Below are 72089 nucleotides of genomic sequence, written 5' to 3'. Positions count from 1 at the left end.
AGAGAATGATGGATGAGCAGAGTCGTGAGCGTGACCGAGAAAAATACTGTCCGAGCGTCAATAAATCACGACCGGGTGATCGAGAGCGAGAAAAGCCATGAGCATGATCGAGAAAGAGTGTCGACCAAGCACTAGTAATCGCGATAAGGCGATCGAAAAAATACCGACCTGACAATCAAAAAATGTCGACCTGGCAATCAAAAAATGCCTACCTGGCAATCAAAAAATGCTGACCTGGCAATCGAAAAATGCTGAGTTGGTCGAAAGCCGATGGGTGAGCGGTATCAAACGCGTGACCAAGCAAATGCCGATCGAGCGATAGTGAATCACAATTAGGCAATAGAGAGAAAAATGAGCGAGCAAAACCGTGAGTACGATCGAGAAAGTGTCGACCGAGCGACAGTAATTCGCGACCTAGTAATCAAACAATGCCGAGTGGTGCAAAGCGAACGCCCGAACAGATGGCCAAGTGATATTGGTCAGTCGACTAAGAGAGGGTCGGTCGAGTGATCGGCAGAATGTCGAGTGTCACGCCCCATAGGAGTCCCTGTCCGAGAAAATTTCGACAACATCTCCCCTGTACGGCGGACAATCTGAAACTTTTCTACATCTCATATACCTCAGCCACAAGCGGCTGGAATAATAACAATAAATAAAAAAAAAACATTCACCACGCAGTTTATAATAGTACATTACAATACTACACTGACTCGAAATCCACCCTACTCCACTACACTCGTAAAACTCAAATCCGATGAATCTCACCTCTTCTGCCGTCCAGGCAGGCATGTAGTAAAAACATATCGAATAGAACATCCATCAATATCAACAGAAAAAAAAAACATACGATGTCCAAGTATCCAAATAACCAAGTACACACATAAGCAAATAAAAACCAAACCAAATGGTAAATAAATCCTCGAGGTCTGCAGGGATCTAGCACTACGTGCAGTGAGGACTAGCGACTAGAACTCCCTCCGGACAGCATCAACCTGAAAATAACAACAATGGAGGCGGGGTGAGTCCAACACTCAGCAGGTACAATTGATATGCAAAGTAAAGAAATAACACCTAGCACTAATCATGTGTACAGTCTCCTAATAAAAATAAAGATAAATGCAAACCGAAATAGACAGGAGAGAATATGTACTAACCAGGACCCGGTATAAGGACAAACAGTCCGAAAGGTATAGAAGACCTGTATGCATGACAAACATAGGTATCCAAACAATATGCAACATATAAATGCAGCAAACACAATCACAAACAATAAATGCATCATGCATATGATGCCAATGTCATGGTCACCCCTGACGCCAGTCAGTCAACTCACAACAAAAGTGGGACCAAGTGAGTAGGGCTGTGACAACCGTGCACTCTGCATCACTACCCCTGATGAGTGACCGAGTGGACGGGATACTGTCGGAGTACACACGTACTCCTACCCCAAATTATAAATGGGGGAGCGCAATACTCTCATCTCCCGGTACGCTATGACGGGGAGGAATCTCTAACGTGCTACACGCTGCGTCACACTACCCCTGAGCGGATCAACGGAGCACCGGAAGAGTCAAACTGACGTGCTACCACGCTGTGTCACGCTACCCATGAGCGTCACAACGGAGCACCGAACAGTGATGAAAACTAGCAAAGTGCTCGACAATAATGGAGCAATCTATCGCACAACATGCGATCATGCAAATGGTGCATGTCACTAAGCATGGTAATATACTAAACCAACCTCTGGGCATATAACAATGGGCACCATAGTGAATAGATCAAATCAAGACATACTGATCAAAAAGGTATCAAACTAGGTCCTGAACATGTGAAACATGGTTATATCACTACCCATGAGCATGATAGATCGGGTACAAGATTAATACGAGATGCAAACAAACAATCAATCAAACAGGTAACATGTATCGGACAGTGATTTACCGAAACAAATAAGAAAACACAATTAATGCAAATTGTTAATTTCATTACTAAGCATATCAAAGACAATAAGTCAAAAGTACCCGCCTCCAATCGAAATGGTCCAGTCCGATATCGAGATACTCGTCTCGCGTCAAGGTCCTGTGTCACCAATACACATATATTTTATTTAGCTACATTCATAAAAATAGCTAAATAAAATCTCCAAAACTAATTTAGGAAAAAACCCTAATCAACACATAAACCTAAATCCATCTACTCATGAACAACTATCTAACATAATTGAATCAAACCATGATCCATAGCATGTATAAAATGCTTAACTCCTTACCTTATTCCTCAGCCTTGTTGATTTCTGGAACAAGGGGTGCTGCTGGTTGGAATTTTCTGCTAGAACCAAGTAAGCCCACAGAACACAAACTCCCTGTTGAAATACTTCCCACTGATCATATCATATTGAGACCAATAGTTGGGAATCACAAATCAAACAACAACTCATCTTACAATCTAACATTACCTCAGGTGTGTCAATCTGTTGACAGGGGAGTGATGGCCGGAATCAAGCAGAGACAGCAACAAACTCTTGATGCTGTGATAGCCGGAACCAACTAGGTCACTGTCTTCCAACAATCAAATCCAAAGAAATCACACTATGAATGCATCAACTACCCAATCAACTACTAGTGCACAACTAAAATTTCATCCTGATCCTTACCTTCATCCAGTAACTCACTGGAATAGAGAACGAAGGAGTTAGGGCATCGGTGTTGTTTCCAGCAAGGGCTACGGAGGCAGTAAACCTGAGTGGAGGGGCGACGACTGCATACGGATCCCAAGTGGTGTCCACGGCAGAGCCCTTACCGGCGTCGGAAGCAGAGGCTAGGGCAGAGGGACGGCGACTGTGAGGAGAGCTCGGCTCTGATGTGAGTAGATCGGAGAGAGCATCAGCACCTAAGACTCGGCGTCGGGTCGGAGTGGTGGCGACGTGGCTAGGGCTGAGGGTTAACGGCTGGCCGGCTGTGGTGGCGGCGCGAGATGCTAGGGCAGAGGCGTCGGGAATGGAAAGAAAAAGAGAAAAAAAAAATGGAAGCTCGCGGCTCGCTAGGGCACAAGGTCACTCGGCTGTGGAGAGGAAGAAAAGAAAGACAAAGGAGAGGAGAAGTGGCCGAGAGATTTCAGGTTTGGCGAGGAAGAAACCGCCGGCTTCGGTTAGGCTTCGGCGTCGCAGGGGAAATCGGGAGGAAAGGCAATGGTTCGGCGTGAAAGAAAAGAAAACAAAATAAAGAAAATAAAAGAAAAAGGAAATGTAATTATAAACATTTCCTCGCTTAAATGGGGTAGCCTAAACAAGCTTTTCCGGGTCCCATTTTTGTCCCCGTTAACTCGTTCATACGAGCTCCGAAAAATTCCCGAAAAATTTCCAAAAATTTTGAAAAATTCCCTTATTAATATTCGCCTATTTTTCGATATTTTACATCGAGTGGGTGCGAGGCCTGTGCGCTGGGTAAACACGGAGCCTGAGACCAAATGAGAATGGGAGAAGAGCCCGTGGATCGAGCGCGAATGGGAGCGAAGGCCCTGTGAGCCAAGTCGGGCACGGATCCCGCGAGAAGGAAAGCGACTAAGAGCAAAGCATGCGGATTAGGCGCAAGCGCGAGTAGAGCCTGTGGATGGAGCGCGAAAGGGAGTAGAGCAATGGTGTCTGCCTTTTTGCATGTCACGTGGCACCCCAAATTAATTAAAATTGAAACTCATTAAAATTAAGACAAGTGTTGTAGTAAGGAGTCCCAAGTCGTATTTTTCCAAGGATAACTAGTAAATGTGTGCTAATTCTAAAATTGGTTCCAATCAAGTTATTACATCAACAAGGTCTACTATGCTTTTCCACTTGATTCACAACACAAATTAAATTCTTCTATAATCAAAAATAAAATCAAAGAAGATTCATTCTCATCAAACAAATATCAGTGAAGTATCATTAAACACAATCACACTAAATCCAATCAATCGAACCAAAGAATTTGTAAATCTTTGAATTGAACCTAAGCACTAACTTATAAAAATCAAAGTATCATTCAATTCACATTTACAATCAGATGCAACATTTAAACTCAAAAACTCAATCACAGTAACATTGAACAGAGGTACACAACCAATAATCTCCAATTAACCATTCACCAATTAAACTCAATCATAGCTACAATTAATCTCAAGAGCTCAAATTAAACATCCAACATTCAAGCAAGATTACAATCACAAGATCAATTCAATTGTGCAAGAAATTGCTGATTAAATAACCATCTACTAGTTAGCAGTTAACTCAACTACAAACAATTAAAACAAAATCCAGATTGTATAAAATGAAACTGCAAATGGAATTTAGATATGAAATTGCAAATGGAATTCAAACAAGAACAAAATGGTAAGAAAATAAATCAGATCTAAAGATATGAGCAAGTTTGAGACAATTCAAAGACAAGGAATAATGAAAACAAAACCCTAACATTCCACAAACTAACACCCGGATCAAAACTTCTTCATTCTACCAGAAACAGAGCCACCTCTGAGAAACACCCTTTGGGTGACCACCAGCGAAGAACAGAGCTTCCAGCTAATGTCACCTTTCGATCACAGCCTCTGGGAAACACCCTTTGAGCTCACGGATCGGTTAGCACTCATGGCACACGAAGAACAGTAGCTCGATTCTGGAATTGCGGACTTGAATCGATTGATCAGATCGATTTAAATGTCGCGGATGGAATGGTAGTCGGAGGAAGATCGGAGCTTCTGGAAAACACCCTTCGAGCTCTGGTGATGATGGAAATCACGGACTGGGAACCGCCCTCGTCCGAATTGTGGAAGGAAATCAGAAACTCGGCTCACGGACTAGGGAAACACCCTCTGCCGCTTCCTGACCTCGGACGACGAACACCGTAAGCTAGGAGATTGCCGGCGATGAAGAAGGATTGCTCACGGATCTAGAATGTGGAAGGGAACTCAACGTCGCGGAAGAAGGAAGAAGAAACACTGTAGTAGAAATCGCGAGATCGCCGAGCCCAAAGACACTGTAGCTTCTCACGAGGCTTTTAAATCCTTCTCAAAACTAATCCAACAGTTGAGAATGATCAAGGCTCAATCAACGGTGAAAAATAGCCCAAAATCTGATCCAACAGTACTGATCTTCATCTATGGTCCAGATCTACTGCTCATTAGGTTAGATGGACCAGATTCTCAACGGATGGCTCAGATCTCTCCGATCTTCAATGGACGGTCCAAATCGCTCCCAAGCTTGATCGCTTCGTTTAGCCCTAGATTTGAGCCCAAATGCGGTCTGATCTGATCGGGTTCATGACCCTTTTGATGCCTACAAAATAACAATTAAATATTAGCATCAAATACCATGATAATAGGCTAATTTACAATTAAGTCCAAATTCAAATGCAATTTATGAAATGTAAAGTAAACATGAGTTTAAGCTATGAATAACCATTAAAACATGCATTATGAATTAAAATAATGTAGCAAAATCATGGTTATCAAATCCCCCACACTTAGTTTTGGACGTCCCATTCAAGTAAAGAAAACTAAAAATCATCTCCCACAAAAATTTCCCTAGTAATACCTAGAAGATAGTAAAAGGTAATTAATTAAGGTCATCTTAAAGATCACAAACAATCATGAATACAATCCAAACAATAATCAGTAGGTATAGTGGTTTCAATCCAAATGAAAAAAACTAAGCAAGTTGCAAGCTCACAAGGTATTTACCTATTCTAGCCCTCACACTTAAACATGTATAAGAGTGGAGTTCAACTCAATGCCACTCACAACATTTCACTACCATAAGCTTGCTTATTTTCTAATTCTCCACCACTATAAACATAGCACACATGAATCAAAAGGATTTTATCAATAAGAATTGAAATGGAATAAAAAAAACAATGAAAGTAGATGAAATGGCAAAAGAAAAGAATTCAATGAAAAATATGAGAAGATAAGAGTATTGGAGGAATATACTTGATGAGTTAACCAATTTGATGTAAAAAGAGATGAATACCATTTGTCATTACCAATTCAAAATATCAAGCTAACCTCCTCTTCAATTTGATGGCTAACAAAAAATCTTGATGCTCTATCTCCCACTTGATACTCTTTTGAATATTTGCCAATTTTTACTTTTTTTTTCTCTGTTTTCACTGTTTTTCCACTTCAATTTTAGCTTTCACACTTCAATTCCAGCATTTTGAAACTCAAATAATCTCACTTCAACTTATGAAGAAGAACTCCCTCCCCCACACTTAAAGCATTGGTCGTCTCGGACAATGAAACACAACATATATCCAATGTCTTGATATTCCTTTAGCTACTATTTTTCCTTTCTGCAAAATTTTTCTTTCTTTCTCTGTTTTTGTTGGTGTTTCTAGAGTTACAGGTTTTTTTTTTTCAAAAATGTAGCTGACAAAATTCAAGATTTCAGAAGTTAAGTATTCAAGCAAATCTTCACTTCAACTAACATTCCAAGGCTTTATCAATAATAACCTTCCAATTCCAGTAGATCTGCTTAAGAGGTTTAGAACACAACTGACCAATTCCAGAAATCAGCAACAAGAAAAGATATAACCTTTTTGATATAAAACATGATAGTCACAGAACGAACTTGTTACTACTGATACCTCATTTACAACAACACCTCAGTTTCTAATTATTTCCATTTCTGGTAAATCAGAACACCCTTCAAATCTGATAGTTCCTCTGCTTATCACGTAATCTTAATTAGAAGCAAAGTTCCTATCTTAGCCCAGGTGCTAAAGATTCAACTTCTAAAAATTTCCAGCATTAAGGCTGATTCTGCATTCTGGTTTTCTCAGATTTAATGTTTCAGAATTTCAAACTGGAAAGTGTTCTGATTTGCAATTAACACTCAATCGAATGAAAGGAGTCAATGATACCAGAATACTATTTGTTACTTTACTTTACAAAACTCCATCTGAGCTCCTCCCTAACTTGATACCATTTTTGAATTCTTGATACTCCATTTGTACATCAACAACAACATTTTAGATAGAAGTTCTGCCAATCCAACAGATTCAAAAATAACACTGATTACTGAACAATTTAGGTTACTTGAAAATACAACATCAAAGTCCAAATTCAGCCATGCTTCATTTCTGAAAATACAGAATTTCATTCTTGTAGATTTTCTTCCTACATTTCCTGGCTTCTGTTCTCTTCCAATTCTGCAGCTTCGACCATTCCTGACATCAGATTCTGTATCTGATTTCCATCAATTAAATTCAATGTAATTCCATTGAAGGCATGAAGAAATCAGCTCATATTAATGTATCACTTCAGATTTTCTTCAAAATGTAAGTGTTCTCTATAAATTTCCCCTGTTATAACAATCCAACAGCTAACTAAAATTCAGCAACTGCATTATTCCAAGCTTTTGAGTAAAAAACATCAAATAACACTACAAATCAGACATTTAACTTGGACAACAACAACCTTAGAAAATTTGAGAATTAAACTTGGCACAATCAAATGAGGTTGATACAACTCCTTGTTTAATTTGGTTAGAACTTTATATAATAGTGATGATCTTTCAGAAGACGAAGAATTTGCTAAGCTGAAGTTCAATGGATTGAGCTGAAGTTACATTGATAAGCAAGAAATCTGGAAATGTTTATATTTTCCATTGATCAGTGAAGGACCAATTTCAGAAATGCTAGTTGCTGTAATTGAGTTGTAGTTTTTGCTGCAGTTGCAGAAGCCAACAATTGCATTCTTCCAAGCTTCTGATCAGATTCTGAAAATAGGATTAGTCACTGTCCAGGAAGTTCATTCATCATTCTTTCTTTATATCTGATTCTGCAAATTCAGAATTAATTTTTGTCCAACAGCTACCATTTTCCAGTCTTCTTCCAATTCTTCCTCTATCCTTTACAGCTATCAACTGAAACGCAGCTTATTGTCTCAGGATTCATTTGTTCTGCATCATATAGGACTCAACTCGAGTTTCTTCCTTGTTTAGATGTTGCTTCCAATCTTTTGATACACTTTTGATACAAAGTTCAGCAAACTTTGAATCTATTCTGCAGTATCTATATATACAGTATCCTCCAGCATTCAGACACATTCAGCAATTCACAAATTCAAGACTTCAAGTTACTGCACAACCCATGTCTAAAATCAGAATTCTTTCCATAAGCATTCCATTATTAGCATTATATTAGTAGTATTCTAAATTCAGCATAATATGAACTTCCAATTCTTTATTCTTGTGGATTTTCTTTTTCTTCTGTTCTAACCATTTCTTTCTGGTAAAGAGCAGCACTAAGACTTGGCACAATCATCATGAAAACCACTAATTCTGCAGCTTAGCATTAAGTTTCACACATGGTAAAGGGAATCATTTGACACTCAATTAATAGGCACTTAGTTTCATAACCATGCTGATCAAAAATAGCATAAAGAATTGGCACAAAACTAATTAAGGCAATTTTAAGTTTCAGAAATCAGGATCTATGAGAAGAAATTAAACTTGAGAAGGAATTTCATTCAGCAATGCAACTTTAAACCACCAAAGACCCAACTTAATAACTTCTGATTTCTAGATCTGAGAATATAAATCAGCAACACTTGATTAATCACCTACAGCAGCCCATCAAAATTCTGCATTCACAGCATTAAAGCTAACTTGAAAAGAAGGAAATACCATTTGATACAATTCAGATATTCCAAAACAGTTTTCAAACTCCATGCCATAGAATTCTAGCAATGAACTAACTTTTGAAATGCCCATTTCCAAACAAATAAACTCCCCAGCAGCTTCAATTAGGAAATCCACTTTTCAACTCTTCTCTGAACGGATATGAACTTACTATACTAAGTTTCAGACTTGATATACAGAGTGTCAATTCAGAATTAGAATTTATAGACTAAAACCAGCTGAATTTCACAGAATTGAAGCTCCACAGGTCCCAGAATTCAGAAATCAGATTTATAGTTTCCAGGTTTTACAGCTTCTGGAATGCATGCTCTACATCATGGTACTGGTTCTTAAATTCCTTAGTAGAAGTGTAGGAACATACTACAATGTTGTAATGGAAGATTGCAATAACATTTGAATGCAGCTTTTAAATTCCAACTAAAGCTCTGCAGCCATTTCAGAAATCTGCAGCTTACTGCAGATACCAACTGACATTTTTAGAAATCTAGAATCCTAATCTTAAGTTTTGGAATTGTAATTTCAAGGTATCTTCAGTTAATACTATACTGAATTCAGCTTTGACAAGGAGAGTATTTAATACTAAGCTAATAGGATTCAACTTGAAGTTGTTGCTAGCATAATTGACATATGGACTTAGACAGTTATCACTAAGTTCTGAAAATTGAAACTCCAGTATCAAGTAGCAGCAGAAATCATGGTATCAAGTAGCTAAAATCATCTTCATATCTTCAGATCTAATACCTCAATCTGACTACTTCATAAGTGGTATTGTATTTCACTTACACAACTACTCATCATTGATTCCAGTTAGTCCTCTTGATTTAGATTTCAACAATTTGATACTCTATCACAAGCTGTAGTTCGGCATTTCTATCTGCCTCCTCTGATTCCAATTCTAGAACTAAATTCTGGTACACAAGCTCATAGTTTAACTTACTGAAATATTCAGCTATCGTTAATTTGATTTCCAACTCTTAAAACCTCCTTACATCAGCTATATCCTTGACTGCAAGCTCACTGACAAGTCCATTAACCAAAGAATAATCAATTACACTCCTTGCTCATTCTTCTAGTACATTTCAAATTCAGTAATGTTGTCTACTTTTACATCACTCTGCTGTGAATCAGATCTTTCAGCACCCAATAGATACCATTTTTTTTAAATCCTACAACAATTCTAACTTGCTCTCTTCAATTTCCAGAAATGACTGAACATACTCTTGCAATTGATACTTGGCACAAATAGTTCACTATAATGCATTTTCAACAGCACTTTTTAGATTTCACTTAAACTACAATAAACAATGAAAATTCTACCCCAAAATTGTTCAAAATCCTTAAACCTCAAGCAATGCAACCATTAACTTGAATTCTAAACTTCAGAATTTTCCAAACAATTTGAAATAGGAACCTCAATAATCTCAAGCATATACAATTCTCCCCACACTTAATTCTTTGTTCATCTAGTCAAGCTAACTCATCAAGCAATTAATCCAAAACTCTCAACGAAATTAAAGAAACATGACAAGCAAAGAGAATTAGGAATTAGAATGCTAGATGAGAATTTTTCAAGAAAATTGTGGAGAAAGAAATGGGAAATAATTGTTGGATATTGGGGCCTTAAATGGACCAAAACGATTTAGAGGAAGGAAGCCATCAATTGTTGAAAGTCGTAATTGACTTCAAAATTGAAATCTACGATTCGCGTAGATAGATTTAGACTATTAATTTACTCAAAACCGGTTAAGGGTGAATGAGAAATTAATGTTTAAAGTCAGCCCAAAATAACATTTATTATTCATTAATAAAGTGCATGGGAGAATAGTCCCACATCGGAAATTCTCGATGTGTATTCTCTACTTATTAATGAAGATGTGTTAATAGAGTTAACACAAAAATAAAAGGACAGGTTACCCCTTAGCCCAGGGCGAGCAGGTGCTCGCACCTGTGAGCTCGCCACCCGCCACGTGCGCAATGGGCGCTTTGTAGGCGCACTTTGCACTTTGCACTTTGCACTTACGCATCGTTGCGAGGAGCATTGAGGAGCTTAAATTTATGCTCCAGGTGACATTGCAGTGCCTGCGTGGCACTCGGGTGACGTGTCAGGCTCGTACCTGACGTGGCAGCACCTATGCGGCATCCTCGTGGGCAAAGGGAGATGACTGGACAGTTGACTTAGGGAATGGATGGCTACCGTTGATCAACGTTGATCAAATAGGTATGATGGATCGCTTGTGATGCGATCTAGAGCGTTGGATCGCAAAGAGTAACGATCTGACGGCCTGGGATGAGACTTGATCTGAAGCATCGAATCAATGGATCCAGATCCGATGGCCGATGACAATAGGCGGGATCTGAGGGTCACAACTCCTCAGATCTGATGGATGAGATTGAAGTGGGCTTGGTGAAGGGTTACAACCCTTCAGAATGGATGATCTAGATCGATCCAGCCCAAGGAACACATCCACTCACCCAAAGGACAATCAACCTCTTCATTCAGTATAAATAGAACCCTCCAGATGATGGAAAATTCACTCAATCCTCTCTTCTCTTCCTCAAGCATTCATCTCATCTTGTGCATTCAAGAGTCCAAGAAGTCTACTAGAAGGTTCGCTGGTCTCGGAAGTTGGAGTGCTACTATTCCGAGACGTTCGTCGTCGTTGTATCTTGGGAACGAATTGCAACAATCCGTTAAGCACCGTAGCAGAGCAATATCGTTTACGGAGATAGTGTCGAACACTAGCCTCGACGATCAGTTTGCATACTCCAGAAGCTACCAGAGGCATCAACAGTCGTAAACGATATTCCGTGCAAACTGATATGGATACCAACGACATTCCAACGGCCGTTCCGACCGTCGTTCTGACCGCCATTCCGACAATCATTCCGCACGGAGAAAAGCCGAAGAAATTCACCGGAACCGACTTCAAAAAATGGCAGCAGAAGATGTTGTTTTATCTAACAACGCTAAACCTTGTACGGTTTTTGCACGAAGACACGCCAGCCGCTACGGAAGGTAGTAAGGCTGCTAGCGATGCGTGGTCTCACGGAGATTTTCTGTGCCGCAATTATATACTCAACGCCTTGGACAACACGTTATATAACGTATATTGTTCTCTGGAGACGGCAAAATCTTTGTGGGAATCCCTTGAGAAGAAATACAAGACCGAAAATGCTGGATTGAAGAAATTCATCGTCGGTCGATTTTTGGATTTCAAGATGGTGGACTCAAAAAGCGTCTCATCTCAAGTCCAAGATATGCAATTAATACTGCATGATCTGGACGCCGAAGGCATGAAGCTGAATGAGACATTCGCAGTTGCTGCGGTAATTGAGAAGCTCCCTCCGTCATGGAAGGATTTCAAGAATTACCTAAAGCACAAGCAAAAGGAGATAGGGCTGCAAGACCTGATCCTGAGGCTACGAATAGAGGAGGATAATCGAAAGTTATCCGACTCCAGAGGAACCAAACGGACTATAGACGAAATATCCAACCTGGTCGAGCCGAACGCCAAAAAGCCGAAGCAGTTCAAAAAGAAGGCTCAAGCAAAGAAGTTCAAAGGCTCCTGCTACAACTGTGGAAAGGCAAGACACCTATCCAAGGATTGCAGACGCCCAAAGAAGCCAACCAAGGGGCCAAAGGATGTTGCGAATCATGTCGCAACCTCTCTTGAGGACTTGGATCTCACTGCGGTTGTATTTGAAGCCAACTTGGTGGATACCAACCCGAAGCAGTGGTTCATTGATACTGGAGCAACTCGTCATATCTGTTCCGATAAAGCGATGTTCTCCAAGTATACTCCAATAAATGGCAGGAAGCTCTATATGGGTAATTCCATGACGTCGCCAATTGTTGGACTCGGAAAGGTTGTTCTGAAGATGACGTCCGGAAAGGAGCTAACACTCATTGATGTACTCCATGTTCTCGACATCAGTAAGAACCTAGTTTCTGGAGCGGCATTGGTCAAGGCCGGATTTAGGCTAGTGTTCCAGTCAGACAACTTTGTACTTACGAAGAATGGTGTCTTCGTAGGAAAGGGGTACCTAGAAAAGGGTCTATTCAAAATGGTTGTAATGCCTGTACTCCGAAATTTTGATGGTAATAAAATAAATGCTTCCAGTTATGTTGTTGAGTGTTTTAATTTATGGCATGATCGACTCGGACATGTGAATAATAATACTCTCAAACGTCTCGTCAAATTAAATTTATTACCAAACGTCAATGTTGACGGAACACACAAATGTGAAGTGTGCGTGGGAGCGAAAATGACGAAACTACCTTTTCATTCGGTGGAAAGGACAACAACTCCTCTAGAGTTAATACATAGTGATCTATGTGACTTGAAATTTGTGCAAACTAGAGGAGGTAAAAAATATTTTATTACTTTTATCGATGACTGCACAAAGTTCTGTTATGTCTTTCTTTTAAGAAGTAAAGACGAAGCCCTAGAGGCGTTTAGAACCTATAAAACAGAAGTTGAAAACCAACTTGACAAACGAATTAAAATAATTCGAAGCGATAGAGGTGGAGAATATGGTGCACCGTTTGATGAATTTTGTACAGAATCTGGCATTATCCATCAAACAACGGCGCCTTACTCACCTCAATCAAACGGTGTTGCCGAACGTAAAAATCGGACACTAAAAGAAATGATGAATGTCTTGTTGATAAATTCAGGCTTACCTCAAAACTTGTGGGGGGAAGCAATATTATCGGCAAATCACATTCTCAACAGAATCCTTCATAAGAAAAATGATAAAACTCCATATGAACTATGGAAAGGCCGCGAGCCATCGTACAAATACCTGAAAGTGTGGGGGTGCTTGGCAAAGGTCGAAGTACCTAAACCAAAGCAAGTAAAGATCGGACCTAAAACGTTCGATGCGATATTTGTCGGATATGCCCATAATAGTAGTGCATATCGTTTCCTAGTTCACAAATCAGACATTCCTGATATACATGTGGGAACAACCATAGAATCTCGGAATGCGATATTCTTTGAAAACGTATTCCCAAATAAAAAGGGAAACGTTGAAAGTGATAACAACGGAAGTTCAAACAAAAATGACGTTACTGAACTTAGCTGTTATAAAAGGACTATTGATGATCAAAGTGAAGAGCCACGTCGTAGCAAACGGGCCAGAGTTGAGAAATCGTTCGGGCCAGATTTCATGACTTTCATGTCAGAAATGGAACCAAGAACATTAAGTGAAGCTCTCTCTAGACCCGATGCTCCAATGTGGAAAGAAGCTGTCAATAGTGAAATTGAGTCTATCATGAATAATCATACTTGGGAATTAGTAGACCTTCCTTCTGGTAATAAACCATTAGGTTGTAAGTGGATACTAAAACGTAAGTATAAAGCTGATGGATCAATTGACAAGTATAAGGCCAGACTTGTAGCCAAGGGGTACAAGCAAGAGGAAGGCCTTAATTACTTCGATACATACTCACCGGTGACAAGGATTACGCCTATACGAGTGCTAATAGCCATTGCAGCACTGTATGACCTTGAAATACATCAAATGGATGTTAAGACTGCGTTCTTAAATGGTGAGTTGGAAGAAGAAATTTATATGGAGCAACCCGAAGGGTTCATGGCTCTTGGAAATGAGAAAAAGGTGTGTCGACTTGTTAAGTCGTTGTACGGACTTAAGCAAGCGCCTAAACAATGGCACGAAAAATTTGACAAAGTAATGCTGTCAAACGAATTCAGAATAAATGAATGTGACAAATGCATTTATGTCAAAAACACACCTGAAGGCTATGTAATTGTCTGTCTATACGTAGACGACATGCTAATAATGGGCAGTAATCATGATGTAATCATGACTACAAAGAAAATGTTGACCAGAAATTTTGATATGAAAGATATGGGTCAAGCAGATGTTATATTGGGAATTAAAATTCTCAAGACATCAGAAGGGATAGTTTTAACATAATCCCGTTATGTAGAATCTGTATTGAAAAAATTCAATGCGTACGATCTCTCTACAGTGAAAACACCTATGGATCTAAGTCAACACTTAGCGAAAAACCATGGTGAGACCATATCGCAGTTGGAATATTCTCGGATAATAGGCAGTTTGATGTATCTCACAAGCTGCACACATCCGGATATTGCCTGTACGGTCAACAAACTGAGTCGTTTTACGAGTAATCCAAACGACACCCATTGGAAAGCATTGATGCGAGTTCTCAGATATTTGAAATATACTATGAACTATGGATTACATTATGGAAAATATTCCGTGCATTGCTCGGTCAACTATGGAATCCGAGTTTATAGCACTAGACAAAGCAGCTGAGGAAGCTGAATGGCTGCGGAATTTCTTGGAAGATATTCCTAGCTGGGTGAAACCTGTGCCTGCCGTACTAATCCACTGTGATAGTCAATCGGCGATTGGAAGGGCACAGAGTAATATGTATAATGGGAAGTCACGACATATATGTCGTAGACATAATACCATTAGGCAGTTGATCTCGAATGGAGTGATTGCAATCGACTATGTTAAGTCCAAAGATAATTTGGCAGATCCTCTAACGAAGGGGTTGAGTCGAGATCAAGTATACTGCTCATCAAGAGGAATGGGATTAAAAAATCTACAACTAAAAACGACTGTAGCGGTAACCCAACCTTGTTGACTGGAGATCCCAAGATCTTGGTTCAATGGGACAACGAAGTTACAGAAGTTGTGGTCCAGCACATTAGATAGTGTATCTCTATCCCAATCCTAGGATGAATTTGTGCTGTCCTGCCTCATGTAGTGAGGTTAAGCTTATGCTTTTAGTGACTTCTATACCTGATAAGGTGGAGTATGGTAGGATACTCTTGATAGAAGTGTCACCTATGTGAGTGTGAAGACAGGCCGCTTCAATGAAACACTCATGAATCCAAGATGGTATCCATGGCCGAAACGGAACCAACCATGAGAACCTAAAGTAGGTGAGATAGATCTCTGTGTGGTTGTTATTATCTCAGTATACACCAACAGCTGAGCAGTTCAAGACATCACGTTCACTGCGCAGCCTAGTATACTCGATAGCATTTCACTACGGAAGGTTCAAAGCCACAAGCTACCTCTCCCGATGCAGTGACTTATCGATTGGACTCTTGTAAAATGTCAGCATGCATACACGCATTGCATTAATTTCCATTCAAGTGGGGGATTGTTGGATATTGGGGCCTTAAATGGACCAAAACGATTTAGAGGAAGGAAGCCATCAATTGTTGAAAGTCATAATTGACTTCAAAATTAAAATCTACGATTCACGTAGATAGATTTAGACTATTAATTTGCTCAAAAACGATTAAGGATGAATGAGAAATTAATGTTTAAAGTCAGCCCAAAATAACATTTATTATTCATTAATAAAGTGCATGGGAGAATAGTCCCACATCGGAAATTCTCGATGTGTATTCTCTACTTATTAATGAAGATGTGTTAATGGAGTTAACACAAAAATAAAAGGACAGGTTACCCCTTAGCCCAGGGCGAGCAGGTGCTCGCACCTGTGAGCCCGCCACCCGCCACGTGCGCAATGGGCGCTTTGTAGGCGCACTTTGCACTTTGCACTTACGCATCGTTGCGAGGAGCATTGAGGAGCTTAAATTTATGCTCTAGGTGACATTGCAGTGCCTGTGTGGCACTCGGGTGACGTGTCAGGCTCGTACCTGACGTGGCAGCACCTATGCGGCATCCTCGCAGGAGAGATGGCAGTGACTAGGAATGGATGGCTACCGTTGATCAACGTTGATCAAATAGGTATGATGGATCGCTTGTGATGTGATCTAGAGCGTTGGATCGCAAAGAGTAACGATCTGACGGCCTGGGATGAGACTTGATCTGAAGCATCGAATCAATGGATCCAGATCCGATGGCCGATGACAATAGGCGGGATCTGAGGGTCACAACTCGTCAGATCTGATGGATGAGATTGAAGTGGGCTTGGTGAAGGGTTACAACCCTTCAGAATGGATGATCTAGATCGATCCAGCCCAAGGAACACATCCACTCACCCAAAGGACAATCAACCTCTTCATTCAGTATAAATAGAACCCTCCAGATGATGGAAAATTCACTCAATTCACTCAATCCTCTCTTCTCTTCCTCAAGCATTCATCTCATCTTGTGCATTCAAGAGTCCAAGAAGTCTACTAGAAGGTGTTGGTGCGGGTAGCACTAACGGTCTAACCCAGGTTTTGATGAATGACAAATAGGTTAAGTTAGTTGTGTTGTTATCTGACACTTTGATCAAGTGTGCAGGAAAAGTCCAGCTAGGTCGACGGGCTGACCGGATAGCTGGCGAGAAGTCCAAGCGGGTCGACGGGCTGACCGGATAGCTGGCGAGAAGTCCAAGCGGGTCGACGGGCTGACCGGACGCTTGGCGAGAAGTCCAGCTAGGTCGACGGGCTGACCGGATAGCTGGCGAGAAGTCCAAGCGGGTCGACGGGCTGACCGGACGCTTGGCGAGAAGTCCAGACGGGTCGACGGGCTGACCGGACGTCTGGCAGGTAAGTGAGGTAAGTCACTGGAGGGGAGTGACTGTGAGGACGCGTTCCCGGGAAGGGGACATTAGGCGTCGATCCAGCTTAGATCCATTTCGGATATCTAAGTCGAGATCGTGACTAGATTCCGGTCTCGGAAAGACGGAATCTAAGTCATACTTTGCTTATCGATAAAACTGTGCTAACATTCTTTGCTGCAGGGTACATTTGCCTCGGACTAACCTTTTCTTGCAGGAGAAGGACTTTCTGGAGAAGAGGGGTCCGGGCGCCCGGAGGGGATCCGGGCGCCCGGAGGCAAGTTTTATCCCCAGGACGACGTTGACACTTGGAGAATGCTGGTTGGGAGTGTTACGTCACATTCCAGGCGAAGGGATCCAGGCGCCCGGAGCAGCATATAAAAGAAGCCCCAGGCAGGAGCTTCAAAACATCTGTTTTCTGAGAACTCTGAGTTCAATCACTCTGCTACTCTGCGCTCCAACGACGTTCACAAAGCTCCGACGACTCACTCCGGTCTTCTGTTAATTCATTATTTGTCGGTATAGCTTTGTTTTTCTTTCATTAGCAATATTTGTACGTAAATTGTAATTATCCGAATTGCTAGTGAATTGCCCAACGAAAGTACTCAAGGAGTACGGGCCTTCGAGTAGGAGTCGTCACAGGCTCCGAACGAAGTAAAAATCAACCGTGTTCATCTCTTTACTTCCTTACTTTTCCGCTGCATTTTAACTCGAGATTTTCGAATCGATATTCACCCCCCCCTCTATCGAATCTAACGGTCCTACAAGTGGTATCAGAGCAGGTACCGCTCTGATTTGGTGCAACCACCAATCAGACAGGGGGTGAAATAATTTTTTTTTAATTCCAAACTGATATTATTATCTTTTTGGAAGATTTTTTTTCGTTGCATTTAAAATCTAAATTGGTACAACACCAACTTAGAGCTTCTATTTTTTCCCGCACTGCTAATCCAAGACGAAGTCTTGGGATTTTCTTTTTCCAGTTAATTTAGTGTGTGCAGGATAAGATGTCTCAACAAGAAGGCTTCAGCACAGTACGTCCTCCTCTATTCAACGGGGATGATTTTTCGTACTGGAAGAGGAGAATGGAGGTCTACATGAAGACAGACTACGACCAATGGATGAGTGTCACAAGGGCTTACAAAATTCCAGTAGACAACTCCGGGAACATACTAGACCCTGAAGACTGGACAAATGATATAAAGAAAAAGGCATCAATTGAAAACAAAGCCATCAATACTCTACACTGCGGACTAACACGAGAAGAACTGAACCGAGTCGGACCGCATCAAAACGCTAAGGAGCTTTGGGATAAACTGATCAAGCTGCACGAAGGAACAAGCGATGCGAAGGTAACAAAAAGAGATTTGCTGTTAAATAAAATTTTTAATATAAAAATGCAGGAAGGAGAAACGGCAAGTCAGCTCCACGCGAGGATCAAAGATATCCTCAACGGTCTCCACGCGATAGGCCACCAAATGGAGAAACGAGACTTAATAAGGTACGCGTTAAATACTTTTCTGCGAAATAATTTGTGGGCATCAATTGTAGATGCCTACAAAATTTCAAAAAATTTATCTAAATTAAAATTGGATGAACTCTTCTGTGAATTAGAACTTCATGAGCAAACTAACGCCGGGGTCGAGAAAGGTGTAGCTTTATTTGCAGGTTCCTCTAAAGAAAAGAAGAACAAACCCGAATATGAAGAAGATTCCGATCAAGACTCTGAAGACGAAGAACACCTGGTGAACCTGGTAAGGAAAATGTTCACCAAAGAAACAGGATCTTCAGAAGATCAGTTCGCCAGCCGACTCAAGAAATGTCACATGTTTCGGATGTAACAAAAAGGGGCACTACAAGAACGAATGCCCAAGATTGAAACTTGACAAACCAAAGTCAACAAAGAAGAAAGCCCTCAAAGCAACATGGGACGATTCCTCCTCAGACGAATCGGAGGGAGAAAGGCAAAAGCACCAAAGTCACCTCGCGCTGATGGCTCGCGAAGCTGAAACGGAAGACGAATCAGAGGAATCGGAAGACGGGTCCGAACCCGAATCAAGCCACGAGTCCGCACTCGTTTCCGAAGGTTCCGAAGAGGTATACCTAAACTTAAATCGTAAATTCTTTAGAATTATCTCGTGTTTAAATAAAAAATTAGTTAAATTGGAAAATGAAAGTAAATCTCTTCTTGAGGAAAATCAAAACCTCAAGGAACAATTAAAAAATTCGAATCCAACTCAAGATCGAACACTTGAGGAGGAGAATTTATCATTAAAAAATGAAATTAATAAGTTAAAAGAATTGTTGGAAAAATTCACAACAAGATCTAAAAATTTAGATTTAATTCTAAATAACCAAAAGGCATGCTATAATAAAACCGGACTTGGATATAAGTCAAACTCAAACAAAACCTTTAAATCATTATTAACCCAACACAAAGCAACCAAACAAGCTTGGGTCCCGAAAGCGCACGTAAGTAGGACTTAATCAATTCTATATACCTAAAGATAAAATACATTATATAAACTTGAATAAATCAGATCAAAAACTAAAATATAAATTAAAATCAAAATTCAAAACTCAACAAAATTTAGATTATCACCAAGTTGATTATAACTATAAAAAGAATCGACACAAACCCAAAATCTAAATTAATGGCCAATAATTCAGGGGGAGGCTCCAGAATAGCTGGCACCTCCAAAACTAACCTACCCGGCAGGGTAACTAAAACAAACTAAAACAGGGTAATTAGGATTAGTTAAAGAGAGACCAAGTTTAACTTGACTCATGGTACTGGTGAAGTTTTTGGATGATAGTACGTTAGGGAAGCTTGGGCATCGCATGTCTAGAAAGATATGGTTTCGATCTGGTGCATTTGGCCAAGTGGAACTGACCGAAGCTACCCTTAAACGAATCCTAACCAGTTAGACCAAGATTTAGTACTAAGTTTCGTGGATAGGACTATTCGGAAAACCTCGAAAGGTTGGTTACTTCTAATGATGTCCTTGTGACTCACCAAGCTTAGAAGTTTATCCGAAGAATGTCTATTTGTGGAAACCAAAGCTAAGTCTGAATCTAACACAAGTTAAAACAAAACTCTGTAATCTAACTAATTTCATCTCACAAAATCATAGGATTCCTTGATTGATAATATAAATCGGGTGAGATGAATAAAACTTAAATTAATTTCAAAATTTTAACTTAAAAATTTGTTTTTAAACTTAAAAATTAATTTCAAAATTTTAACTTAAAAATTTGTTTTTAAAAATTACTTTCAAAATTTTAACTTAAAAATTTGTTTTTAAACTTAAAAATTATTTTCAAAATTTTCACTTAAAAATTTGTTTTTAAACTTAAAAATTATTTTCAAAATTTTAACTTAAAAATTTGTTTTTAAACTTAAAAATTATTTTCAAAATTTTAACTTAAAAATTTGTTTTTAAACTTAAAAATTATTTTCAAAATTTTAACTTAAAAATTTGTTTTTAAACTTAAAAATTACTTTCAAAATTTTAACTTAAAAATTTGTTTTTAAACTTAAAAATTATTTTCAAAATTTTAACTTAAAAATTTGTTTTTAAACTTAAAAATTACTTTCAAAATTTTCACTTAAAAATTTGTTTTTAAACTTAAAAATTATTTTCAAAATTTTAACTTAAAAATTTGTTTTTAAACTTAAAAATTATTTTCAAAATTTCTTTTTAAACTTAAAAATTATTTTCAAAATTTTCACTTAAAAATTTGCTTTTAAACTTAAAAATTACTTTCAAAATTTTAACTTAAAAATTATTTTTAAAAATTTGTTTTAAATTATTTGCAAAATTATAAAAATTTCAATTTTAAACTTAAAAATTATTTTCAAAACTTTAACTTAAAATTTTTAAAACTTAAATCAATTTCAAATCTCAAAAAAAAAAAAAAAAAAAAAAAAAAAGGGAAGTCAAAAACCAGGGGCGGGCGCCCCTGGTATTCTCGTCGGGGGCGCCCGGAAAGGGTTCCAGGCGCCCCGCCCCAGCAACCCCGGGCGCCCGGAGTCCCCTATAAATAAGGGGCAGCAGGCGCCCCCAACCTTTGCCCCACTCATTCTCACTTTTGCCAAGGTTCACTTTGAACCTCAGTGCGAAAGTACTCTAAATTAAAATTTTCGTGCGGTGAAGACGCTGTTGCGATTCAACCGAGGTCGTCAAATCTATATTTTTCGATGGCTCCTCGGTAAAATATTCTTCCCCTCTCTAAAATATTTTTTTGTTGTCTTCTAAATTTTTTTTATATATAGTAGGAAACGAACAAATACTGGTGCTGGACCCTCCAATGCTAGTACAGACCCTAGGTTTCCCACAGACGAACTTAGGATTAAGTTTGAGTCCACCATCTATAAGGCCATTAGGACTACCTGTATAGATAGAGCGTTCTTCCTAAGGTCATGTCCCTCTGCCTTAGAGGTTATAGGTCACTACAATTTAAGGAACCTTGTAGAATGTACCAGTCCAATAAACATAAGTCTATGTGCAGAATTTTGCAATAACCTAGTAAAAGTAGACGACTTCACCTATACCACTAGGGCTGCAAGTACTGATATCGTATTTTCCCCTACGACTATCCGAGAGTTTTTAGAGTTGCATCCTTCTACTTGCTCCTTTTTGTGCTATCCTCCGAGGGATCTACCGTTCGACGATCCCTACTCACATATTACTCTCGATACGATGTATTCGTATTTTTTTGGGGGAGAGAGAGATCCCACTGTGACACAGTTTAGGTCAGTAGAACTTAGCGTCCAGGACTACGCTCTTTATAGGGTTGTAGTTCTTTGCATTTTACCACTGACCACTCGGGACATCGCTGTGATGCGCCCATTCCATTCATTCCTACTTTATGCCCTGATTCATAGGTTAGAAATTGATATTAGCCTACATATCTTCTCGACCATCATTTACGCAGCCGGATACGTGACTGACAGTCGAGTCCATATGCCATTTGGTCACATTCTGACAGCCTACATGTCCTCGCTGCACATTGATGTCACTAGAGGAGACGTTGCCCGTATGACCGAGTTCGATGTTATATCCTCTCGGAACTTTTCCCTAGCCGGCATCCAGGTAGATAGAGATGACGGGACTATGACTTGGCGGAGGGGGGCACAGCACCAGCCCGATCCAGACGCACAGATGGACGAGTTCATGCTCGCACTATTTCCGGAGGAAGCCGCACCGGCTCCACCACCACCCCCAGCTCGAGCACCACGACACGCTCCCCGCACTCTAGCCGACCGTATGACCGGACTAGAGAGAGCCATGGCGAGTCTCCAACAGGAGAACTCCGATTTTCATCGGGACATACGGCGAGAGGTTGCCGAGTTACGAGCTGCCGGGGACACCCGCCACACTGAGATGATGGCACTTCTTAGATCCTTGGGATCTGGACCACCCCCTTCATCATCGCAGTAGCTTTAGTGATGACCTACTTCTGTAGCTACACTATTTGTAAAATATTTTGGATTTATCTAGTGACATTTCAAACTTACATTGAATATGTTCTATCTCAATAGACTAGGAAATTTCAAAAATAATTCAAAAATAATTTTATCAACTTATAGGCTAAACTTGTTTGTTTTCAAAATTTCCATTTTTAGACTTTCAAAAACAGTTTTTTGCCTTAGACTAGGTTTACATCCTTAGAAAGCATGTACCCATAGGACTAGTTTTTGAGCATCTCACCAACACCCTAGGGTTACCTTGCTTGTGTTTGACAAACATAGAAAGGGGTGAGATGCATAGGCCAACTGTCCGGACTTAAGATGCTAATTTCAGTGCATCAACATAAGTCTGGACGTTAAATACAATTCAGATATTAATCAGATTAAAGTTCATCAGTCAAGTCAAACACTGACTGGTTGTAATTAACTTAATCTGACTAACCAAGTGAAAGCTACTATCTTCTGATAGTTAGTTAGTACCTAATTGGTTAGACAGCTGGTTAAAGTGATGTCAGGTTCAGGGAGAGGAATTAATTAAAAAATTTTTCCTTTATATAAAATATTTTAAATCTTGTTTGAAAAATGTTCTCCCAAAAATTTCTTAAACCTACTTTTGAAAACTAACTCTTATAAAACTAAGTTGTTTTTAAGAATTGGGTTTTACTTTTTATTGAAAATTGATTCTGAAAATTAGATTTAACTTAGTTTTGAAAATTGTGGAAATTAGATTTTTCAAAACTTAAGTTTACAAACTAAGCTTCTCAAAATCACTTTCCTTACTTTTGAAAATCAATTTTCAATATCAACTTGCTTAAAATTGTGAAAATTCTTTGTTTTAAATCACAAACTTTTTATCCTTTTTACTTAGTCTTTGAAAACTCAACTTTTCAAGTATTTTAAACCATGGTTTTGAAAATAGTACTTTTGAACTTTAAAATTTTGATTTTTGAAAATTAGACTTAATTATTTTTACTTTATCAAAATTAGTTCTACCAAACTCCTTTGAAAACTAAAAGTAAAGTTCAAAATCAATGTTTACAAACTGAAATTTGATTTGCAAAAACTCAAGTGTTAAAAATTATGAAAGAAACTTAAATCACTGTCAAAACTTAAGTTTTAAATTAAATCGTTTACAAACTTAGTGTTGAAAAATAAATTTTTCAAACTTAGTTTTGGAATTCTGATTTTTTGAAAACTTGTGTTTGAAAATCAAAACTTAACTAGCTTTCTAAAAGCTAAATGCTTTAAACGAATTTTCAAAAGCTTAAACTCCCCCAAGTCAACTTGACTATTTTTTTGCTGTTAATTTTATCAATATCTTTGAATTTTTTTTAACCAAACTTTTTATTACTCTACACTATGCTTGTTTACCCCTGCATACTTTTTTGATGAATGCCAAAGGGGGAGGGTTAGGTGGTTAAGTTAGCTAAACCAATTTGAAAACACAAACTAACTTTAAAACCACACAAATGCATGTTGTTTCGTACATATGCTTTCACTAACTTAACCAGGTTGTCATTCCATCAAAAAGGGGGAGATTGTTGGTGCGGGTAGCACTAACGGTCTAACCCAGGTTTTGATGAATGACAAATAGGTTAAGTTAGTTGTGTTGTTGTCTGACACTTTGATCAAGTGTGCAGGAAAAGTCCAGCTAGGTCGACGGCCGACCGGATAGTGGCGAGAAGTCCAAGCGGTCGACGGGCTGACCGGATGCGAAGTCCAGCTAGGTCGACGGGCGACCGGATAGTCGGCGAGAAGTCCAAGCGGGTCGACCGGACGCTTGGCGAGAAGTCCGAGCGGGTCGACGGGCTGGCCTCAGGCGGTAAGTGAGGTAAGTCACCGAGGGGAGTTCCGTGAGGACAGTTCCCGATAGGCGTCGATCCAGCTTAGATCCATTTCGGATATCTAAGTCGAGATCGTGACTAGATTCCGGTCTCGGAAAGACGGAATCTAAGTCATACTTTGCTTATCGATAAAACTGTGCTAACATTCTTTGCTGCAGGGTACATTTGCCTCGGACTAACCTTTTCTTGCAGGAGAAGGACTTTCTGGAGAAGAGGGGTCCGGGCGCCCCGAGGGGATCCGGGCGCCCGGAAGGGATCCGGGCGCCCGGAGGCAAGTTTTATCCCCAGGACGACGTTGACACTTGGAGAATGCTGGTTGGGAGTGTTACGTCACATTCCAGGCGCCCGGAAGGGATCCAGGCGCCCGGAGCAGCATATAAAAGAAGCCCCAGGCAGGAGCTTCAAAACATCTGTTTTCTGAGAACTCTGAGTTCAATCACTCTGCTACTCTGCGCTCCAACGACGTTCACAAAGCTCCGACGACTCACTCCGGTCTTCTGTTAATTCATTATTTGTCGGTATAGCTTTGTTTTTCTTTCATTAGCAATATTTGTACGTAAATTGTAATTATCCGAATTGCTAGTGAATTGCCCAACGAAAGTACTCAAGGAGTACGGGCCTTCGAGTAGGAGTCGTCACAGGCTCCGAACGAAGTAAAAATCAACCGTGTTCATCTCTTTACTTCCTTACTTTTCCGCTGCATTTTAACTCAAGATTTTCGAATCGATATTCACCCCCCCTCTATCGAATCTAACGGTCCTACAGAAGGTTCGCTGGTCTCGGAAGTCGGAGTGCTACGATTCTGAGACGTTCGTCATCGTTGTATCTTGGGAACGAATTGCAACAATCCGTTAAGCACCGTAGCGGAGCAATATCGTTTACAGAGATAGTGTCGAACACTAGCCTCGACGATCAGTTTGCATACTCCAGAAGCTACCAGAGGATTCAACAATAATGAGGAAACAAGAATGATAAATATCCTTGATCTTCATGCACACATATGCTATTGTGACTTTGAAAAGAAGCCAAGCAAGTTCTAGAGTTCAATTGCTGTGAGTACATGCCACACAAAGAATATAATGGAGCATAGACTTTAAGTGGTCCTCACTAAGTAATTTCATGCAATCAAGCTTAATCAGTCAAATTAGAATCCACTACCAAACTAACCAATATCATGTAAGAAAAGCATCCAATCATGTCCAATGACCTAAAATTGATGATCAAATTTAAAAAACTTTTACCATCTTAAAAATATTACTAGAAAATTCCCATGAAGAATTTTATTCCAATGAAATGCTATGTATACTAGACAAAATGCAAAGTATGGAAGTAAAATGCAAATATAAAATATAAAACTAAAGAAAATTGCCCACAAAGAATTTATTAACAAAGCACGAATTAAAATGCATAAGAAAATGAAATTAGAACCAACTCCCCTTTCATTCCGGTGGTCGAAGAAGATTTATTAACAAAATCCACACCGGTAGAGGTGTAATTGTGGTTCCACTAAAATTCTTTTTATTCTTCATTTTTCCTTTCAAAGCTTTTTCTGGAGGACGGAGGTGATTCAGTTCAAGCATCCACTCCGAGAGCTTGTATTCTCCTACAACATCGTTAAAAGGAAACACCTCCCATACACATGTGGGATAAGAAAATAGGAGAACTTTAGTGTGGGTATAAAATGTATCAAGAAATGAATCACATCTAATGAAATTAATGAACGGTACCTCTATTGAATTTTCTGATAAATCACAAAAAATACTCACCTTGGCCTTTTAAACAGTACCTGGAGTGGTAATTGTTACCTCCTTTTCATCAAGATATGGCTCAAGCTCTGGTTCTGGTGAATGTACATCTTCATGTAGTGATTCTTGGGTGCTTGGCTCCATAGCACAAATCCCTACACTTACATCTTCAATTCTTGGTGATTCTTGATGTAATGCTTCCAGTAAGAATTCCCCTACACTTAAATCATCTTCAACATCAATTCCTGTATCATTCATAACATCTAAAGCAACATTATTAATAGAATCACAAATAGGTTCAACTACATCATCACAACAATAAAAAGTACTTAAAGAATCTAGTAAAGAAGTAGATGCAGTGTCAGGCCTGACAAGAGCTCCACAATCCACCTCCTCACTGGCATTTTGTGTTTGTAACTGATGAACAGATGATGCAATTTGATCTAATTGATTCTGTATATTCTGTATCCTTGAGAATTGCTGCTCTTGATGCTCACTCATTTGTTGCATAATCTCCTTGAGTTTCCATATTGACTCATCCATCTGAGGATCATTTTGTTGATAAGGTTGTGGCATAAAATTTGTTGAAACTTCTTGAAACCCATATGAACTCTGGTAAGTTGGATATGGCTCAATAAATTGTCCTTGTGCACTTTCATACCTGAAACATGAATTATCCACCCAATTAGCATTAAAACCATATGAAAATGACTCATACCTATTTTGTTGATCCATGTTTGGGTAAAATTGATACTCAGGTTGAAAATACTGATTTTCCATTCCACCTCCAAAATTCTGAAAATATGGATTTATACTAAAGAAATCTCCTGTTCTTGACTACAACACTAAAAATCAATGTTAGAAGATTCAAGAGCATAAAGTTTCAAACACATGAAAATGTGAACAGTAAAGCACTTAACAATTCAGGAATAAACTAACATGAAAATACAAAATGAATAGGCAATCAAATCAAGAAAAATGCTAACAAATAAAATCACTCAATGATCAATCTAAAATAAACACACACTACTAATTATCCCACGGCAACGGCGCCAAAATTTGGTGTCTGCCTTTTTGCATGTCATGTGGCACCCCAAATTAATTAAAATTAAAATTCATTAAAATTAAGACAAGTGTTGTAGTAAGGAGTCCCAAGTCGTATTTTTTCAAGGATAACTAGTAAATGTGTGCTAATTCTAAAATTGGTTCCAATCAAGTTATTACATCAACAAGGTCTACTATGCTTTTCCACTGGATTCACAACACAAATTAAATTCTTCTATAATCAAAAATAAAATCAAAGAAGATTCATTCTCATCAAACTAATATCAGTGAAGTATCATTAAACACAATCACACTAAATTCAATCAATCGAACCAAAGAATTTGTAAATCTTTGAATTGAACCTAAGCACTAACTTATAAAAATCAAAGTATCATTCATTCACATTTACAATCAAATGCAACATTTAAACTCAAAAACTCAATCACAGTAACATTGAACAGAGGTACACAACCAATAATCTCCAATTAATCATTCACCAATTAAACTCAATCACAGCTACAATTAATCTCAAGAGCTCAAATTAAACATCCAACATTCAAGCAAGATTACAATCACAAGATCAATTCAATTGAGCAAGAAATTGCTGATTAAATAACCATCTACTAGTTAGCAGTTAACTCAACTACAAACAATTAAAACAAAATCCAGATTGTATAAAATGAAACTGCAAATGGAATTCAGATATGAAATTGCAAATGGAATTCAAACAAGAACAAAATGGTAAGAAAATAAATCAGATCTAAAGATCTGAGCAAGTTTGAGACAATTCAAAGACAAGGAATAAGGAAAACAAAACCCTAACATTCCACAAACCAACACCCAGATCAAAACTTCTTCATTCTGCCAGAAACAGAGCCACCTCTGAGAAACACCCTTCGGGTGACCACCAGCGAAGAACAGAGCTTCCAGCTAATGCCACCTTTCTATCACAGCCTCTGGGAAACACCCTTCGAGCTCACGGATCGGTTAGCACTCACAGTGCATGAAGAACAGTAGCTCGATTCTGGAATTGCGGACTTGAATCGATTGATCAGATTGATTCGGATGTCGTGGATGGAATGGTAGTCGGAGGAAGATCGGAGCTTCTGGAAAACACCCTTCGAACTCCGGTGATGATGGAAATAGCGAATTGGGAACCACCCTCATCTGAATTGCGGAAGGAAATCAAAAACTCGGCTCACGGACTGGGGAAACACCCTCCGCCACTTCCTGACCTCGGACGACGAACACCGGAAGCTAGGAGATTGTCGGCAATGAAGAAGGATTGCTCATGGATCTGGAATGTGGAAGGGAACTCAACGTCGCGGAAGAAGGAAGAAGAAACACTATAGCAGAAATTGCGAGATCGCCGAGCCCGAAGACATTGTAGCTTCTCACGAGGCTTTTAAATCCTTCTCAAAATTGATCCAACGGCTGAGAATGATCAAGGCTCAATCAACGGTGAAAAATAGCCCAAAATTCGATCCAACAGTACTGATCTTCATCTATGGTCTAGATCTACTGCTCATTAGGTTAGATGGACCAGATTCTCAACGGATGGCTCAGATCTCTCTGATCTTCAACAGACGGTCCAAATCACTCCCAAGCTTGATCGCTTCGTTTAGCCCTAGATTTGAGCCCAAATGCGGTCTAATCTAATCGGATCCATGACCCTTTTGATGCCTACAAAATAACAATGAAATATTAGCATCAAATACCATGATAATAGGCTAATTTACAATTAAATCCAAATTCAAATGCAATTTATGAAATGTAAAGTAAACATGAGTTTAAACTATGAATAACCATTAAAAACATGCATTATTAATTAAAATAATGTAGCAAAATCATGGTTATCAAGCAATCGAGTGGTTATGCGAATGCCCAGCAAGGAGGAGAGTGGGTATCGATCGAGCAGCAACGGGCAACAACAGTGAGCGAAATGCAAATGATGAGTGCCGGGCAGAGTGACAATTGTGCAGTAAGTGCCGATCGAGCAACAACGATGAACGAAAACGCGAATTGAGAGTGCCGGGCAAGGCAGCAAGTGAACAATAAATGCCGATCAAGCAACAACGGTGAGCAAAAAAAAGAATGATGAGTGCCAGGCAGAGTGACAAGTGAAGCAAGTGTGATGAGTGCCGGGCAGAGTGACAAGTGAAGTAAGTGTGATGAGTGCCGAGCAGAGCAGAGTGAGGAGTGAGTACCGACCGAGAGGTCGTTAGGCGTGAGAGCATGCTCACTTATAACTCGCACTGGGGCGAGAGTCTGGGACCCGACCTGCCGATCGTTGGGTGTGAGAGCATGCTCACTTACAACTCGCACTGGGGCGAGAGTCTAGAATCCAACCTGTCGGTCGTTGGGCGTGAGAGCATGCTCACTTATAACTCGCACTGAGGTGAGAGTCTGGAACCGTGAGAGCATGCTCACTTATAACTCGCACTGAGGCGAGAGTTTGGAGGTGTGAGAGCATGCTCACTGATAACTCGCACTGGGGTAAGAGGCTGGGACCCGACCTATCAGTTGTTGGGCGTGAGAGCATGCTCACTTATAACTCGCACTGGGGTAAGAGTCTGGGACCCGACCTGCCGGTCGTTGGGCGTGAGAGCATGCTCACTTATAACTCTCATTGAGGCGAGAGTCTGGAATCCACCTGCCAGTCGCTGGGCGTGAGAGCATGCTCACTTATAACTCTCACTGGGGCGAGAGTCTGGAGGCGTGAGAGCATGCTCACTTATAACTCACACTGAGACGAGAGTCTGGAACCCGACCTGCCGGTCATTGGGCGTGAGAGCATGTTTACTTATAACTCGCACTGGGGCGAGAGTTTGGAATCCGACCTACCGGTCGTTGGGCGTGAGAGCATACTCACTTATAACTTGCACTGAGGCGAGAGTCTGGAGGCATGAGAACATGCTCACTTATAACTCGTACTGAAACGAGAGTTTGGAGGCGTGAGAGCATGCTCACTTATAACTCACACTGGGGCGAGAGTCTGGAATCCGACCTGCCGGTCGTTGGGCGTGAGAGCATACTCACTTATAACTTGCACTGAGGCGAGAGTCTGGAGGCATGAGAACATGCTCACTTATAACTCGTACTGAAACGAGAGTTTGGAGGCGTGAGAGCATGCTCACTTATAACTCACACTGGGGCGAGAGTCTGGAACCCGACCTATCGGTCGTTGGGCGTGAGAGCATGCTCACTTATAACTCGCACTGGGGTGAGAGTTTGGAATCCGACCTGTCGGTCATTGGGTGTGAGAGCATACTCACTTATAACTCACACTGAGGCGAGAGTCTGGAAGCGTTAGAGCATGCTCACTTATAACTCTCACTGAGGTGAGAGTCTGGAGGCTTGAGAGCATGCTCACTTATAACTTGCACTGGGGCGAAAGTCTAGGACCCGACCTGTCGGTCGTTGGGCGTGAGAGCATGCTCACTTATAACTCGTACTGGGAGAGAGTATGGGACCCGACCTGCCGATCATTGGGCGTGAGAGCATTCTCACTTATAACTCGCGCTGGGGCGAGAGTCTGGAATCCTGACCGGGAGGTGTTCAAGAGGTCTGACCAAGAAATGCTCTGGAGGCCTGACTAGGAAATGTTCTGGAGATCTGACAAGGAATTAATCTGGAGGTCTGACTAAGAATTGATCAGAAAGTCTGACCCAGACTTGATCTGGAGGTCTGCCCAAGAATTGATCTGGAGGTCTGACCCAGCCTTGATCTGGAGGTCTGACCAAGACTTGATCTGGAGACCTGACCAGGAATTAGTCTGGAAGCTCGACCGAGAGATCGTTAGCGATACTCCTATCCGAGACCGGTGGTGATACTCTGGTCTGAGACTAGTGGCGATAACTCGACCCCGACCGGGGGAGGATAAGCCTTGAAATTCATAGAAGCAGAGCCCATAGCAATATGAGAGGACAGAGCCTTTATCATACCTGATGGCGAAGTGATGTCAATCGGATGGCTCGAATCCCAAATGCCCTTACAGCTAGTAAGAGAAATAGTGTCGATCCCTTGACTCCCAAATGTTCGCGGAGTCAGGGAGAAGAATAATCTGAGCCCCGACCGTCAAAGGGAGTGAAGCCCATAGCCATATAAGGGAGCAGAGTCCGTAGCAATAGAAGGAAGTAGAGCATCGCGGGTGAAGGGAGCAGAACCTGTAGACGTAAAAAACACGCAAAACAGGTGGAGAATACAGAGCATATAGTAATAATGGAGTGAAGTGCCTATAGCAGTAAAAGAATGCAGAACCCTATGGTGAAAGGTGTAGAGCTTGTAGCAGTAAGAGGATGCAGACCCTCATGGTAAAGGGTGCAGAGCCTGTAGTAAACCTGATCGGGGAGCTGGGCCCTTGGTCCCTGTCTGGAAAGTAAGGCCCCCAGCCTGTAATCAAAGAGTGAGGCCCCCAGATCCTGATCGGGAAGTTGTACTACGAGTTAATGATCGGGGAGCTGTGTCCCTAGTGTAAGAGCGGGGAGATGTGTCCCTAGTGTATGAGTGGGGAGTTGGGCCCCTAGTGTCCGATCAAAAATCAAAAGCCATAGTTTTTGATCAAGTACTAGGATCTTACTCTCTTGTCAGGGAGCTATAGTAGCTCCTATAACCATAAAAAGGGAGCAGAGCTGGTAACGTACCTGATCAGGGAGCTGTGCCAACCAGCTAAGGGTTTGTCTCGGTCCCTTGACTCCCAAATACCCGTGGAGTCAGGGAAAAAACATAATGGAAAAACTAACATGTCGGTCAACTGAAGCTCCACTCGAACCCTCGACTCCCAAATACCTGTGGAGTGAGGGTAGAAGGTAATATGCTCGTCGGGATCCTTCGGAACTATGATAATTGCAGAGAACCTCCCGACGTTGTCCATCTTCACGTCCCAGAATAGGTGGAGAAGATTTCCCACATACGGCACCAAATTTGATCCCGTCCAGAAGCTGAGTCAAATGGACCGTCGGGCGAGGTAGCAAGAATGTTGACCGAATCACGACGTCCCGGAGGGGGGTGTGCTGAGATGGCTTCTATGTTTACCAAGTCTTCAGAAGTCCTCTGGTCAACACTACCTGCAGCCAGCGACCGGGTCCCCCCGGTTCCCGGTACCCCGAGACTCGAGGCGGATCCAACGAACATATGAGTAACAAACTAATACTGGCATAATAAAATAAATGAAGGATGAGTACGGAAAACGTACCCTGGCCCAGGGGGGCGCCCTCGGGTGGGACACTGCTCAAGTTGTCGTGACCTGAAAGAGCAGGCAAACGGGAGTCGGATGTGGAGCTGGGTCTGGCAGCACGGAGTTGAATGCGGCCTGGATCCAGAAGACGATACCGGACTGGGAAGCAAGATCGGCACGTAGGACGGGACACGAGATCGGCACACAGGCTGGGATACACATATCGGCAAACAGGCCGAGATAAGACATCGGTACGTAGACCGGGATATAAAAAATATCATACAAGTAATGGCAGAATATAACGACAACACGGGCACAAATGCCCGACCCACATCAATGACACATGACAATGCGGATGATCCGGAGGTGGCCTGAGATGAGGCAATACGAGAAGCAGTGCTGCGGCGTCTTGGAGGAGACCGCTAGTGAGACAACGCTTGGTCGTTCGACGGTCCGAAGGGAGGTGACCGGTAGCTATGGGCGTCGGTGTGCCAAGGGAGAGGGAAGCGGCAGACAGCGCAGCTGCATGTAGGAGGGAGGAGGTGGCGACCGGCGTCATTGGCGTGGGAAGGGAAGAGGCTGTCGTCGTTGGCGTCGAGAGCAGAAGGAGGAAAGGCTGTCGTCGCTGGCGTCTGCTGGCGTCGAGAGGAGAAGGAAAGAAAGGTTGTCGTCGCTGGCGTCGAGAGGAGAAGGAAGGAGGAGGTCATCGCTGGCGGCCGTAGCTAGAGGGTAGCGGCGAAAAAGGGAGCAGCGGTGGCGGCACAATGAGGAGAGGGAGAGGAGAAGAGGTGGTGACCCACGTCAACGTTGGAGTCGACGCCGACAAGGAGTGTCAGAGGGAGGAAGAAAGCTCCCTTCTCTGTTCCCTCTTTGCGACGGCGAGACCACGAACGAAGCAGCCGCCCCCGTTACAGTGTCCCTTTCCCCTCTTAAAGCCCTAACCCATGAAAAGACCAAAATGCCCTCTTCCCTCCTCCTAATTTCTCCTCTACCCTATATCCCTATCCGTATCAAATACCATGTCAAACCTTTAGGTAGAAGATTTTATCTCTTATTTTTTATTCACCGAGAATACATACATTATATAATGATACAAGGTAATATGAATTACAGTAAAAAATTAAATGTTAATTAATACCGTCTATCCTACCATAATTTAGAGATTATATTCCTAACAAATCATCTGCTAATTACAGTAAGAATTGAATACTGCCAACTCAATGATTATCTTTCCTAACTCACTCCAACAAATTGCTCATAGGCTATAAGTCGACTGCACCATTTAAAACAATAATATAATAGGTTTCCTAGTTGATTGCTCCAGTTAACTTACCCTCAGTTGCTTGGTAATTCAGCTGTAACCTCTTTAATGGTCGAGTCTACCTAAGTTGAATTCTACCCACCCCGAGTATAGTTTCACTCCACTCTTAGTTCGCCTAGCTACCTTCCACCACAAGACCTTTCATCAAGCTTCTCATTTATTCCTTATATGCACCAAGCTCTTCGCTTCCTTCCTATTCCATCTTTTTTGTTCCACTTATGCAATGCTTTTCTAGTATTTTAGCCAAATTTTTCATCCCTCTAATGTACCAAAATTTTCATTTCCCTTCTCATGTCATCCTTTTTGCTCCACTTGTATACTTTGCTTCCTAAGCATAACAACCTCCTATACTCCTCGTCCTTCGATCCTTTAAATTGTCTCATACCATCATTCTCCGATGCTACATAACCTTGAGATCAAGTACTTCATGTGTGTATCATCTAAGTTCTTACTCATTTAGACATATAAATCAAATATAAAGCAAGATCTAATTTAAATCCCTTGCCAAAATATAAAAACACATGTTGCACCACACCAAATCACTTGAAAAGCTCCAATAATCGCTTCTTTTCTATCCTTTGCAAATCATTTAAGTTAGAAAAAAATAAATAAATATAAATATATGCTAAAAATGAGGTAAATGCAATAACAATTGGAGTCATAAAAACCTTTGACCAATATTACAGTCAAACATCAAAATGCTTTGGTCTAATATATCCAGCATGATTGCATCGACAGATGAAAGATTGAGATGACCACTAGCACAGGAAATGCAATAACAGTTGGAGTCATAAACATCTTTAAGCAATCCTACAGTCAACACCAAAATACTTTGGTCTAATAAAACTAATTAAGCTGGAGTATGATTGCATCAACGGATGAAAGATTGAGATGACTACTAACAAAATTTGAAGCCTAGGGTTTTTGACACCTTGATGCATGGTATAATGGGCTAGGTGTGTGGCTTTCTAAGGTTTTGTTTGTGTGGTTCGAGAGAGAGGTTTGGATATTTGGGGTATTTCACTTAGGTGAATTGCACCCTTTGATAAATACAAAGCTATGATGCAGAATTAAGGTATTATGAAATTTCAAATGTGTGATTTGGTAAAATGTGGTAATTATCAATGGTGTTTCTTTCTTCATGTATGCTCGCAGTATTCAGAAAGAACGAGTTGTATCTTGATCCATGAAATGCTAATGATTTATTTATTCTGGACAATCATAAAAGGAGGTAATGGTTTCATGTTATTGGCGTGCACCTGCAATGAACACTCTACCATATTAGTGTTCTTGACATTTGAATTTGAATGCATGCATCATTTCATCTTCAGTCATGGTGATCATTTTGTATGTATGGATTCAATTTTTTATTTATTTTAACTTGGTCGGAGCAAACAAGTTATAATCCTTTCAATCGAGGGGAAAGTTATATATATATATATATATATAACACTCTATACATTATGACAAAAAGATGAATACGTTCATCCTCAGCGTCCCCGTCAATCCGTCTCAAGGTCAACACGAAAGAGGTAAATCACGGACGACTACTAGCCTTTGGAATAGTGACTAATACACAAGGGAGGTATTTACCTCAGCTTTATCGAGATTCGAACCCCAGATCTCATTGTGGTAATACCTCATGCGCTAACCACTAGACCCATCCGAGAGGACATATAACACCCTACACATGGACAATGGCTTGTTGTTGGCATTCCAACAACTCTATTATAGTCCTCTTTAGTCGATTGATCAGAAGGCTAATTAAATATAACCATAATAACTCTGACATCATTCAACTAAACTTCACCTTTGGTCTAATGATCAAGCTTCCAATCGATAGGAGTCATATCTAGTCGAATATTACTCCTATAAAGTCCTTCTATTTGCTCGTCCTTTATCCAATTAACTTGTCAGTAAACTAGCATGTTCAATTGACTGGCAATCACCTCTAGTCGATTGACAACTTGAGCAATTCCCTTTTACTAATGCCCCATCATGATTTGGAGCATATAGTCTCTTGGTCGAAGGCTTCATAACTAAACCATTAGGTAGCTTACGCACAACATAGCAATCACACATCATTACAACATGATGCTTCACAAAAGCAAAAGCTTCAAGTCAATCTTCACTCATGTAATCTTTCATAGCTCTCATGGCTACAAGTCATCAACCTCCCTCAATCATGACCACGAAGTCATTGAGTGAATCGAGCACTCTAAGTTCACTCCATGCAACTCAACCAATGCTACATGTCAACGATTTCACCATATTTTAGCACACCGAGCCATCAAATGTGCCAAGCTCGCTCCATGCCATCTGATTCTCCATACCTATAAATCTACTACTAGATGTTTCATGTCCTAGAATCCTTCAAGGTCTTCCAATGCTCCACCACTCATTCAATGCCACTAGCCATTGAACAAAATCCAATTCAGTCCTAGCAGTCAACAAGATCCACAAAATCCTTATATATTATCCCAAATATCTAGATGCACATATTAGAAATACAAATAAAATATAACTTGAACCACATTTCCAGCACAACAAGAGAACATAGTCGAACCCAACTATTATTTTTCCAATATTTATTTCGCCCATGTTCTCAATGTTAACTAATTCCAAACATCAAAGACAGAGAGAGAGAGAAAAGGAAGTAAAAGACAACACCAAAAACACAAATCATCATTCAAAAATCAATCACACAACATATTTCCAATTGACCATTGTCAATGTTTACTTATTTATCAATAATCAGTCCCCGAGCCTATGATACCGCGATAAGATATTCAGATTATTATCCAGACACTCATAATTTGATCTCCAACTATGACACATTTATAAAAAACTTTCCTTCAAATAGAAGACGCAACCAAAAAAATGTTGAACTTCTGAACTGATCACTACGTGCACTTCCCAATTTATCATAATGACCGATAGAAAATTTTTATAGAGACTTACTAGGATTATCATATTTTTTTATTTATCAACCACCAATTTTTATTCACTTTTTGTCGTAGGCAAATATAACATAGGTATTTATGATATTGAGTTTGTTCATTTATTCGGTAACATTACTCGGCATTGTTTATAGTTATGTAGTACAGTAGACATAGGTGTGACGGATTCCTAGTGAAGACCTTCTCATTGAGTTACTCATAAATACATTTACATCACAAGCTCTCATACAAACATGGCATAATTATACAAAATTTCTCATTCTCGAAAGCTCATACATAAGGAACTGTTAATCAGTATAATTTACATGTAAGCCTAGGAACAAAGAAACCTAATCAAATTAGTGGGGAAAAGCAAGGTGGCTTGGGGAAACCAACTTTAACAGCAGCAAGTCGCCTCGAGCAATGTCTTGAATAGGTATGTCAGCTAAATTTAATGGTTATAAGTTACAGGTGCTTTATTTATTTTTCTTCAAACAGAAGTGTTACCTACACTCTCTTAGCTAGATCAAGAGCCATGCATGTAAAATAGCCCGTCAGGTGATCCCAGCCATGCACCCAAGCTATGGTTGGACATACAGGAATCCTCGGTGAAGCATGTCACTGAATCCAACAAACTTAAGTTTACTACATTTATTAGGTTAAAACATCTCAAATTGAAAAGTCATAGAAAAGCTATTACGAGTTTTCGGCCAGCAAATGGATGTAAGTTTGGAATTTGATACTTTTTCTCCGAATACTAGTTCGCCGCTCTTGATGCTCCAAATACGCAAAAAGCAATCCTCCCCACCTGGTATGGATTTCTTAGAGACTGATCTGCTAACAAGGGCATTAAAATATGCACCAATAACCAAACTAAAATGAAATGCACCTGAGACAACTAGTGTTTCAGATGGGTTCACGCCAAGTTGCAAATGAGTGTAAGAATTCACATGTCCTGCATAGGATTGAACGGCTCCTTTTTTAAGTAGGCGGCGGTCATAGAGGTTTATCTGTATTGGTAAAAAAAGAATGGACCAAAAGAACAATATAATGGTTAGAAGTAACCATGAATCAAGAACAGTTGCAGCAAATATATTCACATATTTTTTTATGAAAAAATAATGAATACAAAAACTCACAGATCCGTCCAAGGAGCTTGCCAGGAAATATTGATCATCTGATTGAAGTGCCACCAGACTGCAGAAATGCATCAGTTATATTTCACAAATAACAGTGAAGTGACAAATATGCAAAGTTGCAGACTGGTATTAAGAGGAACGAAAGGACACCTGCAAACAGCTTTGGGCATGTAGACAACATCAGATGAGTTCAAATTTCTACCTGACTGCAAGAACCCAGAATATCCTTAAAACGTTATTTTGACAAACATACAGGTCAAAAGGAACTAAAGAAAATTTGTATACCTCATATTTCTAGCAAAGATGCACAGGGACAAAAAAAAATAAATTTGGCAATGATGTGCTACCTATGCTAATTTAAATTACCTTATATTTTTGGTTGCCAGTGCTTTTCTCATTTCTGAATGGATGACCACGAAATTTTGTGTCAAAATTCAACCTTCTAGGATACCCAAATGCATGTTCAGGAATTCGTGATTGCTTTTGCCGGATATCAATTGAACTAATTACTCCATTTCTATGTCCAGATAAAACAATGTTTCCCTGTACCAAGCAAATGAAATTGGTAATTTTTTAATTGTATGAGGCAGTGACTATGTTAAAGTGAAATGCAAAATATAATGGACGCAGAAACTATAAGACTCCATGAACATTAAGTTTATATACATGATTAATGAGATATAATTCATAATACTCAGCTCAAGCAGATAAAGAAAACTGTTCTTATTTCAACTTGTTACTTTACCCACTCCTCTCTTTTCCCTTCCCAATTCATTGACCTACAAAAACAAGCCATAAGCTCCTATATCATTCTAAGTTTTATGTTCCCAACATTCAACAGTCTCCCTCACCAGTGGCAGGTAAACAACACTGAACTTGGCCTAATCCAGACAGAGTCAACTTAGCTGGAGATGTTTTTCAAAAATTACTGAGACTGACATACCAAGACCTGAAAGAATTGCCAGTATGTTAGGCATAACTTCAACCAATAATTTTAAAATTTCAACGTATTCCTAAAATACTACATCCTTAATAACATGTCACCAAGAATTATATGCTAGAAATATTAGTATGATTTGAAGTGCATGTCATGTCAGCATACCCATATTGTGCGTCCCTACTTGGTTGTCAACACAAAGAATAAATGAATCACTTAAGTTCTAACAAACACCTACCATCTTTCTCAATGTTCTTACTATTGGAAAAAAGTGTATACCGATAGTAAGTACTTGAAAAATCAACATGGATTGTAGAATGATTTGCCTCTATAAGAGAAATTTACAAAGGAAAAACTGGGCAAGTAATAATGAAACTGAAATGAATCAAATGGCATAAGTTATGATAGTTCTTTTGTCCTATTATTATATTTACTTAGCGATCAAACATTAGAAGGGGAGCCTTGGTGCAACAGTAAAATTGCTACCGTGTGACCTAAACTCTTGCAAGACAAGGTAAGAGTTTAGGATTTAAGATTTAGAGTTTAGGGTTTTAGGGATCAAACATTCACATCAACGTGATCAAACTTGTATTGCTTTACACTTTATACTCTTAAATATTCATACTTCTCATTATATCTCATGGCTTGCTTTCTGAGAAAGATGCGTGGCAAAACCATAATCATTGATTATAAAATATTGAATGATCATTCTCGCAGAGTTGTGTCCCTCCCCATCCCATGTCAGATTATTGTTCCCACCCATCTCCAATTGTCCTGCACACTCACATCCCACACCATCTCCCCACCTCCCGCTGTCCCATAACAACACAATACACCCTTCACATTCCTCTTCTAAACCCTAATCCAGATGCTACCTTCATCATTGTTGCTTAGCTCTTTCAATGCCTCCACGCCAATGAATCACCACTCTTGCCATCAAAGAAATCATGCAAGGATATCATCCCAACCTGAAATCCATGAGGTATCTCACAGGTTCAGTAAATTGACTGAGTCGTGTTATATTGATTACTGCTTTCACATAGATAATTTGACTTGCAGGCTCAGAATGACTTCTAGAGAAGTTCTTGGAGATGAAGATGCACGTTGATAATATGGTCGTGCCCTCTTCCATTGTTGTCCCTCTTCCCTTACAGCAACCTAGGGCCGTAAATAAGCAAGCCGAGCTCGAGCTCGGCTCGACTTGAGCTCGAGCTTGAGCTCGGCTCGACTTCAGCTTGAGCTCAATATTTAATTATGGGCTCGAGCTCGATTATTTTATTTTTTAATTATTTCTTAATAAATAAATAAATATATTATATATTATATATTATATATTATATATTATATATTATAAAATATATATTTTACTAGCTCATTTGGCTCGACGAGCCACCAAGCCAATAATAATTAGGCTCGATCTCAGCTCGATTTCTAGTCAAGGCGGCTCGAGCTCGGTTAACTTCGAGCTCGAGTCGAGTTTTGACCGAGCCGCTCACGAGGAGCTTGACTGATTTGCACCCCTACAACAACCTCCACCATACCAACAACTTATGTGAAAACTTTTGCTGCCATGACAGACATCAGAGGGCTCCACTTTGTTCTTGATGATGCTCCGACCATTGAGTATCTTGCTCTCCATCCCATTAATGGTAGCCTTCATGCTCTGCTAATCACTCAAAGTAATACAGCAGAACCCTTTGAATCTCATCATTAGTAATATCGAACTCAAGGATCTCACTACTTTAATCATTGAAGGCAAAAAGGACACTTTGGGAGTGGTTCATTCAAGGTAAAATAAACACAATATGTTTCTAATCTATCTTTAGATTAATATCAATGTAAAAGTATGTTGAATAACCCATGGAAGAGGGGTTGTCTATGTTTTAATAAACCCAAACCCTTATATGATGTTTCCGAACTATAGAAACAAGAGGTTGAATGATGTGAGCTTTCTGTTAGGATGTATACTAAAAGCCTAGCTTTTGGTATAAACATTTATCTAGAAATAAGAATCACATTGGTCAAATGTCTACATTTATGATAAATGTAGTTGCTCAATTAATTTATATTGTAGATAACATGGTGTGTGGTGTCACACACAGAAGATCATGTTATCGGTTCCTTATGAATTATAAACAGTAGCTCACGACCAAAATAGAAAGGAACAAACCATTGGAAGGTCGTAGTGTAATTAGGAATTAGTTTATCTTGACTATATAATTACACTAGTATACTTAGAGTGTATTGAGTAGGACCATTAGAGGTCGTTTCTTTTATACTGACTTTATAAAGAAACAAATATCTCAGTTATTATGGAAGTGTGTGCTCTTAATCCTAATATAATAACAAGCACATATATTTGATATTTATTTCTTTAATTTATCAATGGGTGAAATTTAGTTCGATGAATCAATAAGCCCGATAAGTTGGGAAATGATATCACTTATAGTGTGTGTTATTGATTATAGAAGGAAACTGTGTCCTAGTAATCTAGGTTGATAATGTCCCCAAGATGAGCTCATAAAGATTGTCATGTTAAACCCTGCAGGTGGACTTAGTCCGACATGACGATAAGGTTGAGTGGTACTATTCTTGGATTAAGATATTAATTAAATGAGTTGTCAGTAACTCACTTAATTAGTGGGCATTCGACATCTTAAACACAGGGAGACTAACACACTCATAATAAGAAGGAGCCCAAAAATGTAATTTGGGATTGGTGCGGTAGTTCAATAATAGTTCTCTAGTGGAATGAATTATTATTGATAAAATTAAGTTGTGTGTTCGGGGCGAACACGGGATGCTTAATTTTATCGGGAGACCAAAACCAATTCCTCCTCTCGGTCCCTATCGTAGCCTCTTATTTATAGAGTACTATACCCACCTATACCCATGATGTAGGGGCCGGCCAAGCTAGCTTGTGGTTCAAGCTAGGGCCGGCCAAGCCTTGGTTCATGGGTGGTCGGCCCTAGCTTGAACCCAAGCTTAGGTGGTCGACCCCCATTAAATTAAAAAGAATTTTAATTTTAAATTTTTCTTATGTGAAAGATATAATTTATTGGAGAGATTTAAAATTAAAATATCTCTTTTAAAAGGATCTACAAAAGATTAAAGAAAGAGATTAGATCTCTTTCCTTATTTGTAGATTGGAAAGATATTTTATTTTTTCTTCTTTATAAATTATTCACATGTAGAAAAATTAAAATTATAGAAATTTTTTTTTATCAACTATGAAGGGATTGTAAAGAGAAATTTTATTTTTAAAATTTCCAAAGACAAATAAGGTATTTTTAATTGTTGATTGAAAATTATCTTATTTGCTCTCCATGAGGTGGCCGGTCATATACAATTGATTAGGAAATTTTATTTAATTTTTCTTAATTAATTGTTATCAAGGAAAGTTAAGGAAATTTTATTGTAATTAAATTTCCCTATTTACCAAAGCTAAGGAAGAGGGGGTTGGGGTGCCTTCATGAGATACAACCTCTATTATTCTCTCCCTCTTTTTCCTTGGTGTGTGGCCGGCCATCCTCTCTCCCTCTCTTCCTCTTTGTGGTGGCCGAAACCCTTCTTTGCTTGGAGCTCTTGTGGTGGCCGGATACTACTTGGAGAAGAAGAAGAAGAAGAAGGAGAGAAAGCTTGCATCCCTTGGAGCTTGGTTGGTGGAAAAAGTTCTTCATCCTTGGATTTTGGTACTTGGCCGAAACTTGAAGGAAGAAGAAGAAGGTGCTAGGTGGTCCTCATCTTGGAAGATCGTTGCTCACACAACGTAGAAGAGGAATACGGTAGAAGATCAAGAGGTCTTTCTAAAAGGTATAACTAGTATTTTTCCTTTCCGCATCATACTAGTTATTTTAGGAAATAACACCAAATACAAGAGGCATACGATTTTAGTATTTCGAATTAATTTTCGATGTTGTGTTCTTTGTTTTTTTTTCTTGTGATTTGATTGTTCCTTTCGGTTAACCTAAAGTTATTTTAGGAAATTAAATATTAGTTTTCCTTAAAAGGTTTTGTCTAGTCGGTGGTGGTTGCTCCCATATCCAAGAAGGCCATGTGCCTCACCATGTCAGTACTGGAAACCAATTTTGGAAATTAATATTTAATGGAATTAATAACCTAGGTGACTTGGATCGAATGTGTTAAGTTCCGCAGGAGATCCAAGTCAAAACCTAAAAGAACAAATAGATTAAATTTTGGATCAAACGTGTTAAGTTCCGCAGGCGATCCAAGTTTAATTTAAAAGAACACATGGTAGCTAGGAAAAAGGTTCAGACCTTTGTACAAAATTTTTGTACAGTGGAACCATTAGGTTTTCCGAGTAGCAACCAACACTTTCTTTGTTGGTTCCATCTTCTTGCTGTGACTGAGCAAGTCTTGCTCCTTTTTTCATCAATGAATCCAGTTGGGATGGTCACATTAACAAGCAGATCAAGTTGGAAAGAGTATCCACCATGTGTACCTCACATAATGAAATTTCATCTTCATGAATTATTTGATGATATACTCCAAATATCCCCTGCTAAATAAAATCTCAACTTCATGGCATGTTGGGAGTTTTTTTGAAAATCAAATATTCTACTGTTGGTTTCTAAAGTGGTTTTTGTTGGAAGATGTTGACTTCTACAAAGGTGAATATCTATAATTTCTCTTTCCATTTTTGTGGCATTTGTGTTCTTATTATTGATCAAAAGAAGATGACAGCAAATTAGTTCTCAGGTATAAAGCTAAGCTTGAGAGGCATCAAAGAATAGCCAAAAGTGTGGTGTGCATTCTGTAGTTAAGTCTTTTTTTTTTGCTTGAAAGAAATACACATTTTAGGTTAAATTTCTGATACTTTTCGTCCTAAAATTTCTTTCCTGTTAGGAAAAAGCTCTCACAGAGAACAAACAGGAATTCCTGCTCAATAAGGAGTTGTGGTAACCAAGTGTAATAAGATATTTCTCACATAAGATTAAGGGTTTACATTGCATTCCTAAACTTTAAAAAAAAATAGAGTTTCATCAAGTAGAATCTAGAAATTAACATCACCAAGGAAAATACTTGGGGCTAGAAAGTCCTTAGTTCTTAGTTAAGAATGAGTGTTCAGCATTGCATTCCTAAACTAAAATATATAGAGAACGAGAGAGAGTTTCATCAAGTAGAATCTAGAAATTAACATCACCAAGGAAAATATGTTGTAAACAATCATTAAATTCAAATTAATTTTCGGTCACCGTAGTCTCCTTAATATTTTTTCTATTACTCTTTCCCAAAGTTTCATGGTATATAATGCTAGGATAACTATCAGTTTCTTTGATTCACACACGAATACCGGAGGACTAACGAATCCGTTGATTCACGCACGAATACCAGAAGCGACTAATGAATCCGTTAATTTGTGCACAAATATCGGAAGCGATCTTCTAAACATGTTAATTCGCGCACGAATACCAGGAAATAAGTATCCAAAAACTAAATAAAGCTTTGGGGAAAAGAGAGGCGTAGCTGAATTATTATTGATCAAAAACTATCCCGGACAATGACAAACAATTGTTTATATAGACTCTAGATCCTAAGATTCAAAGAAAGGAAATAAATTCCATGGACCTCAATTCCTATCTTGTAAAAGATAAAAGAAATCCTTCCAGAAAAGAAAATTTCTTAACATAAATTAAAATTAACATATTAGGATGCTGATATAGACTAGCCTTAACCCATAAATACCAAAAATACGCTAAATATAAAAAAACTCAAAAACTACTAAAAATAATAACAAGATATTTGGATCCTCCTACATCACTCTCTCCATGGTAGAGAAAATTAGTCCTCGAATTGTTGATCATATTTTCATCATAAGAGTTGTCGACGTGTTGATGTCTTCTTGGTGTGATGTAGTGGAAAGCTATCGGTTTTGTTGATTCGTGCACAAATACCAAAAGCGACTATCGAATCCATTGATTCGAGCATGAATACCAGAAGCGGCATTCTAAACCTGTTGATTTGCGCACGAATATTAAAAATAGACATCCAAAAACTAAATAAAGTTTTAGGGAAAAGACCGGCACAGTCGAATTATTATTGATAAAAAATTATCCCTTACAATGACCCAAACAATTGTTTATATTGACTATACACCCTAAGTCTCAAAAAAAGGAAAACAATCCTCATTATGGACCTCAATTCCTATCTTGTAAAAAATAAAAGAAATCGTTCCAGAAAAAGAAATTTCTTAATAGAAATTAAAATTAACATATTAGGATGTTGATATAGACTAGCCCTAATCCAAAAATACCAAAAATACCCTAAATATAAAAGAAACTCAAAAACTACTAAAAATAATAAGATATTTGGATCTACAGTATAACTCATTAGTTTAATACCCCTATAATTTTCACAATTTTGTACGTCTCCTTTATTCTTATATAAGAGAACTAGAGTACTTACCTTCCATTATCGTCTATTGATTAAATATTTTTTCATGTTCAATATCAAGTTAACTTCGTAAGTCAATCAATACTTTATTTCCCTAGGTATTTCCATACTTCTATTAGAATATTATCTAGTCTAACTACTTTTCCATTTTGCATCTCATTTAAAGCCTATTCTACTTTTGAAATTTGAAATTTTACAATATGTTTAATCTACTTAAATTACCAAAGTTAAGTTAATCACCTAAACCTTTATTAAAAAGTTGATGAAAATATCACTTCTACCGCTATTTTATTTCCTCATCATTTACTAGTACCCTATTGCATTCATTAATACATCTTATTTAAATAAGATATTTTAATTTTCCCATCTCTCGCTTTATCTATTATGTAAATGTCTTTTTCCTCTTTTTTATCTAATTTTTTGTATAAGCGTTCAAAAGTTTCATTTTTGTACTTCATTCAATGCTTTCTTAGCCTCTTTCTTAGCTACTATATATTTTTTAAAGTTTTTCTTATTCTTAAAAGTATATAATGTCTTATAGGTTATTCGTTTTCTTTCACTTGCTTTTGTATTTTCTCATTCTACCACCAAAATTCTTTACTTAATGGTGTACGCCCTTTGACTCACCAAATACCCTCTTGGCTACTATTTTCAACTTTAATACCATCTTATCCCATGTCATATTCGAGTCGTCATATATTTTTCCTAATACTTGTACTCCTACCCTCTCCTTAAATATGTTTTGCTTTCCATCTTTTAACTTCCACCATTTAATTTTAGAAATCGTATATATTTTCCTTCTATCAATATTATACTTAAAGCGTATATCTAAAACTACTAACCTATGTTGGATAGTTAAGTTTTTTCTAGGGATAACCTTGCAATCTTCACAAATCTTTCTATCCTTCTTCCTAACCATAAGAAAATTAATTTGTAATTTATTATTCCTACTTTTGAATGTGACCAAGTGTTCTTCTCTTTTCTTAAAAAACGTATTTACAATATAAAGTCATATGTTATCGCAAAATTCAATATGATTTTTCCTTATTCATTTCTTTTCCAAACCCCTAACCTCATGCACTCTATCATATTCCTAAATTTTTACCATGCTCATTTAGATCTTCTCTTAAAATCATTTTTTTTGGCGAAATGTTTTGTAATACCTCATCTAGGTCGTCCCAAAACCTAGATTTGGTTTTTCATCTAATTTTACTTAAGGTGCATATATGTTAATTATGTTAATAGTGTTTTTCGCCACTACTATCTTCAGAGTTATAATCATATCCCCCTTTCTAACTACTCTTGCAAATTCATCTTTTAACTCAAGTTCTCTATCATATTTTCGTTCTCTCTTGCCCATTTTGTCTTTTATACACACAAAATACTAATTCTTCTCTTAATCATCGTATCTACTACCTCCATTGTTTTTTCAGTGAATATGTTCCTATGTTCTATGTTCCAAATATTAGATTATTAGGGTGTGTTTGGTTTGCACGTTTTCCATTTTCATTTTCTGAAAAACGCGCGTTTTCTAGAAAACAGAAAACGACTTTTTCTCATTCTCTATTTTTCTAGAAAATGCTAGCTATTTTTTTAGAAAACAGACACGAAAAATGCAAACCAAACACCATTTTTCAGAAACACGCGTTTTTTAGAAAATGAAAATGAAAAACATATAAACCAAACGCATCCTTAGTTTTCTTATAATATTTATTCCTTCTGAGGAACAACTTAGTATCAACACAATAGTTTGATGGATTCATTCATTGAACATTTACCTGAATGTAACACTAGCTGACAACCTAATGCAACCCTCACCTTTTCTTCTTGAGATCAACTATGGCAGGCTTCAATGATAAAATAAGATAAAATTCAAATATATATTAGAATATAATAGGAGATCGAGTCCAATCGTGTAGGAGGATCCATATAGTTGATCCCACTTAGTGGGACAAGTTTGGTTATTGTTGTAATCACTAATGAACGGCAACTCCAAAGGTCTATAGAAAGTTAATGATTTGAGAATTTACCATGTATTGAATCATCTAGTGAAAGAGATTTTTTTTTCTCTTAGGTAATTTCTTGATGGTATATTTTTCCTTAGTGAACTTTTGGAAATATCAGTTTTCTAAATCCCTCCCTGTAGTCTTCAAGAAGCAAGCACACAATGACTTTAATTTCCTTTTTATTTTAGTGGGACAAGTTTAATTTCCTTTTTATTTTATTTCCTTTCCTTTGTTTTTAGTTAAATTATTCCTGAGAGGCTATACTTATATAATCTGTTGAATGTCAAATAAGAAATTGATAATATGAACATATGCAAGGAATATAACAATTGTTGCTCACAAGAAGATAAATTTTGGTGGATGCAATGCTGAATAAGGCAAAGGAAACTTGCGCCCTTTTAGTATCTATTATTTGTTTGTTGTGAATCTCTTATGTAATTCCAAGTTCTCCAATGAATATTAGGAGTAATATGTGCTCAAATTTATGTTTATGCGGGTGTGTCTTGACACATATATTCACTAAATTATGCATTGAATGGACATTTACGTTATGCTTATATCAATAAAATGTCACTTTTAGTATCTAAAAGACTATGTAAGCCGATTACCTTGAGTTTTTTATTTAAAGAATTTTATTTTCTTTGTTGACACTCTGGATACAAGTAAGACAAATATATATATTATTGTTATAAACTTCTACTATCAAAGAATGATCGAAGAAATAAAATGATAATATATTCTAATTAAACCTATAGTTCCAAATACTGATGGAACAAGTATTTATCGGTTAGCATAATACCACTCATTTGTTGTTGGATCAGAACAGATCTTCCGCTAATATAAGTTTAAAGTGTATAGGAACACCGTGTACAAGATGAAAGATAGACATCTTAATGAAAGTACCCAAACAAGAAATTAAAATAGCAAACGTACAATGGTAGAAACTATATGTCAACCACCACCTGCCAAACCTAATCTTGAAGTCATGTTTAATTTCATAAAAAAAATAGCAACCATAAGGTGAAAATCTCCGAGCAACAGATAGTGTCCTTCCAATGAAAACTTAAACAAAAAATAACCTAACAATCTTAGTAAAAAATGGATAAAATATTGTGCAGTAATACAATTTCTAATAAGAAAAGAAAAACAAAAATAGCAAATCTATGTACCGGATGAACAAACTGCTGCGACAAGGCATCACTTCCATTATGGTATAACCATGATACTTTTCTTGATTCCAAGTCTATCAAACCAGATCCACGATTGGAACCTAGGAAAAGATAAAAAAAAAAATGAGATGCACAACTGATTAACACCTGAGCAAGAAGATTGAAACATGAGAGTCAAAAAAAGCAAAAAAGAATAGGAAAATGACTAAATATCAAAGGGAGTGAAATATCCGATCGTCATTGTCGTCGTCGTCGTCATCATCATCATTATGTCACTTTTATAGATAATGCACTGGGTGATAAACCCCAAAGAAAGTTGTCAGATGGCATTATTCAATAAACAATGCTTTGGTTGAGTACTATTCCCTTTCTGTAAACTTGTTAATTAGTCTTGTTATGTACTTATGCAACCTGATTTTGCAAATTCTTTTCAAGTAGGTGATGCTAAATTGGTCCGGAGATGATTATATTGATGTACATTGTATAAAGATGGGTTCACTGAGTCCACAAAGTCATCCAATGGACAATCCTTTCTCACTACCACCCGTTTTTGTTTTTTGAAAAAAAAAAACTAGGTAGGCTACTACTACCAATAGTGTAGTGAATATAAAAGAATAACTAACTTACAAAGATATAGTGCAAAAGATACATTTTTACCGATGATAAACTACATTATTACAGATAATATAGATTAAAGGAATCTAAAGACTGCCAAAATGGATAGATACAAATAATTCATCATAACTGCCGCTCTTGATTCCTGAATAGGTTATGTTCAATGCATTAGCTTATCCATCCACCATGATTCTATCAATGACTGCCGCTATTGTGTCAGCTCTTTGAATGACACATTAAGCTGCAATTTGCCTCCTTCCCCTAAATCTGTTAGCCCATAATCCATATAAATGAATCCAACCTTGAAGTTGTGAGCTCTGCCTTGAATGGTCTCTAAATATGGAACCTAAAATCCACCTCTTCAAATGCTAATCTGATACTCCATCTTCACTACCACCAATTGCAAGCTACAATGAAATTATAGATGCAAACCTAGGGTCACATTCCACATTTCTTCAAGATTATAGTCAGAGACCAAATAAAATTGAAATAGTTGTAGAGTCCGGATCTTACTTATAATCAGTAATTGAAATTCTGTTTCGTGCCGAGCGGCATGGATGGTTTTTACCGTTAGGGAGCAAAACTGGCACAGCAAGCACGGCCATTTCGAGTGCATCACACGTGTGCGTTGCGCATCCCGAAGGCATCGTTAGACGCTTCTGGCATCGCAGAAAGCCTCCAACGCCGTCGGAGGTGTCGCAGGACTCCTACGGCGCCACCAGCGGCATCGCGGGGCGACGTGGGCGCCACGGGGTGAAGGCAACACGGGGCGGAGGTGTCGTGTGCGCGTCACTGTTCAAAATTAATATTCAGATTTAAATAATTTAAACAATTCCTAAGTGTGATATTTCAAAGAAACTTTCATAAACCCTAATTAAATTGAGGGAGGATCCTTTGGTCCACTTTTGTGGACCGGGGGATGGTCCACAATGCAATTGCGGTCAGATCGTAGCCGTGATTCGGCCACAATTAATTGCGATCCCTCCCTGGGTTCACCTTCCCACCCAGGTTGTAGTTTAAGTCGGGGTAGGCGGTCGGAGGCTGCCGGCAGTGGGGCGAGTGAGGGGCAACCTCCAGGTGCCTACCCTGACCAGTGGAAAGGTGAACCCAAGGAGGGATCGCAACCAATTGCAACTGCATCGCAGCCATGATCCGGCTGCAATTGCATTGTGGACCAAACCTTGATCCACAAAAAGTGGACAAAAGGATCCAGTCTAAATTAAATTATCCCAATAAAATATAAAAAATATATTTTAAATTTTAAATATAATAATAAATTTTATTAATTAATATTCTGAAATTGTTTTTAGTTTTTTTATTTTATTTAAAAATTTTAAAAAACTAAAAAAATCTATTTTTTAAAAAAAACAAATTTATATTCTGATATATTTTTAAAATTATTTTGTTTTTTACTATTTTAATGTTTAATTGATATTCTAATATTTTTTTTACTATTTTAAATATAGATTATTTAAATTAATAATTAATTAAATGAATAAATAGTTAATTTATATAATTTTTATATATAAAATAGCATCTTGGTATTAATTTATATAATTATGATTATTTAATTTGGGTGTTAGAGAACTATAAAGTTGACCTAAATAGAATGTTACAAGAATTAATGCTTCCATATGATTCACGTCATTTATTAGTAAGGTAATAATTTATGATGTATCAATTTTAATTCGAGCATTGATAAATTAATTTTCTTTAAAGAAAATAATATTTAATTATTTTTTCTAACAATATTAAGTTGTTTAATAATAGGTAACTTATATAAGATTAATATACAACTTTTATACAACTTATTTTTAAATTATACACAATAAACATATTTATTTAATAATTACTATATATAAATATAAAAATATCAAAACCGTATAGATACGGCATGATACGATACCGAAACCGTATCATTTTGGTTTGGCACCACGGCACGGTCGAAATTTTAAACCTTGCTTATAATTATCCTAAATCCCATGCTTTGATACCATTAAATTAAGTTTGTGATATTAAGTTATAAAAGAGAACTTGTTGGACTATTTTTATAGTTTAATGCTAAAATTCCTCTCACTTCCCCGGCATTATGAAGTCTTACCTTACGCAATTGTATTTAACACCACCAAGTGACTATATCTCAATTAATTTCATCTAGAAGTAGAGAAAAAACAACTAAATGAATCACAATCATCTGATGTCGAGTACGGAACTCTAAAGTAAGAAATTAAACACTTAATAAGGCATAAAAGTATAAGCAAAGGGGAAGTTACCAATCACTGCTTGTGTCCCTTGTGGATTACAATCAGATGTCCATATAGTGGTGCGATCCAATGACACAAGTTGTACGATCTGGCTACAAAGGCTAGGATAATGTTGATCGATAGGTTGATCTAGTTTTAGAATACAAACAGAACCACCAATCGCTTCTGATCCAAAGGTGCTCAACATGTGAAAAAGTCAAGAAACCCAATTCATAGAATCAAACATATAGAGTTGAAAGGGAAAAAAGGCATCAAGTAGATTGGAATTTCACAAAAAATATACTAAATAGAAAAGCTTGTCAGGATACAAAGCATTAAAGGAAGGGACACTCTCAGCCCCATCTGGACAGTTCCTTCTCAACCTTTTTATGCTGATAATTGTAGATGACAAAATTGGAAATGGAGATATAAGATGCCATAAACTAGCAATTGCAGAATCCTGTTGAATTTGTTTTTCACTAGATGGCCAAATGAACTCTGGCGTGCACTCAGATGAATAATCCAAACTATGGGTACTAGTTGAAACATCATACAAACTGCCAAAGATAAACAACAATAAATTAAATCCATTTGAATTATTATTAGAAAGTTCAATGTCTCAAAGAAAATAAAAAAGAGATACTAGTGTTGTGGGCCTAAAGAAGTGGAAAAAACAAGGTACAAGCTGTACATAAAGTTACTCTCATGTTGAATTTTTTGGATATTGAGCTTAAGCACATTAATCTAGTTGTCTAACCAAAGATGACATCAGCTAACCTCAAGGAGGTCAGCTTCATATAATTAACATTTCCTTTAGTATCACGTGACATGATGAAATACGAGAAATGAAGCATCAAGAGTATTGGATATCCATGTCAAGAAAACATACATGATAATTGTAATATCCCTTGTTCCTCAATAGCAATTAGAAGGATTTTAGAATAACAATTAGTAAAAATCATAATCGCCTGGTTCACCACTATCATTCAACATTTGAATAATTTCATCCATAATGGATCTTTTTTATTCCTAAGATAGTAGGAAAAGGCCTAGAAATGCAACAGCCAATGCAATTAACATTGAAAATAATATATAATGAAGAAGGATGTTTGCCTATTTCCAAGAGATAATGATTTTGTGCAAATAGAAATAGAAGCAAACTAACTCTTAAAAATAAACAAGCATATGTGGTAGATCCTCATTCTTCGTTCTTTTTATTTCTCACATACAAGAAACCTAGACTTTTCCAAACACAACATTCATCTATGATCAAATTTTAACTAGAATTGTATCTGGGTGGAGAGTGGCTCATAACTTTGGGCATAAATTTTTTGTTGTTAAAAATGGATAAGAGCCACAAGATGTTAGACTCAAAAAAAAAAATGTTCATTTGACTCCATCAGCACCCATATATCATGTCTGTAGTTACCATCAAAACCATAATATCATATTTCTTCCAAAAAAATCTCTATATTCTCTAGAGCTCTAGAACCGGGGGAAAAGAAGATTCATCTGCCAATTTTTTTTTTCTTCGGGATAACAGGCCCGTATTGAGCACTGATTGCTATAAATTCCAGCAGTAAGCTTATGATATCCACAGATATCAATATCTAAAAATAAAAAACCGAATTACCACATTTGTATGTTTAACAAATCCCCATGCCTTAGATTTTTAAGAACTTCTCTTTCAGTTGTCCAATTGACTTACTATAATTGTTCACTAAACTAATTTGTCTAATATAAAAAAACAAAAAGAAAAGGCTAGAGAAACATTAGCTAGCATTGTACTTGTGGAACTTCTCAAGAGATTCACAGCAAGTTCTTCTCAGCTCAATCCACTTCTTACCAAAGATATCCATTCCTACAGCCAACTGGCAAAATATTCTTTTGCTCCAACCCTATTGGTGTTTGAACAATGCCAGACAATTGTTCCAATGCACTACCAGATACACCAGCTGAGTCAGAATACCTCCATATCTGTATCCATGTAAAAGAAAAATATTAACATTAATACCAGCAGGAGAGCACAAAATGAACAACTATATATGAATTCTAACCAACAGTCGCCTACAAAGCAACTACCTCATTGGAGTAAAAAGAACCATGTAAAAAAATGACCAGCACATATTTGTGTAACACAACTATTAAGGAGTAACAAAAAAGATACTAACCGCATAAAACATTTCCTAGGAGCCACTAAAAGAAACATCCAAGTTATTATATTGAAAGTATACAATAACTAAATCATTGGAGAGGGGACTAGCGCATTAATAAAGAAATTCACACACTAATTGAGACAAAGTTACCCTTATTGTGGAACTGTCTTACTGACGATTACCATGAATTGAAATTATTGTTATTTTGAACAACAACCAAGGTTGTGTTATAAAGTACCATTCTACTGCAATTCAAGCCTTGAATTTATCTACAATCATCTCATTTTCTTAATCTTTGAACACTAATCACAGTTATCCATATTCCTATAGTAGAATTAGAAAAGTTAAGACAATGGAAATTGAATTTCCTCCTTTTATTGTGCATAGAATGCCCAAGTCAAGTCTAAAGTAGAGGAAGTTATTGCAGTTTATAATTTTGGATAGAACTACCATCATTATGTTGGATTCAAACATTTACTTTAACAATATCAATCAAGCCCTTATCTATACAATCTTACACCAATATAACAAGTAATTTCTAGCTTGAAAGTAGGAAAAACATAAGTACTTGTGTTTCATGTATCAATGTTGTCGTTGCTTAGTCATGACTCAAATTAAATTGTGATCCTAAACAAAGTCCATAAAAAAATATGGTTATTGTAAATTATTATTTCAACTTTTTGAAATGAATTCTTTTGGCTTTGAATTTTCTTCGATAAACAAAAGTATGATTGATTGAAGATTAATGAAACAATGCTAGGGGAAACGAAATGGAGAAGATTCGAGTTACCTTCGCACGGGAAGCTTGCAACTTCTGATACTCTTGTTCAAAGTTGCATCGATGTCTATTGGAAAAGATGGATCTACCATGCAATTCTCTGAATTGAAGTAGCACAGATGATTTTAAGTGTTTTCTTTTGCATGATTTGTGGATTAGATAGTCCTGTAGAAGAAGAAATACAATTAATAAACAAACTCCTTAAATCAAGTAAATTTTTATTCTTTACAAAATTGCACTGTTTAAATCACAATGTAGAAAAGCCAACAAAACCACAAACAAAGCTACCTTTATCATTCCAGGTAATGTCAAAAGGCATGTGGCCATCAAACATACTATATCAAGTCAACAAACACATCAAAATACTATGCTTGGATAATACGCACATTCAATTTTAGCCTGGTAGGGATCAAACTCCACTTCAATATATTATAAAGATAAAAAACAATCATATTATACTATCTTCAACAGGGATAAATATCATAGAGATAGACTTTTATAACGATAGAGAACACATTAGATGGCCAAGAGCATTCCACCTTATGAACTGATATGTCAATCTATTGGTTTACTCGACAAGCATAGTAACCTACAACTTCCCAATGACTATTTTTGTCATATACAAGTCAATGATGTCAACGAGAAGTTAGATGGCCCCTTAAGTTCTTGTAAGTGCATCTACACCTTTGACTAGGGGACCTACAGTTAGTCGGCATGGTTTGGGTGCCCTAATAGGTTAGTGTAGGATAGGTTGTAGAATGACAGAGAAGAATATGTTAATGAAAACTACATAATAGGTTGATTGTCACTTAACCAAGTTAAACACCAACTTATCAGTCAAGTGGATGGAGTCTATTTATTCATGTCTATGAAAAGCTAAGGCAATACTCCAAAAACACAAATCCCTTCATGCATTTCACAGTGAGTACCACAAAAACAACATGGTCATAACAACTCAGTCATATGATATTATGGAAAGAGTGTTGTTCAAACGTTTACGCCTAAAGCAGCTCTTGTTTAAGTAAGAGGTAATTTTCCCATTGCTAGCTCTTAAGCGGGTTCAATATTCGTTATAGGTTGAAAAAGATATGGTTCAAAAGCACCCGGCTTGATGCTCTTTATCTCGCCTGAGCCGGAAACAACAACCTGAATTCAAGGATAGGAGCCCACAAATTACAAATTGGGATGATTCATGAATCTTTTAGGGTCATTCAGTTGTGCTTAGGGCTATCTCTGTCAAATCTCTTTAGAAAATAAATTAATTATATCATAATAATAATACCAAAGATGAACGGACACACATCTGCTGCACTGGTCACAATATTCATATCAATGAATTATTTATGTTTACACATACCAGCCAATTGCATATTTACCAGCATACATCAGTATAAAGTAAAATTCTCCTTCAAAAACCAAGACCAATTGCATATCTCATCATTTCTTTTTAGTGAAACTTCCCTGGATGTCACTCTACCTCTCCTGGCACTTCTAATTTGGGTAAACTCAACTCATCTTATATGATCCTCAATCAAAGTCATTTAAACACGCTCCTAGCATCTTAAACCTTGAATAAAAAAAAAATCCAGTGTTGATTCCTAAAGTCTATGGGCGAATTTTGCCCTTCCAATTACTTGATTTGACAACATAAATAGTAAGCAGCTAAGCTTTAGGTCCAGAACATGAAACCAACCTTCACCTCTAATAAGAGAATACCATACAGAAAGCTAGCAATTTAAGCCAAACTAAACATCACGAACGAAAATAATTGTTATGTTAAAGGCAAAAGAATTCAGTCACAAAAAATAAAAAAATAAGGCAAAAGAGTTAGTCACCTGGTCTGGACTAGAGAGCTTCCCATTCGCAGCTCGCTTTGCCAAAGAAGACGCGGCTGACGCAGAAGGCGGACGCTTTGAGCCCGGAATCGGGCCTTTAGTAGGAAAATAACGATTTTTCTCAGAATCATAGTAGAAACCAGGTATATCTAAACCAAGAAATCACCAAAATCAGATTTAAAAAATAAATAAATAAATAAATAAATAATGAATCGAAGAACATCTGTGGGGTGAAGATAAGGAAAAATTTACCCTTTGGAAGCGTCATTGGATCGAGAAGACCGCGCTTGCACAAGAAATTGTATGGCGGCCGGAGGAGACGAGTGAGAGAGCAACGGTACTGGACGAGGCGAGTTGGGTTTTCCCTTTTCTCTTTCCCTCCGCCTCCCTTTTACGTTACGGCGGCAGGGCAGGATGTCGGTGGGTTTTATTTGATGGAGTCTGTTCCGATTTATCTCCTTTTCTTTCCCGTAATACTATGTCAAAATAACGCCGACTTAACCAAATTAATAAATAAATTAAAAATTATATTAGTAGGTCAAAATCACTTTCTTTACATTTACCGCATGACGCTCATGAGCCGCGACCGCACACGCCCATTTAAAATTACGGTTTTATGCGGTAGCATTGCAAATGGGCAGCGGCGGACCTCAGGGAAGGTCCCGGAGATCTCCATCTTGATTAATTCGATCTGGCAGTGAGGGCACTGTCCGACCCATTCAGGACGTGCTACGTATACATCTTTTCTAAAAAAAGTGTCAGACCGTGCACACATGGCACGCTCTGAGTGGGTTGCAGGCAGTGCCCACATGGACATGATCGAATTAACCCTCATCTTAGAGAGTCCAGATCCTCTGCACCCACCTCCCGTGCGCCCTCTGCGTCCGTCGCTACCCGATAAAAAACCCACGCGCTAAGCATGTGCGTTTCTCCACTCCAGTAATAAAACCCAGCTCCAACGCACACATATCGATTCCTGCTGATCGGTCTGCTAGAATGCTGATCGGTCAGCAGACCGATCAGCAGGATCAGCATTCCAGCAGGAAGATAGCTTTATTAAACTTTTTTAATTTGTTTTTCTTTTTTTTTAAAAAAATAAAATAATAAATAAAAACGTTTCTAATTCATATAGAAACGTTTTTATTTATTATTTTATTTTTAAAAAAAAATAAAAATTAAAAAAGTTAATCTGCTGGAATGCTGATCGGTCAGCAAGACCGATCAGCATTCCTGCTAATCGGTCTGCTGACCGATCAGCATTCTTGCTGATCGGTCAGCAGACCGATCAACAGGAAGCGTTGGAGTTAGGTTTTATTACTGGAGCGGAGAAACGCACGTGCTTAGCGCGTGGATTTTTTATCGCGTAGCGACGGGCGCAGAGGGCGCACGGGAGGCGGGCACAGAGGATCTGGTCTCCATCTTAGATTCAACTAACTAACAGGGATGCAGTGGCAGAATGGTCATTTAATTTATGAAGTATTCACGATTTAATTTCTAATTGTGATATATAATAAGATATTTTTCTGATGATAAATTTGAAACGCTGTGAGCACTTATGTTTAATCTGATGATAAAAATTTATTGATGATTTTCAGGATTAGTCTGCCTAATGAACTAGATAACTGGTGTTAATTAAAAAATTAAGGGTAGACTATTTTATAGGCATGGTGCAACGGTTAAAGTATAACTGGAATTCTCAGAGTCACGATTCGATTTTCTATTTAGACGGGAATTCTCAAAGTGTCACGATTCGATTTTCTATTTAGATATATTTGATGCTAAATTTAATGGAAAATTTGAATTGTGCGGCGATGGGCTGAAGTATCCATGGGCGGAAAAGTGCATGAATTTATCTTCATAAGTAGAGTATTGATTCAACATTAGATAATTTTACAAGAATAGTAAAGACCACGGGGATCGATTGTTGATGACTTGATATTGCATTTATGTGATTTATTCTTGAGAACTGATAAGAAACTTTTATAAGATTGAGACAATGACCTTCAGTATTAGTCTCGTTATCTAAATTATTAAAAAAAAATATTATTAATTAATTAAATTTGATTTTCTTTTAAATTTTAAGTTACTTAATTACCCGTATCAAGTAAAAAGATATATAAATAGGCATATCTCATTGTACTGATTGAGATGGCGCTCATAGTGACTGAAGGATTTGAAAACTAAGAAATAAGTTATTTATATTAAATATTCTTCTTTTTGCTAGATTCAATCTCATCATCCCTTCGGAATGGAAAAAGAATTTCACGTTTTCCTTCGAAAATGAATACTTATAAAAGTCATATTAATTGTTATTTTCTCCGGATCTATGAGAAAAGAGTGAAAAAAAAAGGCTCTAATAGAGTTTAGCGACTTTTTAATCTACTTCAATTGGTTAATGAGGTAACCTGTGTCTTTTAATTTTTGGTATCTTTTTTTTTATTGTTTAGTTAATTAATTTAATAATATATATTAGTTTTTTTCACGGTACAAATTCATAAATCGGGTGTAATCGAGATTACTTCATTGTTGCTTAATTGACTTAAGAATATGGAAGACTAAAAGATGATTCTACAAAGTTAGGTACTCATTAAACAATGACTCCTAAATATTTGTCAACTCTCAAAAGAGAAAAAAACAAAGAAAAAATATTAATTCAAAGCTAGGTAAGTGATATTGATAAATATTTTGCAAGCGATAATAAAATATTGATAGAAGAAATAACTAATAATTTTATGAAGGTGGATCCAGAACTTCATCAATCTGCGAAGGAGAATGACAGTAAAGAAGTAAGTCAATCTCTTATTGCAAATGAATTTAATGATGAAGATAATGTTAATATTATGAAAGTTTTTTAATATGAAAATAAAAACATAGATGATTTATTTCTCTTGAATATTCATGATTCATGAAATTAATATAAAATTGGTCAAAAGACGAGGGACTTCTTAGTTGAAAAGGAATTAGAATTGATGGTTAAAATTGGTCTATAAAAGTTTTAAATGTAAAATATTATTCAATTATATTAAATTGTACTCCAAATGCAAGGTGTGAAGAATAAATGTCTTTTTATAATATATTGTGTGAATGATTAAACAAATTCTATAGTGGTAGAATAATATTGATAGCACTTTTAGGGTAGATGATACATTAAGACATAGACTTTTTATCAAACTAAAAAAGAAATCTTAAGCTTGATATTAATGATATAAGAGGTCAAGGGTATGTCAATGGTTCAAATATGAAAGGAAAGCATGATATATAGAGGAGATTACTTGAAATAAATCTTAGAACTTTTATACTTCATGTGGATGTCATAGCCTTAACTTGACATTATATGATATGACAAATTATTGTCCCAAAGTTATGTCATTGTTTGGAGTAATACAACATCTTTATATATTATTCTCCTCCAAGCAATGGAAAATTTTCAACAATCATGTGTAAGGTCCAACATCTACGCTAAGCCACTATCATAGACACATTGGGAAAGTTATATCGAAAGTGTGAAACCTATAAAAAAGAACATTAAAAATCAGAGATAGTTTGATTGATTTGGCAAACATACATGAGTGAGGATCCTAAAACAAAGAGGGAAGCTAAGTCCTTAGCAATGTATAAACTTGAGAATTTTGAATTCTTATTTGTCATAGTAATTTGATATAAGTTGTTATATGTAATCAACATTGTGAGTAAACTTCTCCAACATATCGATGTTGCTATTAAATAGTTAAAAAGGCTTATCTTGACTTTTGAATATTATAGAGAATCTGAATTTGATAAGGAAATGATGGATGCTAAACCTAAGAAAAATATATTATTCAAAGAAATGTGGCATTTGATGAATGTGATTGTAGTGAGATAACACAACTGAAGAATATTTCAAAGTTAATCATCTGCTCTTTTTAATGAGTCAATTTATTTCTTCACTACAAACTTGATTTGAACAATTTTAAAAGTATGAAGAAACTTAAAGGTTTTTATTTAATTTGGAGAGGTTAAGATATGTTGTTGATGATAATTTATTGAGATCTTATAAAAAATTTCGAACAATCTTTGAGGCATAATGGTGTTAGGATACTCTGGGCGCTAGATGAGGGTGATTAGCTCTAATCGCTTCATTAATGATGATTTACAATAGAAAAACTCTAAGCAATTCTAACACCTGGATTTTATATGATATCCACCTCCTTGAGGTGACTAATCTAAGGATCCACACAGTATACATACTCCACTATACAGAATACTCCTTCTCATAAATAATTCAGAGATGGAGAAACCTCATACAATCTTACAATAAGAAAGTACAATAAGGAAATGAATACATAATTCAATAAACACCTTACTTAATCTCTTGTAACTTGTAGATATTTCTTGATCATTGAAAAGTGCAGCAACACTTATCTTCCAAGAGCTCAAGAACTGACAGAGAGTATGCGGGAGAGATATGAGAGAGTTGAACCTTCAAAGCTTCACGAAAACCCTTTCCTAGGGTTCTTTAACTCCACCCAATCGATTCAACTTTTCCTTAATTAATTGTCACGTCATCCAACCATTCAAACACATGCATAATGACTCTTTTTTCGAACCCTAATCTATTGGTGAGTCATCCCAATTGATTCACAAGGTTTTAATTGATTACCCAATCGATTCCACAACTCTCTGTTCGCTCGTAAAAAGGCCTTAATCGATTAAGACTTCTTAATTGATTGTCTCAATCGATTTTTCGTTCTCGCAACGAAACACTTCCTAATCAATTGTCCTGATCAATTAGTAGTGGATGAATTGATTGGGGCAATCAATTCAGCCATTGTTTTTGGGATTTCTCTTCATGAAGCTCCCAATCAATTAGAAATCTACCCTAATCGATTAGCCTAATTGATTAGGCTCGACCTAATCAATTGACCAATCAATCTGAGCCCTTTCTGTATTCTCACAAGAACCTTCTAATGGATTAGTTTAGGGTCAAACGATTGCACCGATCTATTGCCCAACTCTAACTTCCTTAAATCAAGTCAAGAGTTTTCTTACTCAACATCCAGTCAACCATGACTTGTTGAGAGTTATCCATCAAGTGTTTGATCAACCTTTGACTAACTTAGACTTTGACAACTTCTCGTTAGACTTTTGATCATTGAGTGTAATCCTCTTTAATCCACTTGGATTTTTCTTTTGTCTAACCATAATTAGGATTTTTCTCTTACCAATGTGCGATCCTCCTTGACCTACTTGGATTTTTCTTTACTTAACCACAGTTAGGACTTCCCTTTATCAACATGCGGTCCTTCTTGTGACCCACTTGGACTTTCCTTTACTTAACTACAGTTAGGACTTTCCTTTACCAATGTGTGGTCCTCCTTAATCCACTTGAACTTTTCTTGCGTAACCATAGTTAGGACTTTTCTTTGTCAACATGCGGTCCTTCTTGACCCACTTGGACTTTCCTTTGTCTAACCATAGTTAGGAATTTGTCTTGCCTAACTTCTAGTTAGGACTTTACCTTGTCTAACCTCCAGTTAGAACTTTACCCATGCCTAACTCTCGAGTTAGGGCTTTACCTTGTCTAACCTCCATTTAAGACTTTCCTAATCAAGTATCCGGTCCTCCATGACCTACTTGACTTCTCCTCACATATTATCCCACATATTGTCCAAACATCGAAACTCAAATTCGAATCCACTTGAGCTTAGTCAAACTGGTCAACCTTGACCTGAGGGTGATTGCACCAATAATCTTCCATTTTTTGATGTTTGACAATATATTTAAGTTAGGCTAACTCATATTAGCTCAACTCTATTATTCATCCCATGCCAAAGCATGAATATGAGTTTTTAACTTAAACCCCACATTTTCTCCTCCTTTGACACACATCAAAAACTCTTCACCTTAAGAGTCCATTTGGTCAAAGAAAATGCAATGAAAGTCTCGTACCTTTCATTGTATCCAATGCTCAACCTTGAGTATATATCCATTACAATGAAGATTCTCAATCTTCCATTGTCACCTTAATAAAAATTTAAATCATGTCTTTAAGGAAGACCCCCCTCAAAATATACTCCAAACTTCTATTAGTGTACTAACAATGACTTAGAGTTTTTGAACCTTTAGGAAATCCAAAATTGAAGTTGTGAGGTTAAAATTTCAACTTTGAATCTAAACTTCCTCCAAAATTCTAAATTAGTCTCCTTTAACTAATCATTTCTTATTTTCATCAAGAAAATTATCCTTAAATACTTATCAAGATATTTTAAGGTTAGGAAGGGTTAACTCGACTAAACGTGGCTTAATATATTGAAATCAGATCAATTAAACTAAAATCAACATTCTTAATCAATTGGCTTCAACTATCCATCGATTACAACCTCTCTTAATCGATTGAAGTTGGGATTCAATCGATCACTGCGTGTTAATTGATTGTCCTAATCGATTAGTATCTCTTAATTGATCACTTGATCAATTCTGCGAGCTTTTGTGCTCACGAAAATCGCTCCAATCGATTGGGGTGTGGTAATCGTTTAACCCAATCGATTACCATAACTGAATTTCTGATTTTGATTTCAAATCAAATTTTAGAAATATAAAAATAATTCTACAAAATTCTAGAAATCATAAAACTTTGGATAGACGTCTATCTGAAAATTGACAATAGACTTCGCATATTATCCGAAGTAATAGGTACATATTTACCGAAGTAGACGCACGTGAAGTAAAAGGGTTAATTTTTTACTTCGGCACACGATTACCGAAGTCTATCACCGGTCCAAAACCGGTTCAAAATCAGACCGTTTTTGAAGTAAAAAAGCGCTATTACTTCATCAAGACCAGTAAAAATACCGAAGTAGTTGATGATATATTACTGCATAGGTTACATTGTATGACAAAGTTTAAAGGAGTTACGACTTCACAATTTTTTATATTATGGTGTAGTAAATATTTAATATTACTTCTGCATATTTTAGCTTGATCGAAGTAATTGTTATTGTATTACTTCTGTAGGAAAGCATATTTTACTACACGTCAACAATTTAAGTTAGCGCAGTAATACATACGAACGACTTCAACAATTTTAATCACGTGGCGAAGTCTTATGTGTTGTATTACTTCATCATTTGTATTTATAGTATCGAAGTAGTTGACTATATTTTACTACAATACAAATTTAATTGATAAAAGTGTATATCATAATATTTTACTATAACACAATAGTTTTCATCACTAAAATTGAACAAATATATCACAAATATCTATCAAATATAATCCAAAAGTGTATTCATAAAAGAAATGTTTAACCATAACCCAAAAACTTTTATATCCATAAATCTCTAAATACAATCTAAAATTTGTATCATAGCCTACACTTAGGCACCCACATAGAAATAAACGAATTCACTCCATTCACTTCTGACTTCATCATACTGAGATTGATTGTAACACTGTTTGTTTTTTTTATGCTGCAAACTGAATCATTAACAAAAGTTTGAGTATCAATGAAAAATGACTTAATATTTTATAAAGAAAATATTTCATAAAAAAAATATTCACCTTCCTCTCCAATTGTGGATATTCATCCAAGACTATCTCTTTCATTTATCGCATCACACAATATCCACATTCAACGTCACCATTTTGTTTAAGATTACCCTAATGAAATTGAAAATGTCATGCAAGAAGTCACAATCCAAATAATAAGAATTATTAATTGATGTCTAAATACATAGTCACAATACGTACTGTCAATTATTTAAAACTTGGTCCTTTTGAAATACCCCTTGATGCATTGTATATCTTGACCCCACTACATTGTAAAAAATAGAAAATTATTTTTTCAACCTATAATAAATTGAATGCATTCAAAATCAGCATAAGTTACTACTTACTTGGTCACAATAGTTTGCCAAGCATGATCTCGATTTCTGTTACTCAAAGTATCCAATAAATATATCATATTTTGATTTTCAAATATATCATATTCTGATTTTCATTAAGAGAACTCCGGAACAATCATTACAAAATTGGGTAAGTAGAAGGTAGACAAACCTGAGGAAGTACAACTCAAGGTACTATAGACAACCCATATTGAATAATCATACTCGAGTCCTAGTAACATAGTTACATTTTATATCTTAATAGCAAGGAAACAAAGAAGTTAAACACAAACAACAAAAATATCAGAAAAAGTTAACAAACATAAAGAAAAAAAAAAACAAAAAGTAATTATGTTCCAAATATGGAGTCACCTATCAAATATAAGAGCTCTCATAGGGCTTTCTGAGGTATCCTTTGGAGGAGGAATCCTTGTTATAATAACATTTAAAATTTCAGTTATACCAATACCCTCCTATAAACAGATCAACACGAGGTTAAGTGATCTACATTTCTCATTGAAAAGAGCATGGGACATCCTACTATGCCCAACAAATAATTATGACTTTTTATGATCAAATAATCAGTTCAGACACAAACAAACAAACCTTTGCTGAACAGTGAATCGCATTACTGCAGTCTAGCCTAATAATCTGCAAAAGGAGAATATTAGAGATCATAGGTAAAGGGTAGAGAAGGTTGTATTAGAGTAGTATCTGGAAAGTTCATTATAGGTAACAAACTTACTGAGGACAAGATTTAAGTATGAGAAACAAGCATTCCTTCACAAACCTCTTCAATCTCCTGTGCAATACGATCAGGTTTAGCACCTGGTAGATCTATTTTATTCAAAACCTACATCAAGATAAATACATTTTTTTTCTGATTATGAACCTCAAATCAAGTGCATGTAAAACAATAATCAACAGAAAATTCAATTAAAACTAAAAATTAATTATCTATAAGGATAACTTCTTTTTTTAAGGAAAAAAAATCAATCTTGAAGGATAATTTGTTGTTGCCTGATCTTAGAGATTTGACAAGCATCCAAGAAAGTCACAATTTCAAACATTTGTTGATCATTCTTGAATAGACGCTGAATACAGAAGTTTGAAGGAGGCCACTTGCCCAAGAACGTAGTTCTTATCATCATAGCCATAGCTAATCGCTTTAACTAGTTAGTACCTCTTTTATCTATTATATGAAGTCAAAATAATATAAGCAGAGTTGTCTACTGGGAAACAAGAATAACAAGAAGTGAAATTATAAGAAAAAATTTTGGAGAGAAATCATGTTCTTTTTTAGAGCTTATTGATGATATGAAACACTTAAAAAGATAGCCTAAGTGTCTACATGGGATGACAATTGGAAACTGGTCTAAAAGATGAGTGTTAGAAAGTTGAGAGGACCAATGACGAACTAAGTTGCTTAAGCCAGATTAAGATGTTCCTAAGATGACCTTCACAAGATTGGTGTTACACTACTACGTAGCAGTAGAGGATCCCAAATTACAAGTTCTTGTATCCTGCATGAAAGAATACCTCAGAAGGTTCTCAGAATTCTTCCTCCAATGCGGAAGTCAATCTAACTTAGTGGGGAGAAGTCAACCTAATTAAAACAAGTATAAAAAAGAATGAAAGTTATAAGCTTAGGGAGTATGTTCTTGCAAGGGCACATATGGAAAACTCCACATCGATTTGGTTGATGGATTGACAATCAAAGAGCTTCTAGTTGCAAGCTAGAAAAAAACAGCAATGTAGTGAATGGGTTTAATGAGAAATTACAGTTGGAAGATTTAAGAGATTTAGTAATGCTGACTTCCAATCTATGTAGTAATGCCAAACTATGACCGTATAGAATTATTCTACTGCCTGAAAAATACACCACTTAGGCAGCGTTTAGCTTCGGTGGTCCTCCAAAAGATGAGGGTGGAGTCAAAGGACACCGGGTTCGAATGTTTGCGTCGGGCGAAAAAACAAGTAGAGGGCGCAAGGCTAAAAATGATGAAGAAGACCTAAACGGCACACGACAAAAAAAACAATAGTTAGGATCGGTTAGAGACAAGGCAACAGAGAGGAAAGGAAAAGAAATCTAACGGCAAGGTAGAGAGGCAAGGAAAGAAGAGGTCGAAGAGGGAACAAACCTAGTTCTGTAGAGAGGAAAGGATCTTTGTGCGTTCTGGGGAACAACTCGAAGACCGCGGGCTGGGTGAAGAAGATTTGATGTCGGGGGAGTCGAAGGTCGCCGGCGGTGAGTGGAAGGCTGCTGGGGGAGTCGAAGGTTGTCGAGTGGAGTTGAATCGTGCGTCGGGCGGGAAAACATGAAGAGGGCACAAGGAGAAAAAACGCGAAGAATATAGAAGGAGACAGAGGGCACACGGTGGGAGAAAAGTAAAGTAATTAGGGTTCCTGCATGGGAAAAAAATAAACCGACCGGTTCAGCTAATATTTTACAAGTTATAACTTATTACTTCAACATTTAGACATATAGTTTAATTTTATGACTTATTACTTCATCAAATATATATCACGAAGTAAAATATTAGATAAAATTAGAAGTAAAATTCGTATTTTTTAATCTATGAAGTCTAAAATAGTATTTACTATATTAAATTTCGTACCGAAGTTAATTGTAATATATTACTTCATAATTATTGATTGTCGAAGTAAACAGTAGCGAAGTCTATTGTCGATTTTCACATAGTGGACATTACTTATGCAATATACTATCATAGAAAAATAGTTTTCTAAAAAAGTATCTGTCATTTTTAAAAATTGATATAAAATTGAAAACTTCAATATTTCACTCTACTTTGAATCCAACTAATCAATGATGATTCCTATCAAAAGATAGACTTCACCAAGGTTTTACAAAATAATTTTGAAATGATTTTCAAAATAAATTCCCATGCACTTGCTTTCCTAATGATTTGACTTCACATAATCTTATGTTTTGATGATATTAAAACTCTAAAAAGCTACACTAAATTAACATATTGAGTTTTGTTCATCTTCCTAATATCTCACTTATATCTAATGTGTCTCAAATACAAACAAGCCAACCTTATGATTTTTGTGAGATGTAACAAAGGTTTTTCCTAAAACTAAGGGATCATGTATACCTAACTAGGCAATTTAAACTTTGATCATCCAACTTAGGATGTCAATTGATATCATTGTCTTTAATTACAAGGAATTAAAATTTATGCATAAACATGATCATGACATACATTAAATGCATTGTTTCAAAAATAAATCTATCATATCTAAATGATGTGTGTATGACATGGTGTGTGACATTTTTCATAACAATATGAATGCAAAGACAATGATGTCATGACAAGTGATAGAGTACACAATACATGATAATTTTAACATAAATAAAATACTTAGATTATCTATCTAAGTATCACTAACTAATCGCTAAGTTTAAAATTAACCTAAGTTAGCCCTTCTTTCTCAAGAAAATGTTGAAATCTCAACTTGATATTTCTTTAACTTCTATCCTAGTTGTGCTAATTTGATCAAGCTCAATTCTTGATATTTTATTGGCACATTCTTACTCTTCCACAGAGTAAAACTCAATTTTTCATTTTCAAGGTGTAACAATACCTTGAAAATGCCCCTAAAGTGTCAATTTTATCATGGTTAGGTTAACTACTCTTTCAATTAGAATTGACACTCTCTAAACTCATCTAGGAAGTAGAGAATGCACTCTTAGGAACTCAAAACCTATTAGTACTCTTTCAGTATTTTAGGTACTCATTAGGGATAACTTTCCTAGAAACCTTTCTAGTGTAGGATTGAAAGACTAGAGGGCAGGAGGGTGAATAGCGCTCGTGACTTTCACGTTTATTTTAAAACAATCGAGTAATACGTAGTGGAAAAATAAAAATAATACTAACACCAAGGTACTTGGTTTTGAGCTTGTGGTGACTCCTACTCTAAGGTCCACACTCGTTGAGTATTTACTTTAGGCAATCACTATCAATTTGAAATATTACAACTTTAAGTACAGTTAATTAAATGCAGTAAAATATACCAATGACTAAGATTAATAAACTTGGAGCTTCTGGTTATTGGAGTTGAGTTACAGCTTTGTCAGATCGTTCTTTAAGCAGCACACGGAAGAAGGATCACAAGTTTTTGAGTTCCTCTTGGCTACTGCTCGAACCAGACTTAAATAACCTGTTGAGGGCGCCTCCAAGCCCGCCGAAATCACAGCGTCGATAAGCTCCTGCATCTTCGCTGCTTATCCGCCTGAGGACGCCTCCAAGCTCCATGGAGGGCGCCCTCTCACCTTACTGCGAGGCGGTCGATCAAGTCACCCGAGGCGCCTCCAAGCTCTATGGAGGGCGCCTCGGGACTATTCATCCAAAGCTTTTCTTGTGTCATTTCCATCCTACAAGGCATGTTAGTCTACAATAAAGTATGCCCTGCAAAACAAAGTTAGTACAATAAAATAGATAAATAGAAAGTTATTTTGACAGTCTCTGGACTGTTCTGACTTCGAGTTTCGTCGAAACTCTAGGTCGAACCGACGCCTATTGTTCCCTCGCCAGGGAACGTGTCCTAACTTACGCCTCTCAAGAGAGTTTACCTGTTGCCAGATCAGTCCTCCAGACTGATTGGACTTTCTGCCTAGGTTGTCTAACTTCAACTAGGACTTTCCATCACCTAGGGTTGCCACCCCATAGGACCTAGGGTTACCACCCCTAGGGTTTTGCACCTATCTAGAATCCACTAGAACTTTTGCCTAAGACAACTTAGGACTTTCTTACAAACTCAACAATCCTTGTTAGATTACAAGACAACTTAACTTTAGACCCTTTGACATAATCCAAAATACAGGTTCGATCGTCGGATGCTTCCCGCACCAACACCTAGTGGCTTTCCTAGGTTTCTTAGAAGACTTAATCACACTAGTCTCCTCTAGATCAACTCTAGGGATACCTTCCCTTTGACCTGTTTAATGACTTTATTAGGCTTCTCAAAAGCCTTATTAATAATAGTCTTCTCAAGGTTACTTCTAGGGATAACTTCCCTTATTACCTTGACTTGACTCCTAGACCTAGGGTTAGTTCGATAGCTATATGTAACTTTATGGTATGAGGACATATTCTCCTTGACTTTTGGTTTGTATCATAAACCTCTCTTGCCATTGAATGACTCTTGCCTATCTATTCCTAGATTATGTTCATTTGATTCCTTAAAGATGTTTTTCATTGTTTTTTTTTCCCAATTTATCAAGTCTTGATCCCAATACTTAATTTTTTATCCTTAAATTCTTAAATTTTAATTTTTCCTTATTTCCTTGGATATTATTATTTTCATGTACATATCTAATTTATTTTGGTTTCTTACCTAAATGGTTTTCTACCTTTCTATTCTTGGGTAAAGTAGTCTTAGCATGAAAAGATTTATAATTTTTTCTAAATTGTCATGCTTTATATTTTCATGATAAATCACATTAAATGATAAAAAAAATTCTAACATATTTTTTATCATGATTTAAATAAATATCATTAACTAATGGTACCTTAGGCTTGATCTTGGAAGCTCCCACTTGACTTGAGCTTCCTCTTTTCTTCTTGGTCAGATCTCTTCCCCTTGGACAGTGTTCTCCTTGTCCTTGCATATCACAGGACAGACCTTCTTTAGCTTCTCTTTGCCCTTGGGTGTCACTTGGGTCTTCTTCTTCTCCAATTTAGGACACTTACTCTTATAATATCATTTTCCCTACACTCAAAGAAAATAATATGATCTTTATTTTTACAAATTAAAATTTTTATACCTTTGCTTGTAGGCGTGACACATGACTCTTCTTCTTTTGACCCAAAGGTAGAGGCTTTTTCTTGCTCCAGTGTCAATGATTGGTGCTCTCTCTCAATCCTTGAGGTGGATGTCTCTTCAACTTCATCCTCGGACGTTGAGCACTTCTCAACCTCCGAATTCTCATGCACATGAAACAAATAGTTTCCCTCTTTGCCTTTGTTGTTGTGTTTCATTGAGAGCGGGTTTTCATAAAGCTTTGTTAATTTGCTCCATAGCTCCTTGTCATCTTGATTCTACCCAATTTTACACAATAGAGTGTTTGGTAATAAATTAATTAATAATTTGGTTATCTTGTCGTTTACCTGACACCTCTTGACTTACTCATTGGTCCATTTCTTCTTTGAACCTCTTGGGGTTGCAAAACCTTCCATTAGAGTAAATCATTGCTCCATGTCCATCATCAAGAAGCTCTCTATTCTTGAATTCCATATATCAAAGCTTCCCGTTTGGAATAATGGAGGTGCCTGAATGTCAAATTTGAGTCCATCTTGGAAATTTATTTTGAAATTGAGCTCCTTTTTAGATAAGTCCTTTGACTTGTTGAAATTAGGGTTTCAAGCTTTAACCTCTTCTTCTTCCTCTAACTCATTGTTCTCTTAGGAATAAGTCTAATGAAGAGTGGTCTCACTCTAATATCACTTGTTAAGATACTCTGAGAGCTAAAGGCGGGTGATTAGCTCTAATCACTTCATTGATGATGATTTATAGTAAAAAAACTCGAAACAATATTAACACCCAGATTTTTCTTGGTATCCACCTCCTTAAGGTAACTGATATAAGGATTCACACAGTATACACACTCTACTATGAAGAACACTCCTTCTTGGAAACAAACTGGAGGTGGATAAACCTCATACAAGCTCACAATAAAAAAAATGCAATAAGAAAATGAATTTTACAATGCAATAAACACCTTACTTGATCTCTTGTGCCTTGTAGATGCCTCTTGATCATTAGAAAGTGCAGCAACACTTGTATTCCAAGGGCTCAATAACTGGCAGAGAATCTGTGAGAGAGATATGAGAGAGTTGCACCTTCAAAGTTTCACAAAAATCCTTTTCTAGGGTTCTTTGACGTCTCCCAATTGATTCAACTTTCCCTAGTCGATTGTCATGTCATCTGACTGTTCAAACACCTGTAAAACAACTTTTTTTTCTGAACCCTAATCGATTGGTGAGTCATCCCAATAGATTCAGGAGGCTTTAGTTGATTACCCAATCGATTCCGTAACTCTTTGTTCGTTCGTAAAAATGCCTTAATTGATTAGCCCAATCGATTAAGCCTTAATCGATTGACTCAATCGATTCTTCCTTCTCACGATAAAACACTGCCTAATCAATTGACCCAATCGATTAGCAGTGGCTGAATCGATTGAGCTAATCGATTCAACCATTGTTTTCACGATTTCTCTTCGTAAAGCTCCCAATCGATTAGGAATCCACTCTAATTGATTAGAATAACTTTAATCGATTAGCCTAATTGATTAGACTCGACTCAATCAATTGACTAATCAATTCAGGCCTTTTTTGTACTATTGCAAGAATCTCTTAATCGATCACCTAATCGATTAGTTTATGGTCAATTGATTGCCCAACCGAACTTGCTTAAACCAAATCTAGGATTTTCTTGCCTAATATTTGATCAACCTTGACCTGTTGGGAGTTATCCACTAAGTGTCTGATCAACCTTTGACTAACTTGGACTTTACCAACTTTTCGTTGGCCTTCTAATCATCAAATGCTATAATCCCTTATCCACTTAGATTTTTTTTCTCTTGCCTAACCATAGTTAGGACTTTCCTCTTGCCAACGCGCGGTCCTCCTTGACCCACTTGGACTTTCCTTCGCTTAACCACAGTTAGAACTTCCCCTTGTCAACGTGTAGTCCTGCTTGGCCCACTTGAATTTTCCTTTGCCTGACTGTTGTTTGAACTTTCTTTTGTCAATGTGTGGTCCTCCTTGACTCACTTAGACTTTCCTTAGCCTAATCGCAGTTAGCACTTTCCTTTACTAATGTGTAGTCCTCCTTGACGCACTTGAACTTTTCCTTTGCCTAACCGTAGTTAGAATTTTACCTTGCCTAACCTTCAGTTAAAACTTTACCTTGCCTAACCTCTGGTTAGGACTTTACCCATGCCTAACTCTCAAGTTAGGGCTCTAACTTACCTAACATCTAGTTAGGACTTTCCTAATCAAGTATCAATTCTTCCATGACCTACTTAACTTCTCCTCACATATTGCCTTATATATTATCCAAATATTGAAACTCAAGCTTGAATCCACTCGAACTTAGTCAAACTAGTGAACTTTGACTCGAGGATGATTACATCGATAATTTTCCAACAAATGGAAATTCTAATATTGATG

General features: G+C 37.3%; 1 protein-coding gene and 1 long non-coding RNA gene across 3 annotated transcripts; both read right to left on the bottom strand.

The window, feature by feature from the left end:
- Nucleotides 1-36911: 36911 nt before the first annotated feature.
- Nucleotides 36912-56490, bottom strand: LOC122001993 (DDB1- and CUL4-associated factor 4-like). 2 transcript variants are annotated; one of them, XM_042557007.1, is made up of 13 exons: nucleotides 56282-56484; nucleotides 56030-56178; nucleotides 54207-54359; nucleotides 53107-53237; nucleotides 51590-51817; nucleotides 51291-51466; nucleotides 48403-48503; nucleotides 38243-38419; nucleotides 38027-38082; nucleotides 37877-37934; nucleotides 37627-37747; nucleotides 37438-37545; nucleotides 36912-37358 (listed from the first exon to the last, which is right to left on the bottom strand). In XM_042557007.1, exons 1-13 carry the CDS (start codon nucleotides 56295-56297, stop codon nucleotides 37264-37266), a joined length of 1569 nt encoding a protein of 522 aa, XP_042412941.1. In that variant the 5' UTR covers nucleotides 56298-56484; the 3' UTR covers nucleotides 36912-37263. The 2 variants fall into 2 exon arrangements, with proteins under 2 accessions (XP_042412941.1, XP_042412940.1); XM_042557006.1 differs by having other exon boundaries at nucleotides 37438-37934; nucleotides 56282-56490.
- A 7300-nt stretch (nucleotides 56491-63790) lies between these two features.
- Nucleotides 63791-64540, bottom strand: LOC122000370. The gene is made up of 4 exons (XR_006117109.1): nucleotides 64498-64540; nucleotides 64264-64364; nucleotides 63904-63939; nucleotides 63791-63821 (listed from the first exon to the last, which is right to left on the bottom strand). It is a non-coding gene; the product is annotated as an uncharacterized LOC122000370 (long non-coding RNA).
- Between the last annotated feature and the right edge of the window lie 7549 nt (nucleotides 64541-72089).

This window comes from Zingiber officinale, chromosome 7A (assembly GCF_018446385.1).
Source record: "Zingiber officinale cultivar Zhangliang chromosome 7A, Zo_v1.1, whole genome shotgun sequence".
NCBI lineage: Eukaryota > Viridiplantae > Streptophyta > Magnoliopsida > Zingiberales > Zingiberaceae > Zingiber > Zingiber officinale.
Note: the sequence above shows the minus strand (reverse complement) of the source record. Positions and strands in the feature narration are given on the sequence as shown.

What these genes read in the sequence shown, in the direction of transcription:
- LOC122001993 (XM_042557006.1), bottom strand. An exon ending in AGCTCTCTAGTCCAGACCAG is followed by an intron (nt 54,360 to 56,029) that starts GTGACTAACTCT and finishes CTTCTTCTACAG; the next exon opens with GACTATCTAATCCACAAATC. An exon ending in CATTTGCTGGCCGAAAACTC is followed by an intron (nt 37,359 to 37,437) that starts GTAATAGCTTTT and finishes TGTTGGATTCAG; the next exon opens with TGACATGCTTCACCGAGGAT.